Genomic DNA, 53,876 nt, shown 5'->3' on the forward strand with positions numbered 1-53,876 from the left:
TCGGGCGCTTGGACAACGTCACCAAAGTTGCAAGTATGGACGTCGCTGCTTGCGATGACATCGCCTCGGTCGTGCGTCGAGCGGTTCAAGAAGAGCTAGCACGACTTCAGCGAGTGATAGCCTACCAAGTGCTCGCCTGCTACACGTCAGTATTTGATTTTACTCAACGCGAGCGTTCTCGGATGTTGCCGGAATCCTGCATGCACCACCGCATCAGCACAGGGCAAGCGACTCCGATAGGTCGGAAACCCTATTGCGTATCTCCCACGGAAAGAAAAGTGATTGCCGAACAGGTCGACGACATGCTGCAGAAAGGCGCTATTCAGGAGTCTTGCAGTTCTTGGGAAGCTCCTGTTATACTAGTGAAAAAGAAAGACAACTCGTGGAGATTTTGTGTAGACTACCACAGCATTAATGCCGTCACAAAGAAAGAAGTGTATCCCTTACCAAGGATTGACGATGCTGTTGACTGCATTCACTCCGCATCGTACTTTTCGTCGATTGACCTCTGGTCCGGGTACTGGCAAATACCGATGCACCCGTCTGACAGAGAAAAGACCGCTTTTGTTACGCCTGAAGGACTCTATGGGTTTAACGTCATGCCGTTTGGCTTATGTAATGCCACAGCAACCTTCGAGCGATTTATGGACTCCATCCTCCGTGGTCTCAAATGGGAGATTTGTATGATTTGTATTATAGTCGGCCGAACTTTCCACGAGCACAACCAGCGGCTCGGCGTTGGTTTGGACTGCATCCGACAGGCTGGCCTAATTTTAAACTCTAAGAAGTGTCGTTTCGGTGAGCGTTAAGCCCTTGTGCTGGGATTTCTCGTCGACAAGGACGGTATGAAGCCAGATCCCCAAAAGATTTCTGCTGTTCGCAACTTTAAGCAGCCGAAGACAGTGAAATATCTCTGAAGTTTCCTGAGCCTTTTTTCTTATTTTCGCAGGTTTATTAAAGACTTCGGTGAGCTTGCTTGTCCACTGACTGACCTGCTCCGCAAGGACACTCCCTACATATGGTCCGCTCAGTGTGAGACTGCTTTCCAGCAGCTGAAGTTTTTGCTCACCTCTGGGCCACTTCTCCGCCATATTGATCCGGAGGCGTTCACCGAACTGCATACTGATGCAAGTGGTGTGGGCATTGGTGCTGTGCTCGTCCAGTCTTATGCCAGACGCCAACACGTCGTTGGGTACACAAGTCGCACTTTGACGAAAGCAGAGAGCGATTATACAGTCACGGAATTGGAATGTCTTGCTGTTGTTTTCGACATCCACAAGTTCAGATCTTATTTGTATGGCCGCGATTTCACGATTGTCACCGACCATCATTCTCTCTGCTAGCTCGTTGGACTGCGTGACCCAGCCGGGTCGTTGGCTGGGTCGTTGGTCTTGCGTCTTCAAGAATACGACTTTTCTGTTGCTTATAAGAGCGGTCGGTGTCGCACAGATGCCGACTGCTTATCTCGTCTTCCCTCTCAGAGCGAGGGTACTGATGATGACGATTTCGACGACTACTTAACTACAATCTCATCGGACTTTCCTGACTTTGTCATCTTCATGAACGAACAACAGCGCAACCTTTCACTAAAGCCCATTATTGATGCGACCCGCAGATCCGAACGGGCTACGCCATTTCTGATTCGTGACGGTCTGCTTTACCCCATGAATTATTCAAACAACGGTGCTCCACTACTGCTCGGCGTTCCAAAATGCCTGCGTCTTGCTTTACTTCGAGCCATGCACGGCAACCTTACATCCGGTCACCTTGGATTCGCTCGAACGCTCCACCGCCTCCGACAACGTTTCTATTGGCCTCTATCGTGGAAGACAACCAAGCAGTATGTCGCCAGCTGTGATGTCTGCCAACGCCACAAACAACCGACTACAGCTCCTGCAGGAACTCTGCAACCGGTTACACCGCTGACTTCACTTTAAGAAAGTGGGTATAGATTTGCTCGGCCCCTACCCCAAGTCTTTCACTGGCTGCCGCTGGATAATCATGTGCGTGGATTATTTAACACGTTATACTGGAACAATGACACTTGTCTCAGCTACAGCACCTGATGTTTCGGGGTTTCTTCTGCATTCGATTATCCGCCGCCACGGAGCTCCTCGTGTGGTGATAAGTGATTGCGGCCGGATTGCGTCGTGGAACGGTTGCTACGCCTTTGTGGAACTCGATATCGTCATTCCACGCCTTACCACCCGCAAACCAACGGTCTAACCGAGCGCACCAATCGTACCCTCTCAACATGCTTTCAATGTAAGTATCAACGGATCAGAACTCGGATGCCGTATTACGGTTCATCACGTGTGCCTTCAACACAGCCAAGCATGAAGTCACAGGACACGCACCTTTCTTTCTCTTCTACGCTCGCCATCCTCAAAGTTTTCTCGACACCATACTTTCCTTTTCACTTAACGACGATGCTTCTGTCATACAGATATTGTGTCGTGCCGCAGAAGCACGTCGACTTGCCCGGCTCAGAACCCTATCGTCGCATGTTCATGCTAAGGCTCTCTACGACGCACAACAGCTGCCCGTCAGATTCACCACCGGTGACTTCGTGTGGCTGTGGACACCGGTTCGGAAAAGGGGACTTTGCCAAAAGCTGCTCTCCAAGTATTCGGGCTCGTTCGTCATTCTCAAATGCTTGAGTGACGTGACCTATGTCATCGCTACAGTGACGGCTGATAACCACCGTTCACGCAAGACGCAAGTTGTGCACATCGCACGATTGAAACCGTACCATCAACGCGCACTCTGACTCGCTCGGTGAGCTTCATCTGCCCCGGAGGAAAATGCAACGCCGCATCGGAAGAGCGTGGAAGAGAAAGAAGAAGTGGCGCCAGGTTTTCGGAGTGATCGGCTGTTTCGGTCCGTCCCATGTCTTGTCTACCATTCCCACTGTAAGTAAACCCATTCTTCATTCGTAGCAATATTTTCAGTTGTGGAAAAAATATCAATTCATATAAAGTAGAAAAAGAAGTGGCCGGAGAATGCTCCTTTGTGGCATACCGTGTGGGATAGGTTTTATTTTCGAGTTCGAACAGTTATGGCTAACGTACTGAAACGATTCTGGAGATAGGAGGACATAAACTTGTTTGCATGAACACGACCTCCGTGTTACTTAAGCATAGCTAGAAGTCCAATATGGTGAACGCAATCGAATGCTTTTGTAAGATCTAGACATATACCTAAGGCTACCTGTTTTGCATCAAGCGGCGTAGTTATAAACTCCTTTTGTGTGAATAAGGTCAATTCCGTTTACTTGCATTCCAGGAAACCGTATTGTGCTGTCGAGATAAGCGAGTGTTTGTCTAAAAAAACATACAATTGCTTGTGCATTATTTTTTCTAAGCCCTTTGAAATTACCGGTAATATGGAAAGTGGGCTAAATTATTTGTCATTTTTGTTTTCCCCCTTGTAGATTGCTACCATCTTTGTAATCTGCCTTTCCTTCGTAAAGCAACTTTGTTCTAGAGATAAGTTATAAATTTCAGCTAAAATTGGCGCAATTGTGTCCATAGTACATTTGATTGCCCTAATTTGCATGCCATTTGCATCACGCGACTTAGAATGTTTCAGGCTATGAAACACATTTTTAATTTCATTCTAACTCGTGGGAAAAAACACCGTGCTGCCATAAATGTTTGCTGTTTTGTGAATCGAAGGAGTATTTTCCGTGGTAAAACTTCCAGGCGCTCCAACGGCTACAACACAACTGTTGTTCACGAGAATGTTATCAACGTTAGTTATATCAGCATGTTTTATAAGGTGGTTCAGTTGCTTTCAGAACAAAGCGGAATTATTCACCACATCGTTAAAATATATGCTTGATAATACTCTTCTTTCGCTGCTTTTAGTTTACCTTGAGAGCTTGAAAGCTTTAAATTTGCCGATATCTTTGGTTTTCACAAATTCCCAGTACATGCTGTTTTTTAAGCTTATCTGCCTGCGAATATAACTGTTTGTACATGGTTTGCAATATTTTTTACATCTCCTGTGTACGATATCGCGAAAATTTTCATTTATAGATAGCTTTAAAGTCCACCATAAACACTTCGTGCATGCTATATGCATCAGTATACAACATAACGTGGCTGCAATCATGATTCTGAACTTCTGTTCGAAAGCTTTCCAGGGAACGATCAGCAACATTCTGCGAGCGTATAGGAGTGCTTCGTTCACGCTTTGCTTCGTTTCCATCAGAAATAAAAACAAAGATAGGAAGATGGCCACTAATATCACAAAGAAGTGTTGCACTTGACACAATTTCACTGTACGCATTGGTAATAAGAGATCAAGAAGGCTGTCTGTTTTATCAGTGATGCGGGTCGGCTCATTTATAGCATTATTAAAGCCGCTAGATGTGAGGATTGACAAAAAATCACTACTAATATTGGAAACAGATAACATATCTATGTTCTGGCCACCGATCCGAAACAGTGCATACTTATTTTGTGACACAAGTTCTAACATTCTCTAAAAAAATTATGAAAGACATGACAACGAGCCTTTGGAGGCCAGTAAACCACATATATCATTATCTGAGAATGATAATTCCTCTAAAATTTGCACTTCGTGTGCGCGACAAACCAACAGTAACACGTCGCCGCCCACCGTTGCCAACGGTTCAGTACAAAAGTTTGATAACCAGTACACTTAAATGGAACAGTGTGTCGTGTGCAACAAGTTTCTGAGACCATTATGGCGTCAAAATGAACACCGGTAGAATCAATGAGCGAATCCATATCATCATGCTTATTTTCCATTGATCGCGCATTAAGGCGAAGGAAGGATAAGGAGTTCTTGTTTCGAAGTGTTTTTAGGTTTGCTATTGCAACAGTCATCGTGGCGCATCTACAATAAAGACATAAACATAGGACTACAAGACAGCGCGCAGGACTACAAAACAGTCATGAGCTGTACGTCATCAGACAGATAAGCCGGAGTACAGGGGAGCTATCTTCCCGATGTGCGAAAACTTTCCCATCCTTGGTCCACACCTACTTCCACCCTACCTGATTTTTTCTTTGCTATCGCAGCGCCAAGTATCTGCTTCTTCTGTGGGGTTAGATGCTCATTTATGTAGAGAGCACTCGCTTTTTTGTGCCCCAGCACAACTGTCGTAATCCGCGTTTTCTTTGTTTTCGCAAGGAGTGAATTTCGCTTTTCTCCCCTCACAAACCTTACGAAAATGTCTTTTTTTTAACTTTGTTTTGCAGCTGGCACTTTATGACAAATGTCGATGTCGCCTTTTGTCACAGGCTCGCCAACAAACTCAACCAACCTCATGACGAAATTAGCAGGTTCACTGTCTGCTGCTGGTTTTCCTCCTACAGGGCTTCGTTACTAGTTCTATGTGACTCAATGTCTTTCATATGTTCTTTGACTTCTTTGTGACATTCGACCACTGTATCACAGGTATCGCTACAGCATTGGACGCTTTTCTTGAGCCTTTTATATTCAGCAAGGACTTCCTTTCTGAAGTTTACCAGCTCTTGTCGCGAACTGTCAGGGTGGTCTGTTTCCTCGCGCTTCCCCCTTGAGGGCGACATTTATCAAAAAGAAACTGAAAATAGGGTTGAAAGAGACAACTGGTAACACCAAGAGAATAACAAAAGGCAGCAACAGTTTCGGCTAGTGGTACAAGAGCTGTGTACGGCAGCAGTGCGAAACGAAACAGGCGTGAAAAACAAGTAAAAGAGTTCAGCTTACCTGCAAAGAGCAGGAAAATCAACCCGTGGGACTGTGTCGCACGGCTGCCGAATGAAACGTTCCCGGTAGTAGCAGAGTCCTTTTAAAGCTGATCCAAGTGGGGCTGATATAGCCGCATGCTCAGTATGAAGGCAGTATATTCAGGCTGATAGCAGGCGGTGACGTCGATTTCTTATTTAGTAAATTGTTATCCGTCCCTTGGCGAAATCTTGACCAGCGGAAAAGCAAACATGCGATGAAGTCTCCAGCCACTGCAGTCAAGCTCCAAAGAGTAGGAAAATCAACTCGTGTGGCTGTGTCGCACCGCTGCCAAACGAAAAAGAAACACATTTACCGATTAATTTAAGAAAATTCCTAATGAATTTCTTAATTTACGGTACATATTGCAATCTACGGTTCGTAGCCGGTGAGTTTTCAAGGCGTATCTGCTTGGAATAAATTTTCTGAATGACACCCGTTTGGAGATTAGTTACTGCCCCACTCGCTAACACCGTGCGAAAAAAGTAGTATTTGAAGCAATTAACGCATGTGCGCAAGGGAGTTATGTTAAATTTTGCCTTTGTCTGGTGGCATATATCATGATGACAAATAGATTACTTTTGATGTATTAGTGTTGTAGTGCCCATTAATTACCTTGCAAAAAGTCGCATTTTCGCCCGAAAGGCGAACCATCGATTACAATAGCAGGTTAGTGGACAGCTATAATAAGTAAGGGCAGTAGTTTTATCGGCCATATAAAGTTGTAAACATAGGCATACTAACTAAGTTAACAAGCATGATGTCACACGCGTAGAAACAAACATGAACACATTTCAGTCGAAGACAGCAAATCGGTCCACCGATCGAATGCATTTAGTGATGACGAAGAACCCGCAAAGTTTCAGCCCATACAAATCGGTTTTGTAAAGAATAAAAAAATAGCAGTGCGTTTCCACTCTGTCAAGAAGGACGACCAGTGAAGCTGTGTATGTGGGCCCCTTAATGGCGAACTGCACCTCCGCCGCGGATCGGCCCGGCATTGCACTGTCTTCGAGATCGGCCCACGTATTGGGAGTGCTTAACGCCCAGCTGCTTCTCCTCCGCCGCGGGTTGGACCAGCATTGCACTATTTTCGGGATCGGCTCACGTATGAGAGTGCTTAACGCCTGATCCACCTCAACCGCGAGTCGGGCCGGCATTGCACTATTTTCGGGATCGGCCCACGTATGTGGAGTGCTTAACGCCTGTTTCACCTCCGCCGCGGGTCAGGCCGGTATTGAACTATCTTCAAGATCGGCCCACGTATCATCATCAACAACAGCCTGGTTACGCCCACTGCAGGGCAAAGGCCTCTCCCATACTTCTCCAACTACCCCGGTCATGTACTAATTGTGGCCATGTCGTCCCTGCAAGCTTCTTAAACTCATCCGCCCACCTAATTTTCTGCCGCCCCCTGCTGCGCTTCCCTTCCCTTGGAATCCAGTCCGTAACCCTTAATGACCATCGGTTATCTTCCCTCCTCATTACATGTCCTGCCCATGCCAATTTCTTTTTCTTGATTTCAACTAAGCTGTCATTCACTCGCGTTTGTTCCCTCACCCAATCTGCTCTTTTCTTATCCCTTAACGTTACACCTATCATTCTTCTTTCCATAGCTCGTTGCGTCGTCCTCAATTTGAGTAGAACCCTTTTCGTAAGCCTCCAGGTTTCTGCCCCGTGGGTGAGTACTGGTAAGACACAGCTATTAAACACTTTTCTCTTGAGGGATAATGGCAACCTCCTGTTCATGATCTCAGAATGCCTGCCAAACGCATCCCAGCCCATTCTTATTCTTCTGGTTATTTCCGTCTCATGATCCCGATCCGCGGTCACTAACTGCCCTAAGTAGATGTATCCCCTTCCCACTTCCAGTGCCTCGCTACCTATGGTAAATTGCTGTTCTCTTCCGAGACTGCTAAACATTAGTTTTCTGCAGATTAATTTTTAGACCCACTCTTCTGCTTTGCCTCTCCAGGTCAGTGAGCATGCATTGCAATTGGTAACCTGAGATACTAAGCAAGGCAATATCATCACCGAATAACAAGTTACTACGGCATTCTCCAATTCACAATTCTTCCCAATCCAGGTCTCTGAATACCTCCTGTAAACACGCAGTGAATAGCATTGGAGAGATCATATGTCCCTGCCTGACGCCTTTCTTTATTGGGATTTTGTTGCTTTCTTTATGGAGGACTACGGTGGCTGTGGAGCCGCTATAGATATCGTTCAGTATTTTTACATATGTCTCGTCTATACCCTTATTCCGCAATGTCTCCATGACGGCTGACGTTTCGACTGAATCAAACGCTTTCTCGTAATCAATGAAAGCTATAAATAATGGTTGGTTATATTCTGCACATTTCTCTATCACCTGATTGATAGTGTGAATATGATTTATTGTTGAGTAGCCCTTACGGAATCCTGCCTGGCCCTTTGGTTGACAGAAGTCTAAGGTGTTCCTTACTCTATTTGCGATTACCTTAGTAAATACTTTGTAGGCAACGGACAGTAAGCTGATCGATCTATAATTTTTCAAGTCTTTGGCGTCCCCTTTCTTATGGATTAGATTATGTTAGCGTTCTTCCAAGGTTCCGGTACGCTCGAGGTCATGAGGCATTGCGTATACAGGGTGGCTAGTTCTTCTAGAAGAATCTGACCATCATTCTTCAACAAATATGCTGTTACCTGACCCTCCCCAGCTGCCTTCCCCCTTTGCGTAGCTCCCAAGGCTTTCTTTACTTCTTCCGGCGTTAATTGTGGGATTTCAAATTCCTCTAGACTATTCTCTCTTCCATTATCGTTGTGGGTGCCACTGGTACTCTATAAATCTCTATAGAACTCCTCAGCCACTTGAACGATCTCATCCATATTAGTAATGATATTGCCGGCTTTGTCTCTTAACGCGTACATCTGATTCTTGCCTATTCCTAGTTTCTTCTTCACTGCTTTTAGGCTTCCTCAGTTCCCGAGAGCATGTTCAAGTTTATCCATATTATACTTCCTTATGTCAGCTGTCTTACGCTTGTTGATTAACTTGGAAAGTTCCGCCAGTTCTATTCTATCTGTAGGGTTAGAGGCTTTCATACATTGGCGTTTCTTGATCAGATCTTTCGTCTCCTGCGATAGATTACTGGTATCCTGTCTAACTGAGTTACCACCGACTTCTATTGCACACGCCTTAATGATGCCCATAAGAGTGTCGTTCATTGTTTCAACACTAAGGTCCTCTTCCAGAGTTAAAGCCGAATACCTGTTCTGTAGCTTGATACGCAATTCCTATATTTTTCCCACGTATGGGGAGGGCTTAACGCCTGCTTCACCTCCGCCGCGGATCAGCCGGGCATTGCACTATTTCTAGAATCGGCCCACATATGGGGGAGTTTTTTGCTTACTACAACGACAGGAAAATTTCCTTGGACGGTAGAGGTATACAGCTTCGCTGTAATACACAAATTTTGTGAAAACATTGTGTAGTTTGTGGCTGACCATTATGCTGTGAAACACAATCACAATGTGAAGACTACCAATGTGAAGTCAACCGTTGCTTCATCATCGTCATGGAGCATATGTCTCGTACAGCGGGTTTCAGGCGCTAACATGTAGCTTTTGAATAATGAAGTACGTTTAGAAGGCCCGTTTTAAAGCTAGTTTCCCAACTTCGATGTAGTCAAAATGTGAGCAGTTGTCCACTCTAGACGCCAAAAAAAGTCGCCGGACTCTAAATAGAAATCTTTGTCGCTATGACAAGTCGCCAAATCTAGGGAAAAAAATCTGCAATGGCAACAATGATTCAAGATCATTAAACGATAAAAGACAGAGCTGATTTTGAGTTTTCAGATGTGGTTAGGTTAGATGGTCAAAAAAAAAATCATTGGATAATGCAAGCGGTGAAACTTGCTTTGGACTGTCCCGCGATAGCATCCTCTGCCTCGCTTAGTGCGGCCGGCAGCGCGTCATCTGCTACTGTGTGCGTTGCGCTGAGGCCCGAAAGAGAATCGTCGCTGCTTAAGCAGGGAATGCGCAGGAAAAAGAAAAGCACATTTACGTGGGTGCTATTCAGAAGGAAATATTTGCCTCAGCGGTTGTTTTTGTTTGAATTTACAGTCTGCAGTCGACAGTGCCCAGTTTAGAAGGTGACGGGGCAAATGGCCTACTTTGCTACACCACTTCTGACAGCGAAGAAAGCAAGTGCACCCCTCCAGCCGGGAGATACGCGTATGGTTACCATCTTGCACTGCAGCTGCAATCTGTGGTGTAATCGTTATTGGAATATCGATTAGCCGTTTCTTCTCAAATTAGTCCTCTCCGTACGTTTCTTCGGAACGAATGTGCAAACGTAAAAGGATTTGATAACGCAGTTGAGCATAGCGTGGTATCGCAGCGCGTCAGTTTCCAACTACAGCGCCTGTCAGCGGTGTTCAGTCCGCGCTCTGTACCGCAGGCTGATGCCCTTCGCCGTAGAGCACCTGTACCTGCACGCAGCGATCATCAAAAAGGACGTGGAAGAGATGGAAAGCATAGTCCAGGCAGTCACCCAGGCAACCAAGGAGTTCGTGTCAGCGCTCCCCAGGGAAGGCAGGCCAAGCGAGGCGAGGTTGATCGACAAGATCGGCAAGCTGCGCGTGTTCCCGTACTCGTTCGCCTCGTTGCACGAGCCCCACCAGCTGAACCGGTGCGTTCATCATGGCAGAGCCTTTTCTTCTATTCACTTTCTCTAACTTGTGCTGCTGGGACTTGAGTTGCCTGTCGACCGGTAACTAATACGTCAGGTCAGGAGTTCGCGATTGGCAGTGAGCTTTTTGAAGCTGTGCTAGGGTGCATTTATATAGACCAACTCTTCACATGGAATCCTGATAATAAGAATAAACTGATTAACGGGAGCTTACTGACACGTCCAAACGAAAAGTATTCCGGCAGTCTATATTACAAGCACTAAGCTATGAGGCTCAAACTTGGACGGCAACAACGACCGCCATCACCTCAACAACAACAACAACAATTAGGAGGGGCTATAATAGCTGTAATACAAAGACAAGGACATGGCGATATGGACTAGAGAGCAAATGGGTGTAGCTGATCATATGCTCGTTGAGATTAAGATGAAGAAGTGGAATTTGGCACGTCATATGTAATGCGTAGAACATAACCGGTGTTCTATCGCAGTGACAACGGGCGCCAAGAGAAGGGAAGCTCAAAATAGTGTGGCAGATAATTAGCGTTTGTGATGAGATAAGAAAATGTGATGTCACAGGATGAAGTTAGCCACTGTTTGGATCTGACTGCTGGTACGATCTGTTGGGAACTCGGCGCTGACGCCCGTGGTTGTACCTGGGTCGCAAGCCCCAAGGGTAGCGTTGGCCTGGCGGCCTGGGGTACAACTGCAAGCATCCGAAGGTCCCGGCAAAGCATGAGTCGACAGGTAACAACGAAACAACTTGTTTATTTTAACATCGCAAAGAGTTGGCGGTCAGGTTTGACCGAAGTAGAGAGACGGGAGAGCACTTCACTCAACGGAAGAAATCGGAGCCCTCCCTGGCGTCCGGGGGCAGCTGTTTTTATACTCTCGCAGTTGAGGGCAAGAAGGAACCCCTCAAAAGACGAGCACGTGAATGTACAATGGGCTAATGGTGACGCACACTGTCGTAGCGATGCCGTAGCACCATGTCGTGGCGCTGCGCACGATCTCGTAGCACCTGGTCGTGGCGCTGCGCAGCACACTGTCGTGGCGCTGCCGGTCGGACACAATGACTGTAACGAGAAGATGGTCCCTGCTTTGGCATCGCCTGTTTCGGGCACAATGACTGGAACGAGATCCCTGCTTTGGCATCGCCTGTTTCGGGCCCAATAACTGGAACGAGATCCCTGCTTTGGCATCGCCTGTTTCGGGCCCAATAACTGGAAGGAGATCCCTGCTTTGGCCTCGCCTGTTTCGGGCACAATGACTGGAACGAAATCCCTAGGCGGTCGCATCGCCGCAGACGCGCCTGGAAACACCTGGCGATGAGTGTTGCGGTGACGACGATCGGGCCAAAATGTCTGCCGCCCCGCCGCAGTTGGCGCCGGCAAAACCACGTGTCGCAGGCGAAACGCAACAGACCGCCCCGCCGGGGAAAGGAGATCCCGATGGACAGGGGACTGCATCCGCTGTCCGGAGGGATGTCGCTCGATGATGCTCATAACCGAAGTCGGGCGTCCCTTGACGTTTCTTGAGCGCAGCGCACAGAGAAGGCCTCGTTCTCTCGTTCAGGTTCGCACGGGACACTGCAAAGTGACTTCGGGAGAGTTCACATTTTTGTTCTCGTTCCCGGCAAGCGTTAGAACTACGCTGAAAACTCAACCGCTCAGTCAGCAAGCACGGCACAACCCTCACTAAGCCCTGCCAGGCTCTTTCCCCTTTTTATACCACTGCCTAGTTCCTTACAGTAGTCTAGCATCACTCAGAACGCGTCCACAAATTGAAAAATTGCACTAGAAAGCATATCATCACTTTGAAACACTAAACAAAAGCAATATGTTAAAAAAAATCCTGCCTCAGGAAGAAAAACATCAGTAACAAACAATTTTGAGGCTGATTCCTACGTTAGGGGCTTTGACTTAAGCCATCGGCGTTACCGTTGAGACTCCCCTTTTTGTAACGCACCTCAAAGGAATATTGTTGTAAAGCGAGGCTCCAGCGCAGGAGGCGGCCATTTTTGGGAGAGATGGTCTGCAGCCATTGGAGAGGGCAGTGATCCGTCTCAATGATAAACCTCGAGCCGGCTAGATAGCATGACAATTTCTGAACGGCCCACACGAGACATGCACACTCTTTCTCGGTGGCGCTATACGCCTGCTCACGACTGGTCAGCTTACGACTAGCATACAGGACGGGGTGTTCTACTTCTCCATTTTCCCGTTGGCACAGTACAACGCCCATGCCTCGCTCACTAGCATCGCACTGAACAATGAACCCTTTTGTATAGTCTGGCGATCGTAGCACAGGCTGGCTTGTTAGGGCACTCTTTAGGGCGCTAAAAGCTCTTTCCTTTGTCTCGTCCCAGGCGACTGTTTGAGGCTCTGTCTTTCTTAGAGCATCCGTCAGGGGAGCCGCGATATCAGAGTACCTAGGGATGTACCTCTGATAGTAGCCGGCGACACCTAAGAACGACCGAATATCGGTCTTTGTGCGCGGTTGCGGAAAGTCTCGCACAGCGGCCACTTTTATTTCAGAGGGGCGGCGACGACCCTGACCAATCACGTGACCGAGGTAGACAACCTCGGCCTGTGCTAACTGGCACTTAGGAGCCTTTACTGTCAAGCCTGCTTCGCGCAGGCGGGTTAGCACTGCCCGCAAGTGTGTCATATGCTCAGACCAGGATGCGGAGAATATCGCTACGTCGTCTAGATACGGTAAAGCGAATTCTTGCTGTCCCCGCAACACTTTATCCATGAGACTTGAAAAACAGTATGGCGCGTTCTTCAAACCAAAACTCAACACTTTAGGACGGAATGTTCCCATTGGTGAAATGAACGCCGCATACCTACTAGCCTCTTCTGTAAGTGGAACCTGCCAATAACCCCTGACAAGATCTAGGGTGGAAATAAACTGAGCGCTACTAACTTTCTCAAGGCGCTCCTCGATGTTAGGGATCGGATAAATTTGATCCTTAGTGATGGAATTAAGCCTGCGGTAGTCGACGCAAGGACGAGGTTCCTTGCCCGGTACCTCAACTAAAATCAAAGGGGAGGTATAATCACTCTCACCTGCCTCAATAACACCGAGCTGTAGCATTTTCTTTACCTCAGCCTCCATAATATCGCTCTGGCGGGGTGACACCCGATACGCCTTGGATCGTACTGGCTCTGTGGAGGTAAGTTCTATATCATGAGTAAGTACAGAAGTCCTACCAGGCCTCTCAGAGAACAGACCTTGAAACTCTTGTAATAGCTGGTGTAGTTCGGTTTTCTGCTCAGGCGACAGCGGTGCTTTACTGATAAGGTCACTAATGACTTGACCGGTGTCTTCCCTGTTCGTCACTGAGCCTAGTCCCGGAAGCTCGACCGGAAGCTCTTCAGGAACGTTTACCATCATGCACACCACTGCTTCCCTTTGTCTATAAGGTTTGAGCAGATTACAGTGGTAAACTTGCTGTGCTTTCCGCTTTCCTGGCAGACTTACCACGTAGTTAACGTCCGACAGTTTCTGAACAATTCGCGCTGGGCCCTCCCACTGCACGTCTAGTTTGTTGTTTAGCGATGTGCGCAATATCATGACCTCATCGCCAACCTCAAAACGACGGGCCCTGGCTGTCCGATCATAATAAACCTTGGCCCTCTGCTGGGCCTTTGTCATTGCTTCACCTGACAACTCCTGTGCCCTTCTTAAGCGTTCGAGGAGCTTAAGCACGTACTCCACCACGACTGGGTCGTCGCCCCTACCTTCCCATGATTCTCGAAGCATGCGAAGCGGAGATCGAAGCGAGCGACCGTACACCAGTTCAGCTGGCGAAAACCCCGTAGCCGCATGCGGCGCGGTCCTTAAAGCAAACATCACCCCAGGCAGACACAGCTCCCAGTCAGTTTGATGTTCAAAACACAAGGCTCTCAACACGCGCTTCATGACGGAGTGGAGCTTCTCAACGGAATTCGACTGTGGGTGGTACACTGAGCTGTGTAGCAGCTTTACCCCACACCTTTCGAGAAAAGTTGTCGTCAAAGCGCTAGTAAACACTGTGCCCTGATCTGATTGAATTTCTGCAGGAAAACCAACTCGCGCAAATATGGACAGTAGTGCATTAACTATCTCAACTGAGCTGAGTTCTTTAAGCGGCACTGCTTCAGGGAACTTTGTCGCTGGGCAGATCACAGTCAAAATGTGTCTGTACCCCGTGGCTGTTACCGGCAGAGGTCCCACTGTATCAATAACGAGCCGTCTAAAAGGCTCCGTAATGATAGGTACCAATTTCAACGGCGCCCTCGATTTGTCCCCTGGTTTGCCCACCCGCTGACAAGTGTCACATGTCCTCACGAAATGGTCTGCGTCCCGAAAACACCCTGGCCAATAGTACTCTTGCAAGAGACGGTCCTTAGTTTTCTTAACTCCTAGGTGTCCGGACCACGAACCCCCATGTGACAAGCGCAACAGATCCTGACGATAGCATTGAGGCACGACCAGCTGATCGAACTCCACTCCTCGGCGGTCTAGATACTTCCGGTACAGGACTCCACCTCTTTCCACAAAACGCGCAGTTTTCCTGGCGATACCTTCTTTGACATTGCAGCGCACGTTTTCCAGGCTGCCATCCTTTTTTTGCTCGGCTATCAAAGCCGACCGGCTGACTTTTAGCAACCTATCAAGTCCGTCTGACGTAGGCGCGATGAGCAAATCAGTAGATAGCTCTTCTAACTTTCCCGTGTCGGGCATTTCCTCTCCAGTATCTGGCGCCTTCAACGCTACAGACTCAATTTTATTCAGTTCGGGCGTGCTCTGAATATCAGCTTGCTGCGCCTCTGACCCTTTTTCGTTGTTTGATAACGTCGGCCCCGCAACTACCGCCTTTGCAGCGAGCTCCCGAACCTTCGATCTGGTTAAGGCCTGAACACTAGCTTCACCAAACAAAAGCCCCTTCTCGCGCAGGAGGTGATCGGACCTGTTTGAAAATAGGTACGGGTACTGGGGTGGCAGCACAGATGACACTGCCGCCTCCGTCTCAAGCGCTCCGAAAGGTCCTTCAATAAGCACCTTTGCTACCGGCAGACACACGCTATGAGCTTCCACGGCTTGCTTGATCCACGCGCACTCGCCCGTGAACATATGGGGTTCTACGTAAGACGGGTGAACTACATCCATCGTAGCTGCGGAATCGCGAAGCACTCGGCACTCTTTCCCGTTTACGAGGAGGTCTCGCATGTAAGGCTCAAGAAGCTTCATGTTCTCGTCAGTGCTGCCTATTGAAAAAAACACAACTTTTGGTGTTGTTTCCGGACACTGCGCCGAAAAGTGACCCGGCTTCTGGCACGTATAACAAACGCCCGCTCGCCTCATCTCGAACCGCTTTCTGCGTTCGGCTTCGGCTGCCGTCTCTTTACGTTTGGTCGGATTGCTTTCACTCGCATCCTCACTACGCGTGTCCCCCTTAAATCTCATGGGCGTGAACCTTGGCCTCTCAGACTTGGAGCCAAATTCACCCTTTTGACCGTCCTTAGCTCCGCGAGCTCGACGCGTCACAAACTCCTCGGCTAGCTCAGCGGCTTTAGCCACCGTACAAACGTCTGGCCTATCCAAGACCCAGTATCGCACGTTCTCCGGTAACCAACTATAAAACTGTTCTAGCCCGAAACACTGCAGAACTTTATCGTGGTCACCAAACGCTTTCTCTTCTTTGAGCCACTCCTGCATGTTTGACATAAGCCTATACGCAAACTCTGTATATGACTCACTTCTGCCTTTCTCATTTTCCCGAAACTTCCGACGGAACGCCTCCGCAGACAGCCGGTACTTTTTCAGCAGACTCGATTTTACTTTGTCGAAATCCTCTGCTTCCTCTCTATCCAAGCGAGCGACTACGTCGGCCGCCTCGCCGGGTAACAAAGTGAGCAAGCGCTGTGGCCACGTTTCCCGAGAGAACCCCTGCTTCTCGCACGTTCGCTCAAAGTTAACCAGGAACAAACCAATGTCCTCTCCAAGCTTAAACGGCCGCATCAGGTCAGTCATTTTGAACAATACGCGTTCTCCTGCACCGTGTGCCTGACTTCCATTACGAGCGCGTTCCATCTCTACCTCGAGACGCTTCATTTCCAAAGCGTGTTCGCGCTCTTCTTTTTCTTTCTGCTCTCTTCAATAGTCTCAAGGCATTCCGACAGCTCGTCATCCTCAGCCTCTAACTCAAGAATAGCCTTTAGCAGTTCTGGTTTTCTTAGTTTGTCTGAGACATCCAGACCCAACTCTCTTGCAAGCTCCAACAATTTCGGTTTGCGCAACGACTTCAAATCCATGGCTGCTCTGAATGCTGCTTTCTCTACTGCTTACTATTGTCTTGCCGCAAACTAACCCGGCAGCAACGACAACCACAATTACCAGCTCTGTTTCTGACACTAACAAAAAGCCTGGCAACGCTCAGAAGAAGAAAGTCCCGCACTCACCAAACCTCGCAGGCAGGAATTCCGCGCAGTCGTTCCGCTGCAGGCAACCAGTCGTCACACAGGGCTCGTTGCACTGCTCCCGGATCGTCGTTGAGCTGCTCAGCATACTGTCAACTGCATCTCTTCGCTGCTGGCCTCCGTTGTCGCGATCTCGCCGCTGGCAGACAGTTGTTTGAAGTCGTAGGCGATCTCACCGCTGGCAACCAGATGTTTGGATCTGACTGCTGGTACGATCTGTTGGGAACTCGGCGCTGACGCCCGTGGTTGTACCTGGGTCGCAAGCCCCAAGGGTAGCGTTGGCCTGGCGGCCTGGGGTACAACTGCAAGCATCCGAAGGTCCCGGCAAAGCATGAGTCGACAGGTAACAACGAAACAACTTGTTTATTTTAACATCGCAAAGAGTTGGCGGTCAGGTTTGACCGAAGTAGAGAGACGGGAGAGCACTTCACTCAACGGAAGAAATCGGAGCCCTCCCTGGCGTCCGGGGGCAGCTGTTTTTATACTCTCGCAGTTGAGGGCAAGAAGGAACCCCTCAAAAGACGAGCACGTGAATGTACAATGGGCTAATGGTGACGCACACTGTCGTAGCGATGCCGTAGCACCATGTCGTGGCGCTGCGCACGATCTCGTAGCACCTGGTCGTGGCGCTGCGCAGCACACTGTCGTGGCGCTGCCGGTCGGACACAATGACTGTAACGAGAAGATGGTCCCTGCTTTGGCATCGCCTGTTTCGGGCACAATGACTGGAACGAGATCCCTGCTTTGGCATCGCCTGTTTCGGGCCCAATAACTGGAACGAGATCCCTGCTTTGGCATCGCCTGTTTCGGGCCCAATAACTGGAAGGAGATCCCTGCTTTGGCCTCGCCTGTTTCGGGCACAATGACTGGAACGAAATCCCTAGGCGGTCGCATCGCCGCAGACGCGCCTGGAAACACCTGGCGATGAGTGTTGCGGTGACGACGATCGGGCCAAAATGTCTGCCGCCCCGCCGCAGTTGGCGCCGGCAAAACCACGTGTCGCAGGCGAAACGCAACACCACATAAAGACAGGGGTAACTGGAGATCACGGGGAGAGGCCTTCATTCTGCAGAGGACCTACCATAGGTTGAGGAATAAAATTAAGAAAGAGGGGAAGGGGGAGGAGGAGGAGCTCATGGAGACAATGGCAAAGATGCGCTCTGATTGGTGGCTTTGTAGAGTGACTTTCTTAATGAATTCGCCTCATGCAGTTTTCTATCTGAAGACGTCATGTGCGACGGCAGAGAAAAGGAAAACAGTGTTTGCTGTTATAAAGAAGTGTTTCACTGAGGCAAGGTAATGCGGATGTTAATGCTGAAGCGCCAGAGTGAATTGTTTGCGGCCTGTTTCCTTTTTCGCAGCTCTTTGCGATCCGCCGGGCTTGCGTGCCTCACCAAGTGTGTCTTTGTGTCAGGATCTTCTTTATTTTTATTTTTTCGCTGCTTTACGCTACGTACAAAAAAAAAGTAGCTACGCAAGAAAGTTGCTTGTTGCTTGTCGCAATGAATTTATTCTTATGAACTTTTTAAAAGGTGCTCCGAAAAAGAAAAACAAAAATGTCGCACGAGATAGGAGCGACGCATGAACCGATACACACTCCCCTGTGTTGCAGATAAGGCTGCTCGTTCAAAAGAATAAAAGTCACACTTAAATAAGGCCGGCTAAGTTCTGGAAGTCGACCACATCCCATTGTACTCATTACATTCCCTTAAGGAAGCCAGAAGCTTATCCTGAGGAATTGAGTAGAATAGAGCTTCTTCGTCAACAGAAAGAAAACATACTTAATGACGTCATTACGCTTAACAAATTGCATTCTTAACAACATTTTTAAAAAGTTTTTTTGGCTTTTGTTTATAGGTCTTTGGAGCTTGGTTTTACTGGGGGGCGAGTTTTAAAGGTTTTTAGATATGTTGATTTTTTAGTGCTTTTAAACAATAAGGGTGACTTTACATCCCCTGCTCTCATTTTAGAAGATTTTAACAACCAAGGCATAGGCTCGCTTTTACGCATGAACTTCGTGACGCCACCGGCCTGCAGTTCTTAAATTTAAAGCCGTCTTTTGAAGTCACGGCTGCTGGGCCTATCAACCGCGAACTTTGCAGCAATTACTGCCGTATGATTCCGCACATTCTAAGGGGGTGTAGCGAGCAGTGGGTATTCTTTGCTTGGAATCAGCTCTGCGAAAATCGTGCGTGCACCCAAATGCGGTCTAGTTTCTCAAGTTAAGTTGGGCGCCTTTTGGCAGCTGGCTTCCGTTTGATGGTCGTCAACTCTAAACCATAGTCTGCACTGCAAGAAGTAAAGCTTGGAGCGCGATGGACAAGAGCAGAGGTCCAATGGCCGAAGGTGAGACTGGAGGTTATACCTTATGTGCACAAGGTGTCACACAACCTTAAAAAGGCTGCTAACCGTCATGGTATTCCTCCGGCTATTTCTGCGCCCAACAAGCTTTCGGAGCTGTGCTCTCGAGTTTGCTGTGAGAACAGGTGGGGCTCCCGCACTAGGCATGAGAAGCCCTTTGTTAAATACTCCAGAGGGGTTGCATATGCCATTCCCTTGAGCCCTTTTGGGCAGCTATACATTGGTTAAACCGAGCGTTGCGTGAATGACCGTTTAAGGGAACAAGCGCAAAAAAATAAAGAAAAAATTACCGACGATTACGTTACTTCCTAATGCGAAGTTTGAGCGCAGCAAATAAGCTGTTTCACCTTTTCGATAGATTGAGGCAAAGAAATCGAGCAACACATGTATGCGCTATCACAGAATTTTTTTTTATTTTTCACACGTATTCCTTTAACAAAGACTCCACTAACAGTTCTTGACAGTCATGAAGGAAGCTTTGTGGTCGGAGAAATAGACTGATATATGTTCGACTTGGTACACCAATGCTTGATTCTCAAAGACGAGATGTATACAAGTGCCTCGCGAGGTTGTCACAGCCGTGAGACGCGTTACGAGCGAGAGGAACGGGATGTTCTCCCGCATAAGTGTTAGGAAATTGCTGTTTGTCTTTATGTCAAGCCGCCACCGATCTGGCTCTCTGATCGCCACCGCACAGGGCGAACGGCAGCGGCAATTTCGGCTCGGGCGGTGCACATATACAGATCCGCCGCCACCGATCTGGCTCTCTGATTGCCACCGCACAGGGGTTGCATTGGAGGAGGAGCGAAGAAAGGAATTAAGTTCGAGCCGGCGCTTTGACAACCGGAGACTCGCAGGAAGAGGGGGGAGGGGGGCGGCGTGTACACCCAGCGGCAAACGATGGGGGCAGAAGCGCGCGCAGCAAGCGGACAACACGATAAAGGGAGGAGGGAAGAGATAGCAGCGACTGACTGATGCCGCTGACGCCGATAGTGAGTCAACCCCAGCTGCGGAGTTGGTTTCAGGGACAACGAATAACCGGCGCGTCGGCAACTGAAGAGCACCCTATCCGCCACACAAGAACAGGGGGGGGGACCCTTTCCTCCTCTTTCTGCATGGCGGCGACGGTGTTCTATGCAGTCACGTTATCTTGACTCTCTAGCGGCGTCAGCGGCATCCAGCGGTATCAGTCGGTCGCTGCTAGCGCTGGGGGGATGAAAGGGGGGCGGAGCTGGTTACGAGGCCGACGACGACGACGACGCGAAACCCAGGAACGGACGCCAAAGAGCTGCGCTCTAAAAGGAGGATAAGGGCGCACATATGGTGGCTCGTGTTACCGCGTGTGAGTGTGATGCTCGATTTTCTGAGACTGCACCATTCTGGGCAGGCCCGACTAAAGCGGGAGACAGACGGTTCGATTCGGCGTCCGACGTGCCGGAACCGAGGCGTCTTGCCGTGCCGAAGGCCGGGTCGGACGCCCGGCGCTTCGAACTTTTTATCGCATATCTCGCGACTCCATTTGCTTCATAGCTTCAGCCGACAAGATATTTCGACTAAAGTGGAAACCACGACCATCGTAGTCGATGCATATCCGTCCCTCAAGACCTGTTCATGCGTTCGGTCTGCGTGCAGCATCGATCATTCGTTGGTCGCATGTTTGCGGGCACCAATGTCGCTGCGCGCTAGCACCTAGTTACATGGTACCTTTTTCAGATATTACGCTTTCTTTGCAGCCCACAAAAATTTAGAACCACAGTAGCTATAATCATAGGAAGAAGTTACTTGGATACTTCTCAATGGGCTCGTTAGCTTCTTTATTATAGATTTTGCAATTAAAGCAATACTTTAAAGGTTGGTAAATAATTATTGTTAAATAGTTGCCTAAGCTCACTGTAAGAAATAATATGAGTTGCTCAAGAGGACATTCAACAATGCTAAGTTGGTTGCATTCTCCTAACCCACACGCGGATTCTTTAAGGCTTTACACGACTCATAGCTGAAAAACCCTGTACACTCTAAAACAATGTCCATGCTGTCACATATAAGAGGGAAGATGAAATAAAATGGTAGACGATCGAAGAAAGGTTTCAAGAAGACGACGAGGATGGCGTTAAGAATGACGTGGATTAACCGAAGACGAAAGAAGATAAAGAAGAAGTTTCCAGTGAGGTGACAAGAGATGATTGGTGGAGAAGTTTCCGGTGAGATGGAAAGCGACGATTGGTGGAGAAGAGAAGAAGACGAAGAGAAGGATTACGTGGACTAACAAGAAGGCTATAAAAGGGCGAGGAAGGGCGAGACACAGGGGGAGAAGAAAGCAGCGGAGACTCGGCGGGTGAGGGACGGTTCGACCGGAAGAGAGCGACGCCGGCTAGTGCTCCGGTGAGCTCGCGTTCTACGGCTTTGCTCCGCAGACTTCCTGCCGTTCCTGAGCCCGTTCCGGGGAGTCCACGGAGGACGCCACCACCTGCTACGGCCAGGGGTGTCTCTACCGCTGTCACTACTCTTCCGGGTGGTGCCCCAACGCCAACATTATCGGCCACACCTCCACGGGCGCTCGGACCGGGAGCGTGTACGACGCTACCAACGACGCCTCCAGCGACGCCAGCCCTCAAACGTCGAACGCCACTCCGACGCCGGCTACGGGACCCACACCACGCCACATACGCACCGAACCAGACGTGAGCACGAACGCCAACCACTCTCAATAGAACGCTAGTGGCAATGTTACCGGTTCGTGTGTACTGATAGTTTTTGTACCGTGTGTGTTAGTTTTGTTAGGTTTGTGTGCTGCTGTTCGTTTCACGTGGGTTGTATTAAATGCGCGTCTGTGTGGGTACGCCTGTCGCCTAGTCCATTCTTTCGGCCAGAGTGTTCTCCGGAGGAGATCCGTGACACATGCCTAATATCACTCTAAACGCTAATTTTAGGCGTGTTGTACATGGAAACAAAGCGTCGATGACGTTTTTAGTATCACTTGATAGAAAATGCGCGTGACAGTCTTTGGTCCAAACGTGAGCGCGACCCTTCCATGCTTGCGCACTGCTCCGGAGGCGTGACGCTATTCTCCTGAGGAACGCAAAGCACGCATTTCAGTCCTCACTAACACGCGCCCCGGTTGTTTTACATCCCGGATCGCGGACAGAATGCGTTCTTCACCGCCGCTTGCAGGTTTTCTTTCCGTTTTGGCGGCTGTCATACTTTCTCAGTTCAACAGCAGGCGCTCGCGTGATTTTTGGCGAGAGATCGCTGCACAAGTTTGCTAGCTGCTTTGTTAGAGCTTCCTTTACAACGGATCATGGCGTTCGTCTGTGCTTGGTGATGCTCTCTATTGAAGCGAAATGCAAGGTCGCCCTCTATTTATTTATTTTTTTTTCGTTTCTGGCGCACGTGGTGTGTGGTGCGGAAGTTGCGAACATAGCTGTTGGCAGTGAAAAGAGTTTTTGCGCGATACAGTGACATGTAATGATAGCTCCGGACGGGAGTTTCCGCTTGCGGTCGGTGCATTTTTTGCGGCCATTGCCTAGCAATACATGGACGTCTGGAGTAGCTATAGGTAAGCAATTCGTTGCTTTCTGCAGAATTTTTTTTAATCTGTCCTAAGTTGCTCTTTCTCGCATTTTCGGAATTTAGAAGCGGAGAATTGCGCCATTTCGGTAGCATTGTCTCATGCTGGCATATTGTTTACCTTATCTTAATTATTTACCCAACTTTGTATTTGAAACTTCGCAGTTCTGTTGCATTTCGGCTGTGACAATGTTATTTTTGTATTGTCATTAGTGAATGGCATGGGGCACCTCTTCGCCCTTCATTCAACTCAACCACAAGATACCATCATAGATGTTTCTACAGTGCCGTCGGCAGCATGGGGACCGCACCCCCCCCCCCCCACCTCCTTTTTTGTTTGTTTTGTATTTATTTTTCTTTGCGTGCAGCGCGCCTCTCCACGCGTTAGGGCGCTGTGCCAGCTGCACGTGTTCTACGTTTTCTCGTGGCTCGTTGCCTATGACCACTTATACATGTGCGCAACCTAGAATAATTAGCGCGTTACATCAAAACACCAAAACTGAGGAAGTTGAGGGAAAATCGAAAAATCGCTTTTGATGCTTTATTTCAAAATCGCGCCTAAATTGCCGTGCGAGTCAAAGGATAAAAATAAAGACAAGTGGAGTAATAAATGTCTTCCTTTCCTTAACATCAACATATCTCAACGTTTTTTCTTTTTTAATTCAGCTATACATTATATATGTCTGTTGAATAAATTTAAGTATGTGATCAATTTGGAGATACTTGCACCTTGTTGGGAGTATAATAAATGCTCAAAGGCTATGTTTTTGTAAGTGTTGCATATATAATCAGGATTTGTTATTGCCCACCTCTTAAATTTTGCAGCAAGGTTTATGGGTGCCATTTCAGCAGAATCGCATTCTCTAATGCCAGAGCAATAGGCATCTAAGCGACTTCTCAGAATAATTTTACTAAAACCCAGAGACAATCATATGGACTAACTTTTGTAAATACCGCGATATATATTTCTCCGTACTATATTATCCCAACTGTGATTTTGAGCCCTACCTTTCAGCCTTGAATGCTTCGGAGCCGAAGCAGTCATGCGATCCTCAGCAGTGCGCGGTACTGTGGACTAAGCTGTATATGTCACAGCAGAACTGCGATATGCTTATACATCCGCGATGGACTGGGAAGGTAGGAGTGGGACTTTTCAGAATAACAGAACAAAAAGAACATCGAGGAAAACATTTGTGTTAAGGAGTTAATATATCTTAGTAGACCCGGCGTTGTTGGTGAGTCAGATTCATTCGACGAACTCCAAAACATTTGACAGAGTGTTAGCCAAAAACAGAAGCTTAATTGTACAGTGGTGACTCCTTCGCAAGCGCCATCGGCCGCGACCGCAGAGGCCGTAAGGCCTTCCCTGCTCCCAACGATCGGTGGCGCTTGAGCGGAGTCGACAGTGCAGATGGTGCGTTGCGCCATATGGAAAGGTTTGCCGCACTGATATGGTTCATGTGCAACAAAGCATAGTTAACGAAAGATAAAAGACGTTTTTTTACAATGCTAACGCTCCTTCGTTGCACACGAACCAACAACGCACCACGCTGTCGGTTCCACTGACAACCACCGATCGCCGGTGATCGGTATAGGGGCCTAAACAGCTAGCCGTTGCATCCGGGGCCGACGGCGCTAGCGAAGAGGCCGCCGCTAGCAGTCAAGTTAGAATACTTTTCTCAACCCTTTAACGTCATGCACAATTATGTTGAGCTTAACATAATTGGCTTCCTCGACAACTTCGGTAGCGAAGAGCAAACGTGCAAGGAAGGTGGGTCGTCTCGCACAATATAGCTAGGATAATGCGATAATGCCAATCGCATTATCCTGTAGCATCAAATATGACTATTACCGCATCTTGTTGTTGTTGTTGTTGTAGGAATAATAAGGCTCGTACAATCGGTTTGAATAGATTACATTCATTTAACTTTCTTTTTTACAGGTACTGCCGAATGGCAGGATGGGGTTTTGTATTGTGTGGGGTGAAGGAAAGGAAATCATCGGCGGTCCGCGACCGTGCCAGGTGTGAGGATTGGGAGTTCAATCCCACCTCTCGTAACCCGTTGTCAAGATTGGAGTCGGGCATGAATTAGATGGTAGCTGGCCCATGCCGTCGTCCAACTTATCCACGCTGAGGACGTTGTTGAAGGGAAGGACTGCTTCTCATCGAGAACGAGGAATATGGGTTTATTTACAGTATCTACATAAGGACGTTTCAGTTCATCAGTCTAGCATGACTGCAGGAGAAAGTACACTGAGCAGTCGCACAACAGCGGTTTATAAACACTCGGTCCCCCCTCGATCCCAAGGTGAGGGTAACGTTCGATCAGTAGACGAGCCACCTTTGAGGGGGAGGGCTTCCGCACCGGTTTCACGGACCCCACCGAGGGCAGACGGACTTTGCAGAACTCGGGGCTTACGTCAGGAGCGGTGCGTGGGAAGGGGCCTCCAAAGACGTTCCTTCGGGAACTCCCTTGCTCACGGCAAACCGGGTCGGCGGTGACGTGTTCAGTCACAAAGCCTGGTTCGTCGAACTCATCTCGGCAATCTTGCGACGAAGGGTCGAGGACGCGGCGTATTGTTCTCCGGACACAGTAGACTTGGTGGTGCCGTGTGGCTAGAGGGTGGCGGTGGCTTTCCAGGAAAAGTCGACGCCGCTCTCGCACCTGGCTGGCAAAACTTGTACCTCAGCAGGCCGTTCTTAACTCAGGTCATCCAATTGCGTGCCTTACAAAACGTCGGTAATGTGTGTTTCTGCAACGTTAATGCGTTTGCTTGTGCACTGCATTTTCAACCTGGCGTATCCGCCAGCACACGGACAGCTTCTTGTCTTCATCCAAGCAACGGTGAAGCCAATGTGAAGCACTGGAGTGGTCTGGGCCCAGAAAAAAGAAAAAGATGTGCGAACTGTTTTGAGCGCTGCACGTCTGCAACAGGGAGAAAGTGTCTTTGCTTCGCATAACTGAACTGCATTCGTTACGTTTATTAAAGAGTAGTAAGACGCTATCTTAAGCTTCCCATAATTTTACTTCAATATTCTGCGTTTCAGCATAACTCCTGCATTGCGTTTTGAAGCACATACCTGTTTTTAAATTGAGAAACTTCTCAGTGCAGGAAATCAAAATCAAAATTAAATAAAGATGGATCGCAATACCGAAAAAAACGTCCCCTGACTTTCTTTCAGATTGCCATTATAATATGAAGATTTTTAACAATAAAGCTTAAGTGCTGCTAGACAGACCATGGGCGCTATAATGTAAATCTATTCCAATTTGTTATTTTCAATTTCCTTCGTTAGTGCGATTGTTCAAACATTTTTGGGACCACGTTCACTTCGCCTGTCTGTCACGAGATGTCACGTAAACGGCGAAAACGTCCCATATGAAGAGTACGTGTACACGCTCTTTATGCACGATTAGGCTGAACGAAAGAAAAACATTTTTTTTTCGATTCTACGCATTTTCACCATTACCCTTCTGCGATTGGTGAAAACGTATTCGCGCCACATCTAGGTCACCTGTCTGTCATGGGACGTCGAAAAATGGCGAAAGCTCACCACGCAAATGTGACGTGTGCGCTCTAAAGATGCATTATTGTGCTGTACAAAACTAACCTTCTTTTTTTTAATAGCCAGAAACTGCCCCTTCCGTAAGGAATAGAAGATGTCTGTCCACTGATCGCGCTGCGTACGCAGAGCTAGCTGCCGGTGAAAATTGATTTCTTGGTGCATAATAAAAATGATCGTGCCACTAAAACGTTACGGAGCCCTTTCGTCACGTATACGACATCGCTCTGCCAAATCTTCCCAGGCGGTCGCTCCTGCCTGTAAGCGAAGCCAAGGAATTGCAAGCATTCATGGACAATAACCTTTTCATCCGGCCGGTCATTTTCGAAATGGGTGCCTTATAGGAACCTAACGAAGCACCTGAAAGTAGGCATCAGTAATACCGCTGTGCCGCAATAATGCAAGGCTACTCGTCATACTCGCGACAACTCGCCTCCTGTTCGCGCGTAACATTGTACGCATACCTCAGTTTGTACGCACACGTGCCGGACCAAAGGGACGTCGACTTCGTGTACAACTTCCTGCGCCTCTCCCGGACAACGGCCCAATACATGGTGCGCCTGCTGCTCAACTCGTCCGCGGATGTCACCGAGCCGTTCGTGCCTCCATTCGAGGCGGGCGTGCCGTACATGGCCAGCGTCTTCAACATGGTCCACTTGAGCCCGGCCGTCGTGCTGCCGCCGTCGTTCACCTCCGGCCAGTCCCTGTCGCTCAACTACGCCGGTCTTGGGTACAACGTTGCCGAGCAGGTGAGTGGTGAGGCAAATGCCACGCGCCGCGTGCGCACTGTCAGTTTACGCCGTGTGCGTCGCTGTGCAAAGCCGGCCGTTTAACATGCCACACAGCGTGCAAGTTCCGCAAGTACGAGCCCCAATCGGCGAACTGCATGTCGCATCAACTGCAACGCTCGTTAACTATTGACTCGGTTGCGTTTCCATTTGAACCGGTTGCGCAGTGGGCGCGTTTCCTCGTCGTGTAACTACATAGCTATCTCGTACAAGCGCAGTTCTATCAACGTCGTTGCGCTTTCTTCCAAGTGTGGCAGCTGCCATTAATTCGTTCTCTAAAGATGTAGATTGACAATAACAAGGAGTGCCAGAAGTATTGCGTCCCCCATCAACGAGACATAAATTCGCATGTAGCCCCGCAGCGGGCGGGAGTCAAGAAAGTTGGACTGTTCCATCGTGCGCTCACTCGTGGCATCTTTCCCAATAACGTCTGATATAAGGACGCTGCGTCTATAGCTAACTTACGGAATTCTTTCTCTTTGCGCGTTTCGTTTCAACAAGCACGGATGAGGCAAAGGGGCACTTATAATGCAGGATCTTCGATGAATGTGCTTCCAATAGCGCGTTGTTGCGTTTTAGGCATGCAGCATTGGTGAACTCTGTGCATGCTTGGCGAGCAGTTAGAAAACACACGTAATTACATAAGATTACGTATTTATTGCCCATGTTAGTATGGGCAGATATCTCCGTATCTTTCCGAAAGAGTGCATCCTAACTCTCTTTGTACGAGTTATATACGCATATGATAAGATTTATTTTAAAAAATGGGGTGAACTAACACTCGTATATAACTCGTACAAAGAGAGTTAGGATGCACTTTTTCGGATGCACTATTCGCCTGACCCTTTCAGCCACGAACTGTGGCGAATCGTTGACAAATCTTTCAAAGTTATATGTTTCCCGAAAAAGATGACGCAGACTGCACAAAAAAGTTTTCCAGCTCATAGGATAAATATATGTGCGGTTTCTGGTGGTCCGTCCTCACAATTGTAAACACACCCGCCGTGGTTGCTCAGTGGCTATGGTGTTGGGCTGCTGAGCACCAGGTCGCGGGATCGAATCCCGACCACGGCAGCCGCATTTTGATGGGGGTGAAATGCGAAACCACCCGTGTACTTAGATTTAGGTGCACGTTAAAGAACCCCACGTGGTCGAAATTTCCGGAGTCCTCCACTACGGCGCGCCTCATAATCAGACAGTGGTTTTGGCACGTAAAACCCCATAATTTATTATAATTTTAAACGCACACACACACACACACCCACACACACACACACACACACGTACACGCGCACACCCACGCACGCGGACGCATGCACACACACACACACACACACACACACACACACACACACACACACACACACACACAATTTTCGTTCGTGAGTGGTCTTTGCCATTGACCGGCCGCCTTCACTAATAATTTGTGCAGCATTAGGGTTGGCTGACAACTCGGGGTGACATTGGCATGTCACTCTGCACCTAGTGAAACGTTGGTTAGTGGTGTTTAACGTCACAAAAGAACGCAGTGTCTGCGGAGAGCTGCGGATTCATTTTTGATCTCGTGTAATTAGTTAACGTGCCCCTACAGTCTGGTACACTCGTATCTCTGCATTCCGCCGCAATTGGAATGCGGCGGCCGCGGCTATAGGGATCACACCCGCGATTTCCCGATAAGGAGCCGAACGTCATAGCCACTCATAGTACTCTCTGAAATTTAAAGCTCTCACACGACGAGGCGAGTGCTTTGTGTAATTGTTTTGGTTCGTCGCCTCCGAAGTGCAGCTTGAAGGCGACCGATTGGGAGGATTAGCCAGTTGCAGTGGGTGTTGCTTTTCATCGGCAAAGTACGGCTGTTTTCCACGCAAGCTTCACATTTCGCTGAAATGACTATTTCCCCTAACAGAAAAAAAAGTCCAGTGAAATCGACGGTCTGCAAAATGTATAGTGTGTAATGTGGCAAAAGAGAGCGAGAGAGAGAACAGAACAGCCGCATTATGTGCAACAAATAAAGTTGGCGCGCCAGTGTTATGTTGAATTCCAATGGCAGAGTCGGAGCAGCTGACGGACTCCGCGAGCGAGCACTTGACTTTGGCGCCGAGCAACGCCTCCAGATCCGCGAGTGGAACGCAACCTGCGCCGCAGGAGCAAGGCGGAAGCGGAAGTTCTATCACAGAGTTACTCAGGATACCTTGCGTGTTGTCATTTCCTTCCGCTGTTTGCTCCCAACACCGCCGCACCGGTCACTTGTCTCTTCAGCGCCGTCCACCTGTTGTTTCTTTAAAAGTGTGGAATGGATATCTCGCCAAGCGTGCAGCAGGGGCGCTATAAGGTAAAACTATTCCAAACTTTTCTATTCCAATTCTGCTATCAGCCCTCCGCGATTGGTCAAAAACGTTTTTCGACCACCCCCCACTTCACCTGTCTGTCACGCGACGTCGCGAAAACCGCAATACCTCCCATCTGATATGATGTGTACACACTGATTATGCATGATTTGACAGAAAAAAGGAAAACAGTTATTTCTGATTCGACCCCTTTTCGAAATTAGCCCTCGGCTATTGGTAAAAAGTTTTTGGGCTGCACCCACTTCACCTGCCTGTCACACGACGTCACAAAACCACACAAACTCACCGCGTCAAAGTGACGTGTACGCGATAAAGGTGCATTAATATGCCGAACAAAACTGTTTTTTTTTTCGGAATAGCCGCAGGCTGCCCCGTTCCGAACGGAATAAAAGATGGCTGCCGCCGATCGCTGAGACGCTGGCTACTCGCACCTGCCGGAGAGCATGGGTGTATTTGCGTATAATAAAACGTCTTGCGTGACCGTGTACCGTTTTCAAGCACTTTCGGCACGTTTACTACCTCATTCTGCCAACTCTTCTTTGCTGAGGGTCAGTTTTAGCGTCATTCTTAAGCTTCCGTTGCATGCCGCCGCGATTTTCGACCAGCCACCACAAGCTAAGTAAGGGAAAGCCGACCAAGCGCAGACGTCGGCACCACCTTCTTCATCCGGTTATCGATTTTCAGTGCACTGGCTCTGCCCCAGTGAATCACTCTCCACTTGAGCGTTCTCCTCGCCTCTCGTCAGCCAATTAGATACGACAAGTCGCTCAGTGTAGACAATGTTATTCGTTTTTCAAGCAAACAAAAGTGACCTCCTATGAACGAGGAGAGCGTTTGATTGGTCTGTTCAGACAACACTGCGGGTGGCCGCCCGGTGCTTGCGTCGGTGGTTACGCAAATTTGACGTCAGGAAATTGGAATAGAAACATATTGGAATAGTTTTACGTTATAGGGCCCCAGCTTTTGCTTCTTCGCGAGTCATGACCGGTGGTGCCTCCCAGCAGAGAAACGTGGTAAAGGAAAGACGTCACGCAGAGTTCCGGTCCACTCCGCCGATTTTGGCGGAGCATCTTTTTCTGCTCCACGGAGTGACTCCCGCTCTGAATCTCCTCCGACTCTCTCATTGGAACACCTTACTCTCGCCCTAACTCTGCCATTGGAACAAACTTGCTCCGAAACGAACAGAAAAACTTGCTCCGACTCCGCCATTGGAATTCAACATTAGTTATAGTAAACGTACAGTTTTCAGACAAGCATGTGCGGACGCTCAGCTAAACAGCGATGTTTAGTTTCCCCACGCATATGGTGAAATTTTATTTTGTATTTCAATATTGCACGCAAAAGTACGAGACGCAGACAAGGCCATTCGCCGCTAACCTTTACCCAACTCGAGTGGCATACTACCGTAAAGTGGGGTTGGAGACCTCTTGCACCCGGGGCCAATGAACACTCCGATGAAAGCACCGGTCACGTATTTACAGGCGTTGTACAAACGACGTTTGTAACCTGCCATCCCCTCCCGTCGACCGCAAAGCTGCTACCTCAGTGTTTCGGTGCCCTGATTACATGCATGTTTCATAGCTGCAAGGATAATTCCCGACTTGAAGCGTCATTCAATCCTGGTCAATTCAGCAACGCTCGCTTTCGTAATAACAAACTGAACAATCAAGTATGCAATAGCCTCATATGATTTAACGATTCGCCGTCTTCTACCCAGATACCTCGTGTACTTCTGCTTGGAAATGAAAGGCGCTGGCTCTTAAAAGACGTATCTGTGCTTACTAAACAAGTACAAAGGCATAGTCGGAGAGAATATTTTAACAATGGCTCCGCGAGCTACGCTCTTAATCTGGTAGCCCCTGTTGCCATCTTTAGAGCCAAATAACTTACATTTCTTATTGCGATAGCAATTATATGGACACTCAAGGCGCATTCCTGTCATTGCCGTCGCCGTGAGGTTCCGCATGAGTGAAAGCGTGTGAGGGTGAGCCGGCGAACGCAATTCAATCTCGCGAGCGACGAACGCCGCCCAGATGCGTGCCCTCTCCTGTGGCGCGCGAGGCAGGGCGGTCAGGCGAGGGAGGAGGGGCGTTCTCCTCAGGCGGCTGCTAGGGTGCCTCGATCTCCTCCTCGCCCGCCGCACCGTACGGAGTGGAGACAACTGCGGCGGCAGAGTCGGCACATATTGCCCATAAAAAAGGCAAGACGCCAGTCCACAATAGTGTAATGAAACGAGCATGTAAAAATTCATGCAAGGAAAGTTAGATTCATCATGACACAGGGACGGCTCTGACACAGCATTCTCGCAGTTTATTATGCCATAAGCAATCAGTTCTTCGGCTTACATCCCAGATCGATGTTTCACTTTATCACAGCTTGGCTATTTGCGGCTTAGTATAATGCATGCTAATTCGCTCTGCCTGCGCATGCGAGATGAACACGTCTTTCAAATCAAGCGGCGTGTTACGATTTGTGTTGTCGTGTAAGTACATGTCAGCTTGACGCAGCAATATATCTTATTTTTTACGAGACCACAGTTCGTTGTTTAGAGATTGCGGGAAATAACGTAGTATACTGCACACATCTATGTGATACTTTGAATTATCGAGGCATACTAAAATTATTGTACACATTTGCTAAACGATAAATTACTAGAAGCTTCTGAGTAACCCCTGCTGCAGGAATTATGTCGTAACCTTGACAAGTTATTGTGCACTTTAACTAGAAGTTGCAGTATGTGAAGGTGACGACGTGACCTTTATTTTAGAAGTGCGCGAAAAGTTGTACATGTGCATCTTCAATAAAGGTTGTGAGAATAAGAGTGTATGGTTTCTTTTTTTTCATTTGACCTCCTTGAATTTGACACACTACTGAATTTAAACAAAAGCGTAACACCTATTCACTGTGTCTGCCTTGGTGCGAAAACAAAACACATTTCATTAAGCACGAGGTGCGACTCTGAAAATGTGCAGCATGCTTGCACGATAAACTAGGCGTCTTAGCTAATGATGTTATTCGGAAGTGATTAGGTAGGGAAAATTATTGAGTCTGCAGCCGAAAAGTTACTACTACAAAAGTGTGTCCGTGCTGTTCTGGACCCATGTTTAGAAGTAAGCCTCATTCTTGGTTAGCATCAAAGTGGAGTAGACACTTGTGTTCTCTATTTGTGCGTTATTATGCTGTTGCATTCATATGGCAATTACGCTGCATATTTTGTCGCGTGCAGACACACGGCACATATGTCGTGTGTTCGCCACACTGCGTGAAAATGGATGCATCACTACTCCTTTGACGAACGTTGTCATCGTAAAGGCTACATCTCTATATTTTTATATATAAAATGTTAACATACCATTTTCTCCTTCAACGTTATCTATATAAAGGAGTACTGACGTGGCTTTATGTACACACGCACGCACGCACGCAGGTCCAATCACTATACGCTCGGGGCCAAATTCACAAAGTTTTTTTATTCTTGTGTGCTTTTGGCACCTGCCAGCCGAGTTCGATAATGATACGTCGATCGAGCTCCACGATTTGCAGGAATTTGTTCTTGCGGACAATTTTGTTGTAAAAGCTTTTTTAGAATACAGGCCTCGGGATTGTGAGAGTGCCGCAGATAATTTACTGCAGTTCCTGTTCTTAAGCGCCTGAAGGCGAATTTACGCACGACATTCTTACGTTAAATGTGTTCGTAATAGCACGGTCCTAGACAGTCACAGTGCCGGGTATATTAGTGAACGCGGCCTTTATTAACGCAGTCCCAGTTTCAATGCCGAGGAAGTCAATGCCTCATGGCGTCATCATAATGTCGATAATCCCAGGTCCGTCATTCCGAGATGATTCTAACATTAAATTAAAATATCTGCTAAGTATTTCCCAATTTTCATAGTTGCTTAGTGTCATCCTCTTACATGAGAGAAGCGTATGGTAGGGCTTCAACAACATGCAAAATATGTCACTACTCCAGTAACTAAGAGTGTATGTATAAGGCGCGATTACATGAATACGGCAGTGGCGCATCGCATCCATGCAAACGGCGGCAATGCGCTAGGAAGGTGAGTCGCGTTAATGCGCCAGGAGAAGGTAAATTAAAAAGGGTAAGTCGGCTCGCGCGGTGCATGTAAGCGCTGGAGCATCGTATCGAGGGAGAGGAGAAAAACTGAGGCCTACTGCCGGCGTAAGGCTCTCCATCATTCCCCGACGAAACGCACTCGTCGGAAGCAGGCTCTGGCTTGTTTATGGTGAAGGCGGATGCGCCACATGTAACCGCTGTTGCATAGTGTTACCGCGATGCGCTAAGAAATGCGATGCGCTTCTGACGCATTCATGTAAACGTGGCTATATGTGCGCGAGCTGACTCAGAGCGAAGTGAACAAGGTAAAGCAAAACGCCGGGAGAACGAGGTGGTGACGTTGACAGAATGGCCGAAAAGGATGGTCAATTACAAGACCTAACTTTACAATCGCATAGAACTATACAATTATCAACGCTGGCTGTTGCCTGATGCGCTCATCTGTAAACGTCCTTCTTCGTCTTGGGCGAAGTAATCTAGACTTACAGCGCCGCTTTTGGCGGGTCATATATCCGAGTTCCCCAGTTGCTTCGACCTATAGACAGTGTGTGGAAACCGTATCGACGTGTACACCCCTATTCAATACCAGGTTGGCCAGCTGTTCCTGCGCAGTCCCAGCATCCTGAATGAGACCGGCGGCTACGAGCGAGTTTGGTCCGATCGCTTCTTCAACTCGCTGCGAAGGAAGTACCAGTGCCTGAGAAACATGTTTCGGGAAGGTGAATGGAACGCCACTGATATACCCAGAGACGTCTTGCGGGCATCTGTAACAGCTGAGATTGCCTTCAAGGCTTTCATGGTGAGCCCGGGGTTTCTCTGTATACCCTGTAAACAAAAGTGACAAACATCTGACCTCGTACTGCATGGACCTGAAACCTTATCACTGCATCTGTGCTACTCGATGTATAGCGTCGCTTGTGTGCCTAGTTAAATCACACTTGCAGGGAGGGATTGACGTCACGCGCCACTTCGTGAACTTCTCCGTCTCTTACATAGTACCGTTTTCCCGCGTCAAGCATTCATTACTCTCTCAGAATAAACTAACGTGTAATCGACAGACGACAAACTTAGAACACGCAGAACTATACGCTGCTTCCGCCAAGTTAAGCTCTTGTATAGTGAGAGTCAGTATAACATATACAGATCCCTTTCGCTCGATTCTGTTCCTTTAACATCCGCTGCTCTCGAGTGGCCGATCTCGGCAATAACTTTGGTAGAATTTCACTCGGACCACCGACGAAGCCCGAAACGAATAGCATTGCAATAGAATCGTTACCTTATACAGGCTCTCAAATCAGAGAAGCGTTGGTCCGTGTCATCTTTGACACGACCCAAACGATGCCTTACCGGTGCGTGGTGTGTGAAAAAAAAAAACGATTCAAGGCAGCAAATACTTTCGGAGACTACATATAGCCCTCTTATCTGCCTTCTACTTGCATGCCTTTCCCTTCCAGGCCGTAGGAGATTATTCTTATTGAAACAATGCGTTAACTGATGTTATGCTTGCCATGTCTTGCTTACCATATTACCATTCTTACCATTTTGCATGTCATGGTTGCCAGGTTTTGCTTATGGTGCTATTTTTTTGCCGTGTATTACGCTATTTATCTAATACTTGCGGGACAATAATTATTTTTCTATAAATCCTCAATTTCCACTTGTTTGCCTTCGACCTTTTCGAAAGAATGTTTTTGGCCTATTTGTATTTTATTTTTTGTATTTAGAGTTAAGTTTATGTTATTGCCTCTGTATTTACCTCTTAGCTTTGCCCCTCCACTCTGCAATGTACAACTGTACTTTCAGGGTATAATAAATAAATAAATAAATAAACTGGCACAGGAGGAAATTGGAGAAGCAGATAGAGCGCTGAACTACTTTTCTCGGTTCCTCTTGTTTCAGTTAACGCGATGTTTCAATCAAATGCTTTATCAACAAGCCTAATTTCTACTTCATGCGAGATGTTATCAAAACGTTTCAAGACTGACTCTGTATTGAAGGAAGTAATTCACTGATGCGCATTCAAACACTCTCACTTTCAAAATAGCCCCTCGCGGAGCAGTATAGCATTCCCAGTGTTGCTGTCAGTTTGCGAATATGTCCTGACCGTCTTCTTTCCGGAAGGAGTCGAGCAACTTTCTGCGATTCCAGCTCGATTAAGGAAATTGTGCCAATGTGGCTACTTTTGAGCAGTCTTTATTTAATTTTGGGGAGACAGCGATATTAGCGGAATCCAAATCTTACAAGTATGGTGGAAACCATGTTACTTCCGGTGAGAAACTCGCCTGTGACAGCAGCATCCAGCTCCTCGCGGCCCCAGATCGGGCCGTTTTCTCCAAACGGTCTCTCTCAGATGCCCTAAAACTTGGCAGTGAAATTTACTATTCATTGACTGACCATTGGGAACGAATTCCTGATGCGCAATACTGCGAGTGCCAAAAACTACGATGAGCATGCACTTTGTGAAGCCTAAGACATGCCTAGTGGTTTTTCGGTCGTGGAGACGTTGGGCATTTCCACTGCAACGCGAGTTTCTTTTATCTCAGGGTTGTACCCCTGCACCTAAGTTTTGTCACTAGTCATGATCCTCAATGTGAAAGCCGGGTCATTCGTCAGGTTTGGCTGGCCCTCATTTCGCTCTCATCATAAGATTTTAAAAAATATGCAGCCAATTCAATGCGATTGCATAAATCAAGCCAAACATTACAGAAGGGTGCTCGACTCGGCGCGGAAAGAACACGTCCAGGACATACTCGCAAAGTGTCAGGAAGTGCTCAACTCTCGTCGAAAAGGACTATAGTTCAAGGTTGTGTGTGTTTGAACGTTCATAAATAAACTACTTTCTTGAAAACAGAACCAGTCTCGAAACTTTTTGATACCACCTCGTATGCTCCACTGAAACTTGCACTTGATTAACTTCTGTCACCATCGCGAAGAGAAGATGGCGTGTAGAAGCGATGGGGACGGTTCGCGGGGTTTCGGATCTTCTCGTATAATGGCGTCCTGTGTAAGTTGCACGCCATTTCCTGTAGCTTTCAGCTGACTGATCCAATGACTGCATGAAGCGCTACGCAAAGGAACCATCGATGTCGTAAGAGGGCCGGCATTCAGAAGTGAATGATAAATTTTCGACAAGACAAAAAGATGCTGGTGATAAACTTGGAGATTAAATCAACTTTCGGCGACCAAATTTTCTCACGATTTTTTTCCCTCCTTCATATCCAGCTTTTTTGGACACGTACTAACTAGCGCCCCAAGCGGGCCCGGTATGGAGCTAGCGCGTTTTCAATGGAACGAGCGTGTTTTTCGCGAATAACAAAAGCTGCAGATCGATTATTGAAAAAGGCAGGTGACATACGTGTTCTGGAAGACAATCCACTCGAGCCAAATGCAGTGATCGCGCTATGGCACGTAAGAATTTTGTTCCCACAGCGGTTAAAGATTTAGCTATGGAAGCCTATGGAAACGACGAAAACTTGTACTCGATTTTCAAGGCAAGAACGATGCCTGTGATAAAACTACGGCCTCTATCGTAATACCCAGTGCAGCGTATGTAGTCCGGAGACTCAGATTTCGATTGATGCCCATCTTGACTCCTTACACATGGTGCGTGTGTGTGCGTGCGTGTGCGTGCGTGTGCGTGCGTGCGTGCGTGCGTGCGTGCGTGTGTGTGTGTGTGTGTGTGTGTGTGTGTGTGTGTGTGTGCGTGCGTGCGTGCGTGCGTGCGTGCGTGCGTGCGTGTGTGTGTGTGTGTGTGTGTGTGTGTGTGTGTGTGTGTGTGTGTGTGTGTGTGTGTGTGTGTGTGTGTGTGTGTGTGTGTGTGTGTGTGTGTGTGTGTGTGTGTGTGTGTGTGTGTGTGTGTGTGCGCGCGCGCGAGCACTTCCCCGCTTACGCCTACTCTCCGGGTTGAATGGGATACCGAATTTATTTAAACCCGTATATAAACCTACGAGACAAGAACGAATGACTCTCCATTTATAGCACTACCTCTTTCTGAAAGCGAACTCAAGGGGAAAAAAAAAACAAGAAAGACGCCTGAGACGTCAATATCGCCGCCTCAGATTTCGTCACGATGGCACCGTCACCATCGGCACGGCTCCGTGAGCCGCTACCGGCAGCTCACTGTCTTCAAGCCAGCGAAGCGCTAAACCTGCACCATCATTGCGTCATGCGTCGCTTCCACGACCAAGCAAGCTTCCGGCGGCACACGTTCGCTGGTATATTGATATTAAATCAGTGAACTGCTTGCCTTCGAATAAACAGCGTTAAGAGGAAGCTTTAGCTCGGGTGCTCCTATCTAAATACACGTGAAAGGAGAATTCGTTTTTCTAGGCAACCACAGCACCACATTTGACGACGTTTATTGCATTTAAAAGAAAAACTTAAAATCTAGTGACTGTTCGCTTTGAATTTTTGGATTAGTTGTCAATTTTTTATTAAAAATTGGCAAAAATAAACAATTTTCAGGAAACGAAACTATCAAGTTTACAACTCTGTAACGCAACAACAAAAAATGATAATACAATTATCCGAATTGCATCTAATAGTACATCTAAAGCGGACAAAATTGATACGTTACACATGAATCTCAAAAAATTTAGTAATATGTAAATACAGCTTTTGCGGAACCCTTGTACACAACGTAAGAAATTCACGTAACATATCAAAGGACATATCAAATTTGTCCGCTTTCAATAATCTGAAAATTGAGGCCCTAAATCGAGATTCCGTGTCCAACAGTCACTAGAATTTAACTTTCTCTCTCAAATGCGACAAATCTGATTAAGATCGGCCAGGGCTTATCTCATAAAAACGTTATTGCATTGTGCAGGTATTTGAATAGGCCGCGTCGGAGTTGGGCCCGAGCTTAAGCTTCCTCTTAATCAAAATCGAAAGCGGACTGGCCACCAGAACACGCTTACGGAGCCACATTGATGACATCACAAAAGGCTGCGCGGGGTCCGGTTGACTTTACAGACTTTCTTTTTCTGCGTCAGTTACGTTTTCCGAGACCGCTTAATTGGAAAACATTTGTTCGAGTAGCTCTTACAGAAGCATGTTTAATCAAAATGTCTTCGCTCGGCTAGATAATCTCGAGGACGGGCTCCAAACTATTTTCTTAAGCCATTTAAGATCAATACTTGTAAATATAATTAACGCAGCTTCGTTAATTACGCACACAACGTCTCAACTTATCCGTATCTAGAGGCTACCAATATGAACACTCGAATGATGAAATGATCTCACCAAGACTTATATTGGTTAGTATTTTTATTTGGTGCAGTTAAAAACAGCGGGCATATTGATAGTGCTGTAGGCTTCCTATGAAGCAAGTGTGAAAGCATGGACAGGTTTTCTTGGCGCAAATCAAGTTCATGAGCTTAAACGCACGTGCCAAGCCGTGCACTTCTGCCTCTGCAATGGATTCTTCTACATTATACAAGAAGCACTTCAGCGCTATGGTACATCACAGAAGGTGTGCGGGAACATTACGTGCGCTACCAATTACATTTCTGAGCGTTGCTGGCATCAGGCACGATTTCCTGGTGTCATTAAGAATAAAAAAATTGGCTGTGGTTTAGCTCTGGTTAAACCTGGTTGAATTGCGAAAGCAAAGTTAGCTGGGCACTTTGCAACCTCTTTTTCTCGTTCTTCCTAGCTTGCTTAGCTTTCGCCTTAGAATTTAACTGTTCCGAAGCAGTACAGCAAGTAGATTCAGATATGGACTCTTCGTCGGTAACTTCCATGGCGAGACTGATCAACCAACGCGTAGCGCACCGCTATATATCCCGGCTTTCCTGTTTTCCTGTTGTTCCTGTTTTCCCGGTCGGTAGACACCCTGGACATGTCATTTCACAGGCTGGCCTAGCCCCATCTCCCCGCAAAGTTGATGCTGTGCTCAAAGCGCTAAGCCCCACCGACTCGGGGGCCACGGCCCACGCGACGGGAGGCTCCCTTCTAGCTGCGGCGGGGAGCAAGCTGACGTCAGGCTTCGTCATAGCAACGGAGAGAGCTGACGTCACACCACCTGCTAAGGGCGGCGCCGGCTCTGGGGGGGGGGGGGGAGGTCACGGCATACGCTACGAGCGGTTAGACCTGGCGTAGTATTGCTTTCGCAATGAAAGTCAGGGAACGTTTAAACTTTGCCTTTAAGAGTGGAACGCGATAGCATTCAAACATCCCCGACTGCTTCTCACGCTTCACAAGTGTAGCTTATGTAACTGTAACGTTTACCGGGAGCTTAACGTTGGCGGCGAACGCTATGCATGAAGGTGAGCGTTCTGGCAGAAACACGGTCTCTTGCGTGGGCCGATCCCGGAGGTAGTTCACAGCCGCGCCAAAAAATTACATAATTTTCAGGTTTTTAACGTTGTTTCGCACTTTTAACATTTCAGTTTTAGAAGAAAGGAAGGAAGGAAAGAAGGAAAAAGAGAAGCAGAGTGCAAGGAGGTTAACTAGAATGATGTCCGGTTGGCTACCCTACACCGGGGGAATCGGAAAGGGGAAGACAAGGATGACAGGGCGAGAGAGGAGGGAAGGAAAAAAGAAAATTAGCGGTGAGCTCGCTGATGCGGGTGGTCTAATAGTAGTTACACTAATAGTCACAGAGGTTCACACAAGCCCGTCGCCCACAAGAAGCACAAAAGTGCCTTCACCGCTTTATGGGCCGACGAGCGATGGGGGCAGTGTTCCAGCAGCACCTGCACAGAAAGCGGCCGAGTGTCCAGTTTTCGGAGAGCGTTAGCAAGTTCTTGTCTTTCTGGGGCATATCGTGGACACGGTGGCGCCGCAGGTGCTCGATATTATATTCCGTGTCGCGTACCTCGCATGCTGCACTGTCGGGCACTTCAATTAATGAAGAGTATGCCTCTGTGAAGGCAACTCCTAACCAAAGGCCACAGAGAAGCGTAGCTTCACGTCCAGGAAGTCCGAATGGAGGTCGGAGTTGCAGTGAAGGGTTTATTCGATGCAGTCGGGTAGGTCATAAGTTTTATTAATTTAAATTAAATTATGGGGTTTTACGCGCCAAAACCACTTTCTGATCGTGACGCACGCCGTAGTGGAGGACTCCGGAAATTTTGATAACCTGGGGTTAGTCTTAAGTCTGGCGAATTTCACTCGGTCAGTGATTGACTGCGTGCCAGGTGTCGAAGCTGCCTTGCGGCGTCTGTCCTCGAAGGCGGAATTGGAACGCTATTCTCTTCTTGATGTGATGTGGGAGCAACGTTATCGGCGGAATCATTGCCGCTGATTCCACAATGGCCAGGTACCCATTGAAAGACAACCTCGTGACCTTTTTGTTGGACGTGATGGTGAGGTTTCACGATTTCGTATGTCAGTTGTTCATGACCACTGCGTCGTAGATCTGACTGCGTGCACTGTAATGCCGGTCTTGAGTCGAACACAGCCCATTTTCTCAGTTTTAGAAGATTTAACATAAAACGTCTGCGCTGTCGATCTACCAAGGCATGGCATATGCATACGCCGAAATAAGTACGAAAATGTTTGCTTACTGACAATGCCGCCGACGCCGACACGAGATTTTCTTAGACACGGGGCCCTTAACGCTTTCGCGATAAAACAGGTGCCTGGGGAAAGCATTGGATATATTCTTCAGTACTTTGAAACAGATGGAGCAGCGCGGACATGTACGTTAGAATGAAAAGTACTAATGTACTATGGTGGGCATTTGCGGCATATATTTTGGCTGTCGAATGTTAAGGCCTAAAGAAAGTAAATACCGTAGTTTTGTGACAGTTATTGCTGAGATATGTAAATTCACGTGAAATATGAGCTCCGACTCAGTGCCCATGAAGGAACTGGCCCCTGGACTATAGGCCTACATTGACACGCGAAATACTGGTTTAATAACTACCAGTAATGTGAAAGTGTTTAGCTGTGGAACTTTTCGTATGTTTGCACCGCTGTGCAGTCTTGGGGGTCCCTCTTACCACGCGCATTATATTTCACCTAATATTTGAAGCAACAATACATTAGTATTTTTTTTACGAGCGAGCTTCCTTTAGCGTCCCACCACTGTTCCAAGGTTATCGCTTAGCTCAAGACCCGCTTGTATGTATTTCAAGTATCCAGAATGTTGTCACGGGTTCAATAGTGAAAGCGAGTTATCTAATCAGATTGCGGGCGTGAAGCGAATACTGGCGTACACATTCTCGATCACATTTCAGCGCCCGCGTTTGCGCTGCAAAGTACGACCATTCCTATCTGATGAACCGATGCCTTGATGCCTTGAGATGCCTTCTCTGTCCAACCTTCGAACAAAGGGTCATTCCGAATTTTTCATTTTGAGAGGGCGTTTTACCCTCCTGGCTTTCACCCCGGTTCGCAATTACGCAAAAGACCAAATTTCTGCGTGAGTAGCGTCGTTAGTCCAAACCCACGAGCTACCCTAACTCGCCCCGCCTGTATCGCTGTCATTTAGGCTTGGATAGGAAATGTCGCTTTTAAATCGACGCATCAGGAATCCAAAAAATGCTGCGCTCGACTAGCGCAGCTAGGTTTCTTTCATTTTGCACTTCGTGCTGTGAGAGATGAGGCAGGCCGCCGACAAAAAAAAGTTCAACATACTAAGGAAAAGGGCAGATAATGTGAAAGGCAAGGAGTTTAACCATGGACGTGCCCGATTGGCTGCCGTACAATTGGAGAGAGAAAAAAGTTAATGGTAATTTAGCGGTAAATGCGAGAGAAATGCGCTAAGCATTACGTCGCACCTCTGTGAGGTCCCGGTTCCACGATTTATGCCACGTCTACTAAATTGCAGTGTTGTTCAGTTCCTCACTCGACACACGTCCTGTCTCTTCTAGGAGCGAAGTGCACCCGACGGTGGGGTCTGGAACATACCACCATGGATATATATATATATATATATAAAAGTGTGTGTATATATATATATATACACACACTTTTCTAAGCGGTCCTATCTCCTCTCTACCTCTCCCACGTGACCAGCTTTGCAAACTTCACACACTTACACTTTTTTCCCACTGTAACAATCCTAATGCTGCGTGTTAAAATATAAACAGAGAGATAAGGAAAAAGAATGAACAGGTGGCGAGAGTGAACCCTGCAGTACACACAGTGTAGGCACTTTCAAGAAGCACAGTTGGTCTTTTATGGCCTTGCGAATCGAATAATGCTTAGACGAAGTTCCCAGGATATCTTTCTCCGATAGTGGTCTGCCTTCGAACCGGGTAATAGTTGCTCACGGAGCAGAGTATTGAGAGTGGAAGCGGCAGAGAAGATGCTCTATATTGTTTCGTGACCCACCGAAAATTGCAGGCGCGCTGCTGGACATTCCTAGAAAACTGTACATGGGACGCCCAATCATATGCAACACAGGAGCATTGTTTTGCGCTAGCAGATTCCAGGAGAGAGAGAGGATGATTATGGAGATGAAGAGACGTTATCATCTGCAGCAATTTAGTATTAAATGAATGAGTGAACGAATTCATTAAAAAGAAAGGAGAACCAAACGTCGGTGGAAGCACGTCTCCGTATATTGGGAAAGGAGCTAGTTACAGAAAGAGAAAAAAGATAGAGTCCAGGTGGCAGGCGAAGTCACAGTTAGGGTCGAGAGAATATAAGCGGGAATTTCGGAAACAAGTTTAATTTCAGTGTAGATGTATGATGTAGCGAGCAAATGATTGGAGTCACCGCCCAGCATGCATCCTTTGCGGTAGTATAAGCACCCGCCGTTCTTGGTAATTAACGTTTACCAAATACCAATATCGGCAACTACTTATTCATCGGCAATACCTCGCCGCGTATCCCTTAGTGACAGGCTCTGTGAACTGCAGCTGGGCTGTCACGACAACTTGCGACCATACTGTGACTCTTGTGGTTACGGTTGCCATACTCGTGACCCTTGCGTTTGCGGGAATACTATAAACATCGGTTTACTGTTTTCAATAGATGGAGTGCCAATAGTGACGGCACATTGCTGACGGTGCTTCATCTATTGAAAGCTAGGCACCAACTAGCCCCACAACGTGTTTCACTGCATCGGTTTACTCCACAGGTTAGAGAACAGACAGTTTAGAACAGCGTTTGTCGCCTTACATACGTTCAATGCAAGCACCTTTGCAGTAGGTTACGGTGCGCGTCCCTTTAAGACAAAAGAGAGTTATAGCTCAGCGAGCCAGCATGCCAGCGTGCCTAGTGGGCAAGCGTAGACGCCATTGCGCATGCGCGGTACAACATGCGCAGTGGCGTCTACGCTGGCCCGCTGTGCCCGGGTGCTCAAAGACGCGAACGCAAAAATAAGAGCGCGTTAGAAGACAGGGCGCGGTCTTGGGCCTAATTGTAAACATATTCAAGCCAACAATCTATTAGCAACCATGCTGTTGTTTCTATGCAAGGAAGTTACATACATCTGGATTGCCAGTCCCAGCCGCCGCCTACGGGAGTGCGTGAACCCGCCGGCGGCCATATTGGTAGCAGAAGAAAAAAAGCGCAGCTCCAGCATAGATGTGGCCGCGGTAAACGCGCGGCTCTCCCTTCACTTGCGGTTCCGCGATGAAAACTGAAATTAAGCCCTTTAAGCAGTATTTTAGAAGTATCTAAGAAGTTTATAATCAATAAATATCAGTCCGCCGTTGTGCGTCGCTGTTGTAGAAAAAAAAGTGTCATGGTGGCGGGTGCATTGTGTTTAATAAGTTGCGAGAACTGAAAAAAAGTCATGTTTTCTGCTTTCATCATTCAGTAACCTGCCGCGTGCATCGGCAGTGTGATGCTCTTTCGTCGATATGTGGTGCCGGCCCGTATTGGCAGCCACAAGACCTCGAAATATAGCATCCTCATGCCATTTCTTAAAAAAATCACTTTGTTTAAATGAGCGTTGAAGTCGCTGATGATGAAGCTGTTGCTGCTTTAAAATCAGGAATGAGCGTTTTTTATTTAAACATAGAAAACAAGAAAAAATATCTATGGACACTTTGCTGAGCTAAACTGCGATAGGCGAAAGCCTATCTATGACTGCCTGTGTTGTTGTTGTCTGAACTGTTCTGCGAACGGACGCCGCCATGGCCGCGAGAATGAGATGCAATCGCAGCCATATGGCTGCAAAATTTGTTGCCGATGTGCACGCAACCCCACGCGCATGTCCGCGCTCTCCCACGCCCACTCGCACAGCGATACTGGCATGGCACCTCCTCTCCTTGCTCCCCTTGCCGATGATCACCGCTTTCCTGCGTCCACCACGGACTGCACCCGGACACTTAGGAGCCACTTAAGGCTTAGGCCTTAACAGAACAGTATGTCTCCTTTTTGTACAGCGTTTCAGTTTTAACCGTGAAGACTCAGTAAAAGAAAATTTACAATAAAGTTAAGGCGATGATCTGCAGCAGCCGCAAGTCCACATGCACTCTGATGAGAATAGCCTGCCAAAGTTAGTGATGTGTTACCTAGCGGCTCAAGCAATCTTCATTTTTTTTTTCGTTTCTGCGTCCGTGCTGCCTGCGTCTTCGAAGAAAACGAGAAGTGGGATAGCCGATAAACAAAGTGGTGGATGGAGGTGGTAGCGTAATGGTTAGCGTACTCAGCTCCTAAATGCAGAATGCTGCGAATACATGGGATCGAATCCCGATGGTTTGTTTGTGAAGGCAGCTTTCTGTGCTTTCTAGTGACGGCGAAGCTCAGAATGAGGCAGCAGCCTGACGACAGCGGTCACCGTCAACGTAACAGAATAAGCAGGTGTGCAAGGTCACACTTAAAACTGAAAGTACATTCAGAGAAAATACAGTCTGCTCCTGTCGGCAAAAAAAGTGTAAAGTAACAAGCGGTGTTGTTGAGAGAGGCTGTAGACCGATAATGTTTCCAAAGACAGGACCACGCTCCAATCCCGGTGCTCAGCGGAAATTTAAACCGAGAGCATGTCGAACAGCGTGTAATTGATACTTCATTAGGTCATTGCGTGTTTGTGTTGTGTCTAGCAGGAGCGAGTAGTGTAAGAGATGATACCGGAGAGGAGGTGGTGAGCTTGTTTACTCCGTACCATCAAAAAGCAAAAAAGGAAAAAAAAGAACCGTATCAAAAGCCCAAAATCAAACATCGCTGGTCGCGACGGAACGCTCTCAGGATAAGTCATTTCCAGGCGACGAGCGGCTGCGCTTTATGAAGAACACTGATAACGCCGGCGGGACAAGCATTGTGGCGAAGTTCAATGCACAGGGATAGCTTCTAATTATCCTATTTTTGTTTTGCTGACGTCATCACGCGTCACCGCGGGTATTTTGAAAAGTTTAAGGTCAGTACGCCACGTGGTGGCACTCACGCGAACAAAACCCTCGTGTCCAGAAAAGCTGGATACGTTCCGCCCTTCGGGCACTGGCACGCCCGCCACCCGGACGTACTTGTCGCAAGAATGCGTCCCTCGGTGCGACGAGTGATGGCCACAGTGCAGCAGTGCAGGAATAGAATTGATGTCATTGTGTGAGTCAACTTGGTCAGTTTCCCCGCGCAACCCGAAAGTACGTAGCCCACGCATTGAGCCAGTATGTCCGCCCCCCGCAGGAGGTGCGGCGCTCTCCGGCACACGCGGCTCGCTTCCGGAAGGAGAGGGACCACTTCGGCATGGCGCCCGAGCAGCTCTTCTTCGTGGGCATCTGCATGAACTGGCGCCAACGAAGGCACGAGCCGCGTGGCCTCGCCGAGCTCGTGTGCCGCTTCTCCATGCGCTCGCTGCACGGCTTCAACGAAGTCTTCCGTTGCCCCAAGACGACGGCTCTCGCTGCCCTCGAGAAGTGCCCGGTCTGAGTTTATCCTTCGGCGTTTTCCTGCCAGGAAGAAAGAAAGAATTCAAACGGCGGCATTTGAAAGAAAAGAAAATGGCAAGGTCGTCCCCCCAGTGAAGTGGGCTCTTGTTGCGGTCTAAAGCTGCGTGTGCGCTTTCTGTCGCGATAATGTTGTGCAGCGCAGTCTTGAAGCAAAAGTCAGTCTTTAGCTACGATCGAATCCGCTAAATTGAGCGCATCTCATAAACGGTAATGCGACTGGCCGACGCCAGCTAAGCGACCGAGGTCCAAAATGCTCGCTTCCGTGGCGTCATACTACACTCTTAGGCAAAGTTACACCCTTTGGCTTGCCCCTTCTGCCACACAACGATAATCGTTATCTGCCTTGATGCGTTTCCTTTCTTTAACGCTGCGAGCCCGGAACTTTCCAGTAACGAACGGCACGCGCGTTATCAGAAGGGGCACTCCAAAGGGTGTAAACTGTTCTATGCTGATAACGCGCGTGCCGTTCGTTATTGGAAAGTACCGGGCTCACAGCGTTAAAGAAAGGAAACGCATCAAGGCAGATAACGATTATCGTTGTGTGGCAGAAGGGGCAAGCCAAAGGGTGTAACTTTGCCTAAGAGTGTAGGGCACCGACAACCCTCACGTGTGAGGGCGTTGTTGTTGAGGGCCGATGCTTGCAACTCCAGACCGCTCCTGTTCACGTAGCGACGCAAGGGCAACGACAAGTGCCGAGCAGCGCATAGCTCTGCTCAGAGCGCGCACCTAGGTTTTTGTCCTCCTAGCCGGCGTCTACACAAATGACGACCGGCTGCGCTGTGGCTCGGCGATTGGGCCACCAGTGCCGGTAAAATTTTCGCATAACTCGTTGCGCCATCTGTGGTAGCGTGGCTAAACTTGCGTTATGGCGCGAAGGTCCAAGTGGCGACGAACGACGAGAACGACCTGAGCGTCACACATGTATTTTTTTTTTCTTTTCGAAAATCGGAATTTCTCTGCCCATGTTGGATGGCATAGGTAGATGACGCGCAAAAAAATTTCGCCAGCCGAATTGCAACATCTTCAACCAGTAGTGGAAAATTCAATTGTACCAGCTAAACTAGGAATATTTCGTGTTAGTCTAATTTAAAATTACGTAATCATTACAAAAAGGCTTATCGAAAGCTTCGATTTCCTTTAGGATGTAGTTTGTGTGCGTCCGAATCGTAACATTTTGTTCGTCGAATTTAGAAAGGCACACAAACGTCCAGAGCAGTCTACATGCAGTGCTCCTCGTCTATAGCTCTATGAACATTTCATTAGCCTGAATGTTCTGTACCGTCCCTACTGTCTGGTTTCGCTTGCGGCGGGTTTTACTAATAGCAGATAAAAGTTTTGATCCAAACATTCTTGAAAGAGTTGCCACATTGTCAGTGCGATAAAGCTATCCTGAAACCTTACGCCAACTTGTAGCCCATAATGTGGATGCTCCCGCGTGTTCTGGTATGTGCGATGCGAAGCCGAATTCCATTTCGAAGACTTGCAGACGCGCACGTTCGGTATGGCGGACGCGGCATGATAGCTGCAGAGGATAGTCCGCAAAACCTCACCATCAGCGTGTTAGGGCGACTGCACGCAGTTTCGCCCCCTCCACCCCCTTCTTTTTTTTTTCTATTTTTCGCGGCACTCTTCTGCGAGCACGCCGCATTTCAATATATCTCTGTAAAATTATGGACTGGCGTTACGTTAGGGACAGTTGTTAGTTGGTGTTATAGAAGAAATGAATAACAATGAACGTTACAGCAGAAACAGGGCTTTATCGATAAAGAGCAGACGACGGCAGTCGGTGTTACCATCATTTACTATCGTACTTCTGCGATTCGTGCACGTCTCGTTTTTCGTTATAACGACCAGGGTTGTGAACACACTGTCACTGAATTCACTGAAATTTCATAGTCTTCATAGATAAATGTACCTATATATTTTATTTTCTTCAATTAAACGTGTGGTGAACCAAATCCAAGTCCTATTTATGAACAGTTATTCATAAAACATCTACGAAGAAGAAGTGCGCAGCTAGAGCCCTATAAATGCACATGTCTTAGAGGTGGCACGTCTGGGCTGCTCTTTGTCTACAGGTGTTTTGTTTTCAGAACTGTCCGGAAATTCAGCGGCCTGTTACATGGCTCAGTAACTCCACAGATTTTTTTGTTTTCTTCTCGAAGTGTGCAAAAACAGTCCGAATATGACCGATGTGACAAATATGCCAATTTGTGTTCCCATAAATATTGTTATAAGTATAAATTAAAGAACAGGATCAAGTGTTGCATTGTATGTTTTCGAGTCCTTTTGTGCAACGATTCGATACCGTATTTTGAGTACCGCACTAACAAAGACCAAAATGAAAAATGCACACGCACCAATGCGTGTGTGTCTCTTTGTCACTTGCTTTGTAGGCTGGATTCACCCGTTATACTAAATTAACCAACCCAAATTTCGACGTCCGGCAAAAATCAAGAGTGTCCTAGTTCGCTTTGTACAGCGTACACACGCACGTAGAGCAGCATTGCCGAAAACAAAATAAGGACAAAAGAGTGTAAAGACACTGTGTGACCATGCACTGTAGCGACGAACAAAGAGACGCGGCTATGACAACGAACGTTTCATTGTACTGATGAGTGTTGAATATATCAGTCGTAAAAGTACCGAAAGGAATACCGAGTTCAAGTAGCATGAATGTGTAATGCTCGCACGTGTGGGTTTGTCGAACTACCCACGTTTCTAAATTCAGTTTTGTCTGAGACAATTTCGGGGAGTACCGTAATAAAATTCTGCCCTGAGTTCGTCTCGTCATCCCATCAAGAAGTGCGAGACAGGAGCCAGACTTGCAAAGATTTCCGTTGGTAAGGTCTCTCTTTGACTAAGCCAATAGGCATTTTGTAAATGTGCTCACACCGGGTCTCAGTTTTCCTCTCACTGTTCTGACATACTTATTGGCTCAGCTACAGGAAGCATTTTTTTAATGATAGAACACTCTTTCTTTGGTTCAGACGCAAGTTATTTGCAGTTTTGTTATGCCACCCACCAACTGGCAGCATTTGAATAGCAGTGAATAGCGCGCAGAGGACGGGACAGTAACATTCAGACGCACACACACAGTACGAGCGCTCGTACTGTTCGTGTGTGTCTGAATTTTGCTGCCCCGTCCTGTGCGTGCTATTCATTGCTATTCATCGCATGCACCAACAAGCCCCAAAAGCTACGCTGCCGAATAGCAGCATTTGCATGAAATTTCATCCAGCATCATCTGATAGGCTAGCTCATACGAACGCTTGGTTACATTCGTGCCAATCTTCGCAGTTTCATTCTGCATCCTCTTTAACCATTAATGGCCTGACTCTGCGGTGTTTTGAATAGGCAGTAGGGCGTGGGATTAAGTTTTATGTCGATGTCGGATAATTTATACTGGTGTAATGTTTGGTGACTAGGGCCACAATTTAGAAGCATGACTACATCAATTGAAATACCATATGATCGCCAGTAATTCGTACTTTTGTAACCATGGCGTAGACTTTTCTCCTAGGTGGAATGCCTAAAACCGCTACCTCGTCTTACATGCTCGTTATGAAAATCGCAAGAAATAAACAATTTCTCGACCTATATGAAGTGAAATAAAATTTCTAAAGCTTGGCGTCTTCGTGCACATGTTCTGGACCAATCCCCAAAGTATTGAACTGCTCTGGGCGTTATAGACAGCTAGAATCGTGAAGTATGAAGTCAATAAAGGATGTCTAAAACTTAACAATGTCTTCCGTGTTTTTCATACCCAGTTGTCAAAATATTCAAATTCTGTCGGCGTTGAAGACCACCAGAATCGCTTGCCACCCAAGTGAAAGACCGCAGGAACAGCTTGTGGCATCTGCTGAATAGGCGGTAAAGATCGGCAGGGAAGAAGTCACTCATGAGCTCTGATTGTCCGACTGCTCTTGGACAATTATTTAGTGCATTTAAGCAAGCCTTGTATTGTAAGAATGAACTTTATTGGGCACAAACTGTAAGAAATACATGGTAAAAACATAACAAAGCTTCTTGGTCACAAACTAACAAATACATGGTCAAAACATAACAAAGCTTCTTGGCTACACGGAGTCCACACTAACAAATGCCATTGAAGTTGTCCTCATTCACCTAACCGTCGCGGTTGCCGAGCTCTGCACGTCAGAAGCTCTTACATACTTGGGCTTGCGCCCTCTGGTTAACGAATGGACATGTCTCTTCATGGCGACCAAACATAACAAAAAAGAAAAAAAAAACAGGTGATGACTGAGATCTGGACAGCCTCGGGTGCTTGGGCGAAGCCACCTCCGCCCCAGCGTCACTCCTCGTTCTCTCCTTCTTCCTTCGCGTTGATCTCGTACTCCTTGAGTAGCTCGGTGAACAAGCTGCGCTGCTGCTCTCGGGTGGCCTCGAAGATTTTCTCGTACTTGGCCTTGGACAGGGCCAACACGTTACGGAGATCCTCGGGAGTCAGGGCCTTCTCGAGTTTCTCGTGGAGGAGCTCCAGAAGGCGCGACACCTGCACCTTGCGCATACGGTTGTAGTCCAGGTCGGCCAGCATGAGCTTGTAGCTGCACTTGTCCAGGATGCGGACGATGTGGCGAGTGTTCTTGATATCGCGGCACTCGACGCGGTAGTCTGGCGGTACGACCCGCGTGGCGCGGCAGCGTGCCAGGAACGCCGCCTTGTTGGCGTAGGCCGCCAGGTCGAAGATGGCTCGGAAGTATCGGCTCACGAGCTCCATGGGCCGGCGGCCGTAGGCCTTCCGCAGGTGCCGCTTCAAAGACGATGGGCTCAGCTGCTGCTGAGAGTCGACGGAGATATCACTGCCCTCCGTCTTCGAGGTCTCGACCGCATCCAGGGTATCTCCGCAACCTCCCTTGGCCAGGACATCCGCCATGGTGACTGCTGACGACCTGCTCGCTGCTAAAAATCTGAGGGATCTGATCGAACGCCCAGCACGCAGCTCGAGCCAGCTCCTGCTGTGCCACCGGCGTCGATGCTAATGCTGCTGCCGCGATTGACTATGACGACGGCGAAGAAGTTTGTCGCGTGACAAACTGCATCCAGAAAAAAAAGAAGCACCAGACACGACTCCAGGCGAGCACCCTAACCTTGTCCCGGTGTTGGTTGCTTGTGACAGTGTCTGAGCGTGCGCTGCAATAAAATGTACTGTAATAGAACTGCCTGAGACACAAAATGAAGTTTCAGCTGCGCGTGCTTTTATTTGTTCAAAAATTACGAAGGTCGCTACATAGAGGGATTAATAAGCTTTCATATTACCTAATCTCGTAGTGTTGCAACTTGCAACGCTACACAGTTGAAGAACAGTTGAAAAAGCAAGTTGAAGAAACCATGCGGACGCAACGCAATTTTAAAACCCCACTGACGTGAAGCTTGTTAGCTTCGCGTCAGTAGCAGATGACTCGTCACCTGTAGCTATTAGCTCTGTGCCGCGAAGACGACGTATGATACTTGTCGACAGAAGGATGTCGATGAAAGGTGCGTGCGCAGAGAAGTACGACACACATCTAAATATATGTAAGGCTTCCGTGCCCATTGGGAGGTAGTGGTACAAACCCATTCCGCGAGATTGCCCATGAATGGGCACATACCCAGTGGGCTATGATTCTGGGATATCAAATGTGAGAAAATCAAAGAAGCCGTTGAATATCATGTACTGTTCCATTGAGCGGTGCGTGCGATACCCATTAGCCGACATTATACGTGCAGGTTTTATGTCGTTATGTATTTTCTGGCAAAGATATGTTGCAGCACGTAAGAAAAATCAAAAGAGGTGCAGAGACAAAAGGACGACATAAAAGGTAGAGCACTGGCCAGCCCTCTGCGTTGAATTTATTCTCTGATTACTTATAACAGAAGTGCGCTCATTGGCACTACTTTATGGGTCAAAATTTCGCGCTATATAAGCGAGCGCATCCGGTGGCACATACCCAACTGACCAGAATACGGGCGGCCTACATATAAAAATAAAGAGGAGCAATTCAATAGCATGCGTGGTTTCACAAAGATGTCTGTGGGCGTTAGAGCTACATATAGCTGGCATTGTACACGTATACGTGTACATGCTTTCTGTCGGGATTTATCAAGGCGAAAGGGTTTCTAGGCTCATGGTGAAGTTTGTGTCAGCAGATCTGACCGCCGGAGTGTACGCCGAAGCGTCATCACGTCATATGAAGACAGATAAAATACAGATTAAAGAATGAAAATGGATTGATAGTGACAGTTAGTAAATGATAACCTTTTAATAGAGATTGGTAGAGATTAATAATGACTAGTAATGACTAATAATGACTGAAATGACTTGTAATGACTAGTAATCACTATGAAATGACCGATATGTCTAACGGCAACTTGTAACGACTACCATTGATTAGAAATGACTAAATATGCTTAGTAATGACCAGTAATGACTAATAATGACTGAAATGACTTGTAATGAATACTAATGCCTACGAAATGACCAATATGTCTAACGAGAACTTTTAACGACAATTAATTAGAAATGACAAAATGCTTACTAATGACCAGTAATGAATAATAATGACTGAAATTAGATGCAATGACTACTAATGACTATGCTATGACGAACATGCCTAACGACGGCTTGTAATGACCATAATTGTCTACGAATGACTAAGAATGCTTAGTAGTGAGCAGTAATGGCTAAAAGAAGAAGGGAAATTGAAGAGGCGAAGAGAAAGAGGCGAATGATAAAAGGAGGAAGAGTAGGCTTTCGCCGTTCACCTCTTAAGAGAGATCTTAAGAGACCAGGTAATTTTTGTCTTATTGCGCAGAGCAAAGGGACTCTTACTGGCACTAACTTGTCGGTAAATATTCAGGGTTATACGGTGGCGTGAAAGAAGAAGACGTCATCGGCTGCGGGTAGACATAAATCCCTCTCATGGATATGAGCCAGCCATGTCTTGAGACCACAGCGACAACAACCTAGCCTTGCAAATGAATGCTCCGCCCGGGCGTATCCTTTTAACACTTGCAATGCTGGCGCCGTGAGACGACTAAGTTCATTGCACTCCACTAAAGAACGTCCAAGCATATAAGGGAGTGAGCCATACTAGCAGGATTGAGGCATTAGACATAAAGCAGAGGTTGCATGCCTACGCTGCGTAAAGGCCGTACCGCAGCCGTTGAACCGCCCGTGACTGCCGCACGTTGCACCTTCGAGTAATTTTTATCGTGTCATTCACTCAGATGCTCGGGATCGCTGAGGACCTTAGCAGGAGATGGCTATGGTAGCAGTTCGAGACCGGGGTCAAGTGCTCCGACAAGCGCTAAACACGCAGAAGCATGTGGCAAGCACTGCTCCACGAATTCTCGACTACAGCAGAGCTATAGCTGATCTCCGTTAACCAGCCGAGTGGGAAGACAATGTGAGGAAGCCAGCCGTGGCTACTTGTCATTCTCCGAAAACAAATGGAGAGGTGAGGACGCAACTGCTCTCTTCTGACATGATACTCTCAC

At 47.7% G+C, this 53,876-nt stretch overlaps 2 protein-coding genes across 2 annotated transcripts; one reads left to right on the forward strand and one right to left on the reverse strand.

Moving 5' to 3' along the window:
- The first annotated feature begins 2,854 nt into the window (after positions 1-2,854).
- LOC142571338 (membrane metallo-endopeptidase-like 1) lies at positions 2,855-46,800 on the forward strand. The gene is made up of 5 exons (XM_075679611.1): positions 2,855-2,912; positions 10,184-10,414; positions 26,844-27,123; positions 34,175-34,384; positions 46,114-46,800. The coding sequence occupies exons 1-5, from the start codon at positions 2,890-2,892 to the stop codon at positions 46,354-46,356; spliced, it is 987 nt and encodes a 328-aa protein (XP_075535726.1). The 5' UTR covers positions 2,855-2,889; the 3' UTR covers positions 46,357-46,800.
- A 3,511-nt stretch (positions 46,801-50,311) lies between these two features.
- On the reverse strand, positions 50,312-51,371 carry LOC142571345 (uncharacterized). The gene has a single exon (XM_075679622.1). It carries the CDS (start codon positions 51,271-51,273, stop codon positions 50,692-50,694), a length of 582 nt encoding a protein of 193 aa, XP_075535737.1. The 5' UTR covers positions 51,274-51,371; the 3' UTR covers positions 50,312-50,691.
- Between the last annotated feature and the right edge of the window lie 2,505 nt (positions 51,372-53,876).

This window comes from Dermacentor variabilis, chromosome 1 (assembly GCF_050947875.1).
Source record: "Dermacentor variabilis isolate Ectoservices chromosome 1, ASM5094787v1, whole genome shotgun sequence".
NCBI lineage: Eukaryota > Metazoa > Arthropoda > Arachnida > Ixodida > Ixodidae > Dermacentor > Dermacentor variabilis.

Bases quoted from the DNA above. Each gene is read 5' to 3' on its own strand.
- LOC142571345 (XM_075679622.1), bottom strand. From the start codon at position 51,273: ATGGCGGATGTCCTGGCCAAGGGAGGTTGCGGAGATACCCTGGATGCG.
- LOC142571338 (XM_075679611.1), top strand. From the start codon at position 2,890: ATGTCTTGTCTACCATTCCCACT. The intron at 10,415-26,843 runs GTGCGTTCATCA...CGCATACCTCAG, and splicing joins GAGCCCCACCAGCTGAACCG to TTTGTACGCACACGTGCCGG. The intron at 27,124-34,174 runs GTGAGTGGTGAG...ATTCAATACCAG, and splicing joins GGTACAACGTTGCCGAGCAG to GTTGGCCAGCTGTTCCTGCG.